Source organism: Coffea arabica, chromosome 3c (assembly GCF_036785885.1).
Source record: "Coffea arabica cultivar ET-39 chromosome 3c, Coffea Arabica ET-39 HiFi, whole genome shotgun sequence".
NCBI classification, from domain to species: Eukaryota; Viridiplantae; Streptophyta; class Magnoliopsida; order Gentianales; family Rubiaceae; genus Coffea; species Coffea arabica.
This window is the reverse complement of record NC_092314.1, coordinates 10,906,247-10,977,589: the sequence shown is the minus strand read 5'-3', so window position 1 is coordinate 10,977,589 and position 71,343 is coordinate 10,906,247. Positions and strand designations below refer to the sequence as shown.

Genomic DNA, 71,343 nt, shown 5'->3' with positions numbered 1-71,343 from the left:
ATCAAACTCTTGCAGATGCTTATACGGCTCTTCACCTGGTAAACCATGAAAAGAGGCTAAAAGGTGAATTAGACCTGATTTCAATTCAAATGAAGTGTTTTCACTCAAACTTGGGAAAGTAATGCATAAAGGCTGCTGATTTAAATCAGGAGTAGCCAACTCCCTTAATGTTCGTGCATTAGTCATGGGGATTTCTTCTTGCTCCGAGTCACTCGAAGTGTCACCAAATGAATCTGTTGGTTCAGCTTCTGACTCAGGTCTCCGAGATGTAGCACAGGAGTGCTCCTCTCTGAGCTGTCTGGTCTCTTTTCTTATTCTACGCGCAGTCTTCTCTACCTCAGGGTCAAAAACCAAATCACCTGTACGAGAAGACCAAGGCATGCACTAGAAAAATACCAGAAAATTAGAGCAAAAGGAAAAAAAAAGAATGAATTTAAAAAGGAACAAATAATAACGCCAGTCCCCGGCAACGGCGCCAAAAATTGACAGGGTGTCGAAGCCTGCACAATAATAAAATTAAACCTAATTGCCAGTTAAAATGACCAAGACCCAATTCCAAGTACTGGAGCAGGGACTCTAGGTGTGCAATGGGTTACTTGATTCACCTTGTTCCCGAAGAGTTTGCTTAATCCGATATACCCGAATGGGATGGTTATTTCTTTCACAAATAATTATGAATTTGTAGACAGGGCAAGTAGGGTCGTATCCTCAGGGACTGGATATATTTGTTTCTTAAGAAATTCAAAATAACACAGGGGGTGATTTTGTAGGAACGACAGCAATCAAATAAATTCAAATAAGAAAATAAAAATAAATAACTAACTAGAAATTAAACCACAATTCACTGAATTTAGAATAACAATAATTAAAGGCCTAAATCAATTAAAACAAGGAAACAATTAAAAATAAAATAAAGTAGGCAACTAAAAGTCAAATGGCACTTCACTAAAATCAAGGTAATATTAACTAAAGATCTAGCAAAAAAGTAACTTCAGCAATGGTTCACCTAATTGATCATTGAAATAAAGGCAATTCCGATTATTTATCAATAAATAGGTTATAACTGCCAACCAGGGGATGACAGTCAACTCCTCCTTACTGTGTCGGTGATTAAGGTACGCCCGTTAATCACTGCTCTAATTAGGAAATAATCCTAGGTACGCCCGTAAGATTTAATTCCCCAATTGCCTTACGTATTAGAGGAACCCTATTCTAACCAAATAACGCACTACCAGAGTTATTTCAGATTAGCCTGCGTATCCCCCTGACACGAATCTAATCGTGCCAGTTATCACTATTTCAGGACAATTAAACAATTACGGATTTAATGCCCTAATTGACGATAGGTTACCAAATCAATTAGTTATCCGGATCCAAAACAATCAATTAATTAAATAACCATGAGCATAGAAATCAAGAAATATGCGGATACCAATAAATAAAATGAAAAGATTGAATTAAATCTATCTCATAATTTTTAAGCGAACCAAAGCCTTCGTTGCTCCTTGACTAGTAGGAAGGAAATTAGTTCATATTTGATGAACTAAGTCCACGGGAAATTGAAGATAAATCTGCGGCCATTGTCATTGATTTTTTAGAACTCAATCCGCTCCAACCAGGAGGAGATAGCAAAGTTACACGAAATGATCCTTTGCCTCACTACGGACGGCATACCAGGAAAGATAGAAAAACTCTAAGCATTTAACATGAAGAAAAGTCAAAAGCTACCAATTTCTAATGCCTGCCATGCGTATGACAAGCAAAAAACATTTTTAGGGAAAAGTCAACAATCTCAAGCTAAGCTACAGACGGAAAACTAAAACTAAGCTCGCCTCCATCTGATCCTGTTTTTCCTCCTTTATTGCGGCGGCTCACCAGGAGTAGAGATGGCAATGGGGGCGGGTGCCCGCGGGGGGCTCACGGGGCGGGGGGTGGGGCGGGGGCGGGGGGAAATTTTTCCCCCCGCTTAGAAACGGGGCGGGAGGCGGGGGTATACTCCCCCGCCCCATCCCCCACCCCGCCACCCGCAAAAAAAAAAATATATATATATATATATATATATGACTATATATTATATGTAAGTTAATTAGTTATAAACTTATGATAATTATATTATTAGTTAGATGTATTATATAATGTATATTAATTTATGTAATATAATTGATATTATCAATTATATGAATAATTATACATGTCTACTAATAGAATTTATTAATTAGTTATACTAAATTTACTAATACATTTATACTAAATTTCTAATTACACTTTATAGAATAACACTTTTTTCTCAAAAAAAAGCACAAACACAATAATGAATTAGTGATTGCATTTGTACTAAAAGTGAAAATTTGACTATTTTAGTTATATTTATTTCATCATATTGGATTGTATTCAAATAACTTCTGTTTGATTGTTTTTATGAGTTTCAATTGTAAAATTACAATGAATAATAATTTGGTGATGTGTTGATATTTTAGTACTTGATTATTTATTAAAATTTAATTATAATAAAATTATATAATAAAATTTTATTAACGCGGGTGCCCCCGCGGGGGAAGCGGGGCAAGGCGGGGCGGGGGCGGGGCGGGGCAGGGGGAGTGGGAGGCGGGGGACGGGGGGAACTAATAGGTCTCTCGTCCCCCGCCCCAACCCCGCCCCGTTGCCATCCCTAACCAGGAGGAAGAAGCCCTTCATCCGTCATTTCTTTGCGGAAATTATCAAAGTGGGCGTGACATCTTCTTTTCCAAAAATGCCCCTGGGACAAGCTCTATCATCTGGATTTCTTTTCTGTCAAATTGGCACCCGTTGTTATATTTTCGTTCTACTCCCTGAAATAAATGCAAATTACGAAAAATGAGTAGAATCTAATAATTAATCCACATCGGGTCAGGTAACAGAGGAAATTAATAATAAAATAAATAGATAAATTGCAACCTATCACTTGTCAAAAACTCCAAAAGAAATACTAAATACTTGCTTGCTCTGCAGTCGGTGAGATCTGTTTCTATAAAAGGTGAGATTCCTGTAAACTTTTAAATTGTACATTTCTAAATACCCTACTACTTAACAACAACCAATTAACAGGTCAAATTCCAGCAGAAATAGGCCTGTTGGATCAGTTGAAGACTTCTGATGCTGCCAACATCCTTCTATCTGGCCCTTTAGTAGATCGACTTTTGATTAAATTCATGTGACATAAAGTTAGTCAAGGAAATTAATATTAGAATTGATGGAGATCTAACGCAGAGGATGGTAAAGTGGCCTGATGGTTATGAATAACTTTTCAAGGTACAAAAGTGTAATTTATCTTATATATATATATATATATATTAACATTTTTTTAACAAGGAAGAAATAGGATTTCTTTTTCAAAAGCGGAGAGGAGGAAGGAGAATTAGATTCCAAGACTTCTAAATCTTAGAGTTTCAACGTTAGTTAATAAAATCATTTTAGGGTTTTAATATAAATAATTTTGACATTTTAACTAATTCCAACGCAGAGGACGATATCCGTCATTTTGACAATGTGCTTCAAATCGTGGAGTCATATACATTTTACCACACTATGATTATACGAAAATGCACTAAATTGTATGGGGTTACACTATAATTTATTCGTTTGTTTGCTGATGAATATAATAGGAAGGAGGCTGATCAGTCCAGACCATTCTTGGTGGGTGCTAATTCCAGATCATTAAACTGTCTCAAATCCTAAAGTCATCAAACTTCTTGCAAGTGAAAGTGCTCTAACACGCATATGTATTCACTCTTTTATTAATTTTTTTTTTTGAGGGACATTCTGATGAACCAATCCCACTTTTACAGTTAAGAAGCCAGTGTATAGGTGCATATTGCTCCTACAATGACATTAATATTGTGTGAAACCACAGTAATTTTGGATGGATTATTAACTTTAGGTGCAAAATATCCAAAATAAATTTTAAGGTGCAATTTCATGGTAATTAGTAATTTTAAAGTGCAAACTATCCAGAAATAAAAATTTGAGATGCAAAGTGGAAATCATTCAAAAGGGTGTAAAGTGAAATTGATTGCTTGTCAAGCAATCTTAACAAGGGGGGAGGGTGAAAAAATGGAGTTTACTAAGGATTTTTGCGGTTAATTGACTTGTATTTTATAGTTTTGCTTGTTCATATATCAAGGTTTGCGGACTTTGTTAAGATGTAATTATTTTCATTCAACTTAGAGAATCCATTGAGCCGATAAAATTATCTAATAAAGTCATTTTACAATTTTCTTAGCAATTACAGATAAAAAAAAATTGTTATTTTGTAAAATTATGTTGTTTGCAATCATAGGATGTAAAACTTATTAAGCAACACTACTTGAATTTTGAAAGAAACTATCAATTGAAAGTTAAAGTTCCTTTTTCCTTTTTGGCCCCTTTCTTTTCTTTTTCTCTCTTGGACTATGGTAACCAGGCCAACATGTAAGAAAGTCTTACCTAATGAAAGGCACAAATCTTGGTTAAATTTATTTAGCTTCAGCACTTTTCATGTAAATCTTCTATAATTTTAAATATTATAAATAAGTTTTTCCATATTTTGGACTGAAATATCAAAATAACAAAAACAGCCCACGACAATGAAGCCAAACGAAATGTCAAGAATACCTTAATGTCCAGATAAAATATTTAGTAACCACAAAGATTAGCTAATTCCACCACGGAGGACAATGTGTGTCATTTTGACACTACCTATGTACATACATACATATATATATATATATGTGTGTGTGTGTGTGTGTATTGGGGTGTGATGGAAGGGATGAGCAACTAGTGTGGGTTTAGTTAGCAAAAATGCTTCTTAAACAGTCTAAGGATTAGCCGTCATAATTGACGGCATAAATAGTCTAAATGTGGGGTGCAATGCCACATTAATAGTCCAAAAACCAATAAAAAAAAAATTTCTTTCAGAACGAAAAGCCAGTGTGGGGTGCAATGCCAGACCGGTCCTTCTCAACAACGAAACGGGTATTAAAAAAAAAAAACTCCAAAAAATTATGCAGTAGTAGTCAATAAAATTTCTTAACTTTATTCAGACCAAGATCATTTCCAGATTATTTGACCGCTCTCTCGTTAACTTTGATTCATCTGTTCTTTCCTGATCTTGCTCCGTTTGTCTGTTGAATAATTTATTATCTCATTTCTCTTCTTCACCTTCCCACGGGAAAAAAGAAATTTCAGGAAAGAAATACTTGCTTGCTCTGCAGTCGGCGAGATCTGTTTCTCCCTTAAAATTTGAGAGTGAAACTGAGGAAAAATCCATGCTCCGTTTCGGGTACAATGCGTTTGAAGAATGCAATTTTGGAGCTGCGTTCCTGGATATAAGATTTCACAAAACATTTGTTATGTGTGCAAGAAAGTGGAGCCACAGCAATGATTTGTACTTGGAATCTGAGAATGTTGTGAAGAAGGTGAGTCTTCCATCTTTCTTATCTTGCATTGAAGATAACGTTCACAAATATGAGGAGGACTTTCAGTACTCGTTTTGCCATGATATATCAGCATTTGATGGCAGTGGCCTAGGTCGTGTTCCCTATGAAGTGTTTTCTGAGTTTTTGAAACAGATCAAATCATTTAAGCAAGAAATCATCCAAGTTTACTTTACTTTGCCAAGCAGCAGATCATTGGAATCAAATTCTTGCATGCCAGTTGATGAACTAATCGAATTTATAGACCTCATTCTAGAAAATCTAGCGGATTTAACAACTGTCTATTTGGGTATTATTGATGATATGGATCCCCAAGTTAGTGCTCAATTCCAAGCCCTTGAAGCAAAGCTAACATTCTTGAAAAACTTCATTCCCTTTGCCAAATTGCGAGGAACTGCAGATATTCCTGCCTTGCTATTGGCTCACTTTGAAGTGGTGACTTTGAACGCAGCACACCTCTTTTACATGTGCTCTGTTTGGGATGGTAAGGAGCGGCACAATCCTGAGTTCTGCTCCATGATATATGAGCAACAACAGAAAATCACACCTATTGATTTTCAAGTCTATGAGATTTATATGGAAGTTCTTAGAGCTACAAGATCCTCAAAATCATTGCATAATAGAATGATGGATAAGCAGATATTGAAAAACTTCAATGATTCTCTCATAAGTTGTCTCTGGCAGCTGTTATGCTGCAGCTCTAGCTTTATGGATTCTTTGAAAGATGAAATGCGAATACTCTATGCAGGACTGAGGTTCTTGAGAAGCATTTTAAGGGAGCAGCAGGAGAAGATGGATGAACAAAACGAAAAAATTGGTGCTCTTCTTTGTGAGGCAGGCATTATAATTTGCTTGCCTTCTCTAAACAGAGTGAAGGAAGGAGAAGTTAGCTTCTCAGAAAGAACAGAGGCCCTTGACTGTTATGATATGCTGGCTAATACCAACATCCATATCAAGCATTTTAAGGATCAGATCAGTGGCTCAAGCATTATTGAAAGTCTTCCTTCCTTTCACAGCTTAAGAGCACCAGAAGTTAGCAAGACTTCCAGCCACATTCTATCAAAAGGTAAAATGCCAATAGCCCACGAAGTCATGGTTGGTCTCGATGACGAGGCAGCAAAAGTAATTGAACGACTTATATGGGGACCAGAACAGGTGGAAATTGTTCCTATTGTGGGAATGGCTGGGCTTGGTAAGACAACTTTAGCCAAAAAAGTTTACAATGACAGTTCAGTAATCTGTAACTTCCACATTCGTCTTTGGTGCACTGTTTCTCAAGAATTTAACATGAAAAGCTTGTTAATACAAATTTTGTGTTCTGATGGAAAACGGTCAAGGATGGACAAAGAGCTTAAAAACTTGAATGAACATGAATTGCTTCACAAGCTCTATCAAAGGCTGAAGACGAAGAGGTATCTTGTTGTTTTTGATGATGTCTGGGACATTAAGGTATGGAATGAGCTGAGAATTTCATTCCCCGATGAAAAGAAAGGAAGTAGAATCATCTTCACGAGTCGATCTTCTTATGTGGCTTCACAGGTTGAATATGGCGGGAAACCTCACAATCTTCGTCCACTCAGTGAGAAAGAAAGTTTTGAATTACTGCTGAAGAAGGTATTTAGAAAAGAAGATTGTCCTCAAGCATTGTGTGGAATTGCTACGAAGATTGCCAAGAAGTGCAGGGGATTGCCACTAGTAGTTGTTGTTGTTGCTGGAGTTCTGGCAACTATAGGGCATGATAGTTTGGTTTGGGAAGAATTTGCTGAAAGTTTAACTTCAACCATGGTGTCTGGTACAGACCAGTGCAAGAAGTCATTGGAGCTCAGTTATGAGCATTTACCGTATCACTTGAAGGCATGCTTGCTGTATTTTGCTGCATTTCGAGAAGATGAAAAAATTGGTGCCAAGAATTTGATGCGTCTATGGATTGCAGAAGGGTTTGTGGAAAAAATTGAAGGAAAAAGATCGGAGGTCATTGCAGAAGAATATCTGATGGACCTAATTGGTCGAAACTTAGTTATGGTAAGTAAAAGCAGATCCATTGGTGGAGTCAAAACTTGTTACATTCACGATTTGATTTTTGAGTTCTGTAAGGGCGAGGCTAAAGAAAAGAAATTTCTTCAGGTCCTGCGAGGATATGATGAGCTCTCTACCTTTAATGAGCCTCCCAACCTACCTCGGTTGTCCATTTGCTCCAGTGGAGAAGATTTTATAAGGTCAAAGCTATTTTGTCCATATTTAGGTACTCTGCTATTCTTTGATGCTACTCCAGGAGATAAGTTTGAGTTGCGTAACATCTCCTTCCTTTTTTGCATCTACAAACAACTTAAAGTTTTGAATTTAGAGGGCATTATGCTAAGGCTGAAGGAGCTTCCAGCTGAAGTTGAATCACTTCTTTGTTTGAGGTACTTAGCCCTTAGAGCTTGGAAAATGGAATTCATTCCACCATCTATAGCCAAGCTCTCACATTTGGAAACCTTTCGTCTATATTCTCACCAGATGGTTTCATTGCCAGATAGCATCTGGAACATGAAGAAGTTGAGGCATGTACATGTAAGGCATGGCGTCGTTATTCCTTTCTCTTCCAATGACAATGTTGTTGAAAACCTCTCTACTTTACCTAATTTAGACACACTCTCTACTCTGCGTCTTTATCTTGATAAAGAAGGAGAGAAACTGTTGAGAAGGATTCCCAACATTCGCCGACTTAAAATTTTCCATTTGGGGGATCAAAACAGAGTATGCTGCAACATGAGTCGACTAGAATGCCTAGAGTCAGTCACCTTAGGGGGCTTCTGCCTCTTAGGCTCAGTGGAACATGTTGAGCTTTCTTTTCCCATGAATTTGAAAGAGTTGAGTCTTGAAGCTCTGGGTCTTCCCTGTAGAGAAATGTCATTGATTGAACAACTACCCAATCTTGAAGTCCTCAAATTAAGAGTCCAGTCAATGGAGGGCCGAAAATGGGAGCTGATGGAAGGAGGATTACCTAAACTCAGGGTCTTGACTTTGAAATGTGTAGCGATTGTTGAGTGGATAGAGACAGACCCTGACAGTGATGATTACTTCCCTTGCCTTCAGCAATTAGAACTCGACGGAATTTCTTATTTGGAAATGATGCCTGCTTGTTTAGGGCGTATATCAACTCTTGAAACAATTAATGTGAGTTTTTGCGGAGATGGCGTCAAATCTTTAGTACGGGAAATTGAAGAAGCACAGAAATATAATGGAAATGAGAATCTGAAGATCATTTATAGAAAATATTGAAGGGCCTCAGCTGGTGCAAATATCAGGTAATTTTTTTTGTTGTTACCATTAATTGGCTTGTAGAAATAATCATGCTTTTTTCATTTAAAGGAGTTTATTTATATTTACATTGAAATTGATGAACAAACCACTAATTAAATGCTCTTTTTTTTTTTTCCTTTTGCTAATGAAATTGATGAACAAACAACTAATTACTGCTCTATTTCTTCTTGATGATATATCATCAGGGAGTGCTACGGTACGTAGCAGTTTTTCTTCGAGATTGTAATTGGTCATCTGTATGATCTGGCTTTTTCTGGTGCTTTTGTGGAAGATTGAGGTAAAAATCGAAAGGATCGATGGCCTCGATAGAACTCCTGCGTTTTGTGCGGGCAAGGAATCTAAACACATAATTAGGAGCGTCCTGAAGCCCCATGTCTTTGGATGGCTACATCTTTTCCTATCAATTCCCCTTCTTTGGGTGGCTCAATTAGATTTCATTAGTTGGCTAAATTTTGGTTGTAAAAAATTCTCAACTGTTAACCGCTTTAATGTTCTTCGGTTTCCTCATTTTCCCGTTGTCGGTTGGGTTCTATGGTACGATAGGAATAAATTTTTGTTTGATTGTAAGTATTAAAGATTTGCAAGTTTATGTAACACAGGCTGTTTATTTTGATGAGAGAAACCCAAAAAATCGTAAATATTGATTTCTGAACCGCAATTTGGGATACTCGAATCGGTTTTAATATGTGTAGTTCGGGTAGCAGGATTAACAAGGGAGTATGTCTTGTCGCAATTCAAATCGCAGATACCTGACCCAATTCATATGTAAGGATATACTTATAATTTTGTCCATTAAAACTAAAATTAATAGAGGAATATATTAATAGAGGAATATATAATCATCTTTAATCAAATATTTATATTTGAGATGATATACTTGACTATCTCAACAATATAAAAGTCTTAACTTGCTAATTATATAATATATTTAGCTTTTGTTGCTGAGAATAAGTGATATTTACAAACATGTTTTTACTATGAATATGCAAGTATTGATCTTTCTTAACAAATAATGAATTATATTTAAATAAAGTCTTTTAGGTGTTTACTTATTTTCTAATTCTCAATTATGAAAATGTGATTTCTTTTTTAACTTTGGTACTGAGTCTTAGTACCTCCGGGTCCGTGAACCGCTTTGCCAAATCATTCGAGTACTTTATGACCATGAACACAGTTATGATTTAATTTTTTGTCGAACCAATAGAACCGATTCGGGTTACAAATCTATTAGGACCCGTGAAACGTAAATCACGGACCGATGCTGACTCCTCTGTACTCTTTGTTCATGGCTTAAGGCCCTTGTTAGTAATTATATAAACTCAAGTCAAAGATTCCATCAAACTAAAATCTCTATTGAAGTCATTTTACTATTTTCTTTTGAAAATAAAAACTAGCTATTGATTTTTGGATTATAAGATTAATTTTTGGAGCGTGCATATTGAACAGCAATGCTTGAATTTTCAACAAAAAGAAAAAAAAAAAAGACAAAATAAAGGTAACATAGATGACTAATTATAAATTATAAAAAGACAAAATTCTTTGCTTTTCCAAACCGAGATGCAACTTTCACGTAATTCCTACACTACTGTCACCACTACGTTGTTATTTGTTAATCTTTTCTTTCTTGCTCCGTTTGTTTGTTGAATAATTGAATATTCTTGTCAGATGTGGAGAAGGCGAGATTTGTTAATATTTCTCTTTATGCGACACTAAAATTTGAGAGTGAAATTGAGGAAGTTCCTTGCATTATAAGAGACGGAGACGGAGATGACCTCCGCTTGCATTGATCGGATCTGATGGAGCTCATATGTAAGTAGATATTAATTATAATATTTTTCTTGAAGGAATTGAAAATAGACGATCAGTACTAATGTTAAAATGTACCCCATCTCTCTGGCTTTCCAAATGGACCACTAGTGAGAAGACTTCAATTAATTTCCAATGGCCCAAGAAACACTGAAACAGGCGTATAATTGTGTTTGAATATGAGATTATTTGGAATAATTTTTTTAAAAAAATATTTTATTATTTTTTTGATGTGATATATATATATAATAAAAAAAATAATTAAAAAATGTGTTTATGAAATAAGTAGATAATTTTGTACAAATAATTAGCATGCATTTAAGTCCGAACTCTTGAAAAGAAGTACTACTACAAATTAGTAGCAATTTTCACTTCTTTAATCCGATCATTTTCTTTGGCCGTTGTATATTGGTAACATTAATTTTGCAAGTTATCATTTTACTGTTTATATTTATTATCTTAGAGTTTACATTTATTATTGTAATGCATCTATTTTATGATATAATTGACACTAATAATTGCAGAAATCTCAAATTCTCTGCTTCCACAATATCAAGGGTTGAAGAAGCCCTCAATTTTTTTTTCATATACTTTTTACTTTGTTGGTCATGATTATTGATACGAGAGAATTAGAAGAGAAAGTGATCAAATTTAGTGATTTGCTCAAGAAAGAAAACAATTGAAGAAAATTAGAGAGCTAGCTTGAAGGTTCATTATATTTTGATCATTTATATTTTGATGTCTCTTGGATCATTTATTTTGATGTTTCTTTGTTTTCTGTTGTACCACTGAGCCCACCACTTGAATGTACCACTTGAATGTGTCTGCAAGTGGTTTTTTCTTTTTTGCTTTATTGAGGCAATATAAATGCATAATAGAGGGGGCTGATGCGTGGCTAATTACTTAAAATATTGTCAAAAAAAAAATTCAGACACTCACGGCCTTGACACAATTTTTTTTTTTTTAAAAGGCCAGTCAAAAGTTTTTCTTTGACTGGCTGCGTTGACAGCTGCAAAAAGTTAAAGAAAAAAAAAAATTCATTGAATGAATAAAGGACATTCTCAAAGTTTGTGAATGAATAAAGTTTTCTCTTCGTTATAACCAAGCTGTGGTACAGGATGGTTTTTTTTCTTTCTTTCTTTCATTTTTTTAAAAGTCGGCCATACCTTTCACAAAGCCATGTAAAATTATACCAATTATTTTCGAATATTTATTTTGAAATTTTCTGAACTAATAAAAGAAGTTTGTTGACAAATCTTCTTCCGTCCCATTTTGATAGTTTTAATTTTTTTTCGCAGCTATGTAAAGTTATACCAATTATTTTTGAATATTTATTTTGAATTTCTTGAACTAATATAAGAAGTTTGCTGAGTAATACTCCATCTGTCCTACTTTGATAGTCTTGGTTTTTTTCTAGACTAATTTTAAAAAATTAGTTAATTTTGATGAAAAAGTAAATATAGTCTAATGTTTTTCTAAAATACCCTTACATTAATATTTGAAGTGTCACTAATCACTATACCTTTACATTACTTATAATACCATTCAAGACATATATCAAAACAATTGTTGGTGGAAAAGTTGACTGTATTAAATAAAGTAGGTTATATTTACTACTTTAATTGTAAGAGAATATTGTATTAAATAAGGGAATATTGTAAATATAACCTACTGTAAGGGAATATTTACTAAATTGTAAGGGAATATTGTATCAAAACAATTATTTTCAGAGCACCTTTGATCTTTTTTAGGTAAGATTCTGAGACCATCCCCTTTCTTTTCCTATGTTACAGAATGAGTCAATTAGTCTATTGACTCCCTTACTAAGCTTCAAGTAAAGTAAAGACTTTTCTCATTTGAAATATAACTAGTAAAGGAACCGGTAGGATTCTATTCTTACTTCCTTCCTGAGAAGGATTTGCTGTTTCCTCCTTTACCATTTCTGCTTGATTAGAAACCTGCTTCCCCCCTTCACACCCGAAATAGAGGATTACCCTCTCCCTCCTCGTTTCAAGCTGCCAACTATAGATTCCTATCATTTTTCTACTTTGTCTTGAGTAGTAATTTACTGGCTGCCAGACTGGCAGAAAAGAAAAACTTTTGACTGGCCGTCGGGCTGACACTGATCTTTTTAAAAAAAATAAATAAATTGTGTCAGCAGTCCGGCACCAATAATTTGATATCAGGCTCCTATCAGCTCCGATTTTTTTTTTTTTTTTACAATATTCTAAGTAATTAGCCCTCCGGCCAGACCGCTCTTGCTTTGGACAATAGAATCATCAAAGTGTCTTAAATCCCCCTAATCACTACCGTTATTGTGAATCAACGCGACTAAAACATAGGCTTTTATGAATGTTGATGACAGAGTCAACTAATTTTATCAATTTTCATTTGTAATTAGTTCAAGATAAATTTGGATTTTGGGTGAAGCCAATTTAACCCAATACGTGCCTAGCTCCAATTCCACCTAGTTGAATAATTGATTATCATAGTTGGGGTCCACGTTGCTGCCAATTCCACCTAGTTGAATGGTTGATTATCTTTTTGACCAAAAAAAAAAAAAAAAGAATGGTTGATTATCTCAATACTCTTCTTCACCTTCTCAGCAGAAACAAATAAGTAATTTTCAGGAAAGAAATACTTTGCTAGCTCTGCACTTAGTGAGATTTGTTTCTCTCTTAGAATTCGAGAGTGAAATTGACGAAAATCCCTGCATAAGAGATGGAGATGGCCTCCACTTGCAGCAGCGATCGTGTCTTCCTTGATCTAGAGTTGCTTCTAAACAGATTCCGAGACAGGTATGTTCCTTACGATGTTCGTGGTTCAATCAAACACATGAAATTTCTCAAAACATTTCTTATGTGTGCTAGAAAGTGGAGCCAAAGCAATGATTTGTACTTGAAATCTGAAAATATTGTGAAGAAGGTGAGTATTCCATCTTTCTTATCTTGCATCGAAGATACCTTTCACGAATATGAGGAGGATATTCACTCTCCTTCCCTTAGATCAGAAACGGACAAATATGGAGTGTTCCTCGAAATTGAGAAACAGATCAAATTACTTAAGCAAGAGATCATCCAAATTTACTTTGCTTTGGCAAGCAGCAGGTCATTGCAATCAAATTCTTGTATGACAGGTGATGAACTGTTGGAATTCATAGACCTCATCCTCCAAAATCTAGCAGATTTGACGAATGGCTATATGGATCGGAACATTAGTGAATCGTCTATTTCTGCTGCTTTGAGTGCTCAAGTCCAAGCCCTTGAAGCAAAGCTGACATTCTTGAAAAGCTTCATTCCCTTTGCCAAAATGCGAGGAACTGCAGATATTCCTGCCTCGCTATTGGCGCACTTTGAAGTGGTGGCTTTGAACGCAGCACGCCTCTCTTACATGTGCTCTTATTGGGATGATGCTGAGGAAATGCACAATCCTCAGTTCTACTCCATGATATATGATCAACAACAGAAGATCAGAGCTGTTGATTTTCATGTCTATGAGACTTATATGGAAGTGCTTAGAGCTTCATACTGCTCAGCATCATTACATACACCAATGGTGCATGATAAGCAGATATTGAACAACTTCAATGATTCTCTTATAAGTTGTCTCTGGGAGCTGTTATGCTACAGTTTAAGTTTTATGGATTCTATGAAAGATGAAATGCACATGCTCTATGCTGGACTGAGATTCTTGAGAAGCATTTTAAGGGAGCATCAGGAGAAAATGGATGAACAAAATGAAAAAATTGGAGCTTTCCTTAGTGAGGCAGGGATTATAATACTCTCGCCCACTCTGAACAGAGTGATAGAAGGAGAAGTTAGCTTCTTAGAATCCACCGTGGTTCTTGATTTTTGTGATATGCTGGCCAATACCAACATCAATCTTAAGCATTTTAAGGATCAGATCAGTGGCTCAAGCACTATAGAGAGTCTTCCTAATTCCTCTCATAGCTTAAGTGTACAACATGTTTGCAAGCCTTCCAGGCACATGCCATCGAAAGGAAAAATGCCAATAGCCCATGAAGTCATGGTTGGTCTTGATGATGAGGCAGAAAAAGTAATTGAACGACTTGTAAGCGGAACAGAACAGGTGGAAATTGTTCCCATTGTGGGAATGGCTGGGCTTGGTAAAACAACTTTAGCCAAAAAGGTTTACAATGATAATTCAATTATCTATAACTTCCACATTCGCCTTTGGTGTACTGTTTCTCAAGAATATAACAAGAAAAGCTTGTTAACACAAATTTTGTGCTCTGATGGAAAACACTCTAGGATGGATGACTTGAATGAAGATGACTTGCTTCAAAAGCTCTATCAAAAGCTGAAGAGGAATAGGTATCTTGTTGTTCTTGATGATATCTGGGACTTTAGGGCATGGAATGAGTTGAGATATTCATTCCCAGATGAAATGAATAGAAGTAGAATCATCTTCACGAGTCGATCTTCTAATGTGGCTTCACAGGTTGAATATGGGGGGAAACCTCACTATCTTCGCCCGCTCAGTGAGAAAGAAAGTTTTGAATTACTGCAGAAGAAGGTATTTGGAAAAGAAGATTGTCCTCAAGCATTGCATGGGTTGGGAATGGAGATAGCCGAAAAGTGCAGGGGATTGCCACTTGCACTTGTTGTTGTAGCTGGAGTCCTAGCAACTATAGAGCATGATATTTGGGTTTGGGAAGAATTTGCTAAAAGTTTAACTTTAACCATGGTGTCTGGTACAGACCAGTGCAAGAAGTCGTTGGAGCTCAGTTATGAGCATTTACCATATCACTTGAAGGCATGCTTCTTGTATTTTGCTGCATTTCGAGAAGATGAAAAAATTGGTGCCAAGAATTTGATGCGTCTCTGGATTGCAGAAGGGTTTGTGAAAAAAATTGAAGGAAAGAGATCAGAGGTCATTGCAGAAGAATATCTGATGGATCTTATTGGTCGAAACTTAGTTATGGTAAGTGAAAGCAAATCCATTGGTGGAGTCAAAACTTGTTACATTCACGATCTGATACTTGAGTTCTGTAAGACAGAGGCAAAGGCAAAGAATTTTCTTCAGGTTCTGCGAGGATATGATGAGCTTTCGACATTTAATGAGCATCCCAACCCACCTCGGTTGTCCATTTGCTCCAGTCGAGAAGATTTTATAAAGTCAAGGCTATTTTGTCCACATTTAGTTAGTCTTCAGCTATTCCATGATGAGACTTCAGCACATCCTCATTGGCTTAATATCTGCTTCCTTTTCTGCATCTACAAACATCTGAAGGTTTTGAAGTTAGAAGGCATTTACCTAAAAATAAAGGAGCTTCCCACTGAAATCGAATCACTTCTTTGTTTGACGTACTTAGCCTTTAAAGCTCTGCAGATGAAATTCATTCCACCGTCTATAGCCAAGCTCTCAAATTTGGAAACCTTTTGTCTAAGATCTACTGAGACGGTTTCATTGCCAGATAGCATCTGGAACATGAAGAAGTTGAGGCATGTACATGTATGGGATGGCTGCTTTGTTTTTCCTCTTTCTTCCAATGACAACGGTCTTGAAAACGTCTCCACTTTACCCAATTTAGACACACTCTGCGATCTGTATCTTTCTTTTGATCAAGCAGAGAACTTATTGAGAAGGATTCCCAACATTCGCCGCCTTGCAATTTCCGATGGTCAGACTGGAAATGGAGTGTTGAACATGAGTCGACTAGAATGTCTAGAATCACTCACCTTAGAGTTAGATGTATGCTGCTGCTCTGGTCCTCAGGGTCATATTGAGCTTTCTTTTCCCATGAATTTGAAAAAGTTGTCTCTTTTCGGTTTGGGTCTTCCCTGTAGTGAAATGTCATTGATTGAACAACTACCCAATCTTGAGGTCCTCAAAATAGGATGCTATACATTGGACGGCGAAAGATGGGAGCTGATGGAAGGAGGTTTTCCTAAACTCAGGGTCTTGACTTTGTCCGAATTAGACATTGTGGAGTGGACAGAGACAGACCCTGACAGTGATGATTACTTCCCGTGCCTTCAGCAATTAAAACTCGACCAAATTAGACATTTGGAAATGGTGCCTGCTTGTTTAGGGCGTATATCAACTCTTGAAACAATTAAGATGGAGAGATGCAGGAATGATGTCAAATCTTTGGTAATGGAAATTGAAGAAGCACAGAAAAGTTATGGAAATGAGAATCTGAAGATCATTTATGAAACATATTGAAGGGCATCAGCTGGTGCAGTATCAGGTACTCCCTCCGTCCCACTTTGTTAGTCTTGTTTTCCTTTTTCGTCTGTCCCAAATTGTAGTCCACTTTCCCATTAAGAAATGTAGCAATCTTTCAAATTGTCTAAAATACCCTTATTCAATATCTTGTTATTAATACATTGTTATTAAATACTAACCCACTACATTGAATACATTGAGCTTTTCCAATACATTGACTACATTGATTAGCATAAGGGTATTTTAGGAAATTATTAATCTAAATTTATGTTTCCAACCAAATTAATTACACTTTCTTAATCTGTGTGAAAAAAAAACCAAGACTAACAAAACGGGACGGAGGGAGTAATTTTTTTCATTATCAATAATTAGCTTGCAGAAACTATTATGCATTTTTGTAATAAATGAATTTGATAGATTTCCTCTTATTTCTCTATTTATGTATTTATATTTTGGTGGCTTTGTACTTTTTTACTCTCAGTTGCCTGTAAGGACATTGAAATTGATGAACAAACAACTAATGATTGCTTTTTTTTTTCCTTTTTTTTTTAATGATATTGATTGAACAAACAACTAATTATTGCTCTTCTTTTTCTTTTTTCTTAATTGATATCGGCAGGGATTTACATAACTTTTCCTCTTGAGATTATAATTGCTTATCCGTGTGGCCTGGTTTTCTTTGGCGTTTTTGTGGGAAGATATGGCTCTTTTCTTTTCAAGATATGGTGGAAAGAATCAATGTATTTGCACACCGTGCACCATTTTATCAGTCTGGGCAGCATAAAGGTTAATCAAATATTTTGCTGTTGGTATGGAAGAAGAAAACAGTGGAAGAAAAATATATGTGTACGTATTTTGTGTAATTTTTGAGTTGCTGAATTTATTGATTTGTCGCGTGCGATAGCTTTTCATGCATGTGTGAATTTGCTGAATTGGGACTGGGAAAATAGGGACAACTGCGAGGTATTACAGCAAAATGTTTGGTTAATTGCAGTCAAGAAACTCTGTTAACTTTTTTCATTTTTTTTTAAAAATTTTTGAGTTTGAAAGTCCATCATTTTGACACAATTCTTTAACTACTTATGTTTGAGCTCATGATTCTTGAAAGAATGAGACCCCGCACAATTTGGAAATTCATGTCAAAAGGAAACCTCTATGATCTTCTCTTTTCTGCTCAAAACAGACAGGTTTAAGTCAAGAACATAGCATGGTCTTTAAAGGTGGAAATTGGAATTGGGATCTCGAAAGGCGTTGCATGGCTTCATCAGGATAGAGTAGTACTCCATCGTAGCATTGGTTGAAGATGTGTACTGCTCATTCATGGTTTTGAACCCGGGATTTTTAACTAATGTGTGTCTCAAAAACCTGTCTTTTTCTGATGATTTCAACAGTGCCACAAAAACCTGTCTTTTTTTTCAAAAAGTTCTTTCTTTTGTCCCTTCTGTTCTTTTTCTCTCTTTAACTAAGGTAACTAGGCCAACATGCAGAAGAGTCTTACCTAGTGAAAAGGAATAAATTTTTTCTTGATGGACGATACCGAACTCGAACTGGCACTTCTCAACTACAAAGGGAGGATGAAACAGTGAAAAAATAATCAAAGTAATCAATAAGAAATTTCTTTGCTTTTTCTAAACCGACATGAATTTCTGATGATTACAACGTCTCAACTACTTTGTTGATCTTTTCTTTCTCGCTAAATTTGCTGAATGGTTGAATTCTTGAACATCACATTTTTCTTCTTCACGATCCCAGCCAGAAAAAAAAAAAGAGTAAATTTCAGGAAAGTACTTTTTTTTTCGAAATGATAAGTTGTATTGCTTATGCCAAAAGTATGTACAATCTAAGTAAAAACTCAAGGACACTTTACAATTTGTGCATCTTAGCACTGTGGAACTGGATAAGTCCATTCCACATCTTGATTTCTGCTCAGAGCTTGAGCACTAATTATGTAGCTAAGATTCGTATTTTCTATTCCTACCAAACAAAAGGAGCACATTTGAAACAAAATACTCAGCACTTGTATGTCTTCCAGCAATTGTTCTTATTCGCATTCCCTTGCAGTTGATTTAGCAGCTCTTTACTGGTTGTTTCAAATGTAATTGCAGTCCATCCCTGTTCCAAGGCTTTGATTAATGCATAACGTATAGCTTCAGCTTCCTGTTGGATGTTGCATCCTGTCATCTTTTCTTTTAGTCCCCAACTTGCTGTGTAGCATCATCCTCCGTCCTTGGCGGCTATACCATAGCCAACAGTACATGTCTCTTTTTTTGCCTTGAAACTGCAACTCTTAGTACTCTGCTCCGGATTTGTTGCTGTGGTATTTCTGTTTCTGATGTGCTTCTGATACTGAAACTCTAGCCATTCATTACTGGCCTTAGTAATGATTCTCACAGGTTCCTTTACTTTGGCCTCAAACATTCTCTCGTTCCTTGCTTTCCAAATGTGTAGTTACTATGAGTGCAATGTGGTCCATCCCCTGCAGTCTGTGTCTTGCTTCAATAACTAATGACCACCATTTTTTGAAGTTGCCAGATGATTCCTTGATTCCATCCCATTGAATGGGAGCTAGTTTCCAAATCTTTTTAGCTCTGACACATTCAAATACTATGTGTTCCACTGTTTCCATCCTTTCCCCTCAACCTTTATAGTAGGGTCCCCTTGAGCGTTCTCCTCCATATGAGTTCATTTACAAGTAGTCCATCACTTAAGCACTTCCACATAAACACTTTCATTTGTGCTTGACAGGCACTTTCCACAACACTTTCCATACAGGAGACTTGGGATTAGTATAGCTTGTGCTATCTTCTTGCTGTTCTACTTCTGTTTTGTTCTGCTTTTTACTCCATATTCTTCTATAACCTGACTGCACAGTATATTCGCCATTCTTGTTATCTTGCCAGAAAGTTCTGTCCTCTTTGTCAACCACACTAATTGGAATACTTAATATCTTCTGCTTCTTTCTCCTTAAAAAGCCTGTATATCAGAGGCCTATTCCACCTATGCCCAGTTATCAAGTCAGCCACCTTCTGCAGAGTGTAGCCTGGTGGTTTCTTGGTTACTGATTGGCCTTGATTGCAGCCAGAAAGTTTCTTGGTTACTTCTTTCTCCTTCAGGAAAGAAGTACTTGCTAGCTTTGGAGGTGAGATTTGTTTCTCCTTTAGCTGCACTAAAATTTGAGAGGGAAATTAAGGAAGATCCCTGCATCATAAGAGATGGAGATGGCCTCAACTTGCATAGATCGTGTCTTATTTGGTCTGAAGTTGCTCCTGAACAACTTTCGAAAAACGCCCTGGATATTATTGCTAGTATATGAATGCACCTACATATGTTGAACTTTTACAAATTAGCAAGGATAAGTATAAACATTTTTCGAAATTCAGCACCTAAAAAAAGAAAAACATTTTTTGGCCAGTTGGGGCACAGAGAGGTGATTAATGTAATTTTTTTTTTTTTTGAGCCAAGCAAGGAACGGGCCGCTCCTGGCACAATTTCAAAAGTCAGTAGACATCCTTCTTCAAGGAACCTGACTTCCATACTTGAATTTTTAGCACAACTATTCAGCATGATGAAGTAAAATTCGATTTTAAAACTTCTGGACTCCCAATGCAGCGTATCTCGGATTAAAATTCGTGATCCAGCGTATGCCTCCAACCAACCCTTATAATCAATGTTTTAAAAATCAGACCAGATCGGCCGGTTCAATTGATCAGACCGTGAATCGATCGTATCTCTGGTCCGATTCATGCTTTGGATTGATTATACTTAAAAACAGAATTGAACCATGCGAATCGGATTGAACCATTGAACCGACGGTTTTTTTGTTTTTGTCTATTAAATTGAAATTTTTTAAAAAAAGAATAGTTTTCCTTAACCCTAAAGACTAATTATTAAATGTCACATTCACTCACTTTCTTCTCATTTTTTGCCTCTTATCAAGTTTGTATTTCTGGTCAGACCGTGAATCGATCGTATCTCTGGTCCGATTCATGCTTTGGATTGATTATACTTAAAAACAGAATTGAACCATGCGAATCAGATTGAACCATTGAACCGACGGTTTTTTTGTTTTTGTCTATTAAATTGAAATTTTTTAAAAAAAGAATAGGTTTTCCTTAACCCTAAAGACTAATTATTAAATGCCACATTCACTCACTTTCTTCTCATTTTTTGCCTCTTATCAAGTTTGTATTTCTATTTTCTATTTTCTTGACTTCCTCCAAACTCTAAGCTTCTTTTTTTTTTTTAAGGTTGCAATATCTAAATATCAAAAACTTAAATTAAAATTTAAACTCACAATGTCTAATTCTCATAGACGTGAATTTTGTATAATTTCAGAATATTGTGGTATTTTTGGATTGGATTTAAGATTATTATTTTTGGTAAATTCAATTAAGATTGAGATTAAATTTATTTGTTTCAACTTATAATTTAAAAAATTTATTTGTGAAAATCTAAGTTCTTTGAAAATATTAAAATTTTCATCATATAAAATCTTAAATTAGTCCAATGCATGCCTTATTTTGTGCATATATATATATATATAAATTATTTTTTAAAAAGTTCATTGAACCAGGATTGAACCAATTCAACTAGTTGAAGTTTAACCCGAACACCTCATCGGTTCAATTAACGGTCCAAGTTTCAAAACATTGCTTATAATATAATGGGTTAAAAACCAAAAAACAAAAAGCCCCATGTGGTATACCTAATACACAGAAAAGCCCACGTAATTTCAAAACATACAAAACGACACCTTATGTTTTAAACTAAATTGTAAAACATCAATAACCTTTGATTAAATTATGTTTCCTCGACCCTAATACAGTTAGTGATGTTTTCCATGTTGGAATTTAATCAAAGGTCCTGTTTGATAACTCAATTCAGTATTTAAAATTAATAAGTTCATATCTTAATATATTCAGATGTGTTTGATAACAAACAGTTGAACATCTAAATTAATTAATTAGCACTTAATTTTCTAGATAAAATTTGGTCCAAAAAATAAGTGATAAGCTATTCACTTATCATTTAATGTGATATACACTCAAATGTATTAAATTGATATTTAACAATTTAATAACTTAATAGATTCAGACTTCAAATTTTCAGATTATAAATAAAAGGTGTAGACATCATTTGCTCACTTTTTAACTTTTTCTTTCATTTTTCTTTTTTCTTCTACTAATCAACTTGGAAAATTCTCTAAACATTCTTGGGAGAATTTTTTTATATTACTATAAGGAAATTCTAGATTTTGGCTTTGTAATTCCTAGAAGAAATTGCCACAATGGGAGCAAATTTTCTTGAGGAAAGTGAATCTATTCGTGTCAAAGCCATATTCTATATTCCATAGTTGTAGTTATTTTTCTAACATTTTAACTTGAAGAGTTGTCAATTGTGATGCTTCGAAGTTTTTCGATTATTGTCTAAGTTGAAACTTGAGTGGTATTTATGGTAATACTTGGGGCACAAGGCTCGGCTGTGGATAGAATTTTTGTTTAATGAACTTTTTTAAAAAAGCATCTGTAAGTTTAATATAATGCTACTATATTAAATAGATTTGGGTTATTTTGATAGTAAAGTTGTTTAGGGAAATTAGTCGAATTCCCAAGTTTGAGTTTCATATTTCAAAGTCGTAGTTGAAACAAACTGAAATTACATCATTTATCATACCAGATATCTATTTTTTATAGGCACATATTTATCCAATTTGTAGAGTATCAAATAAAAAAAAAGCCCATTCAAGATCCCCTCTCCACCCAAGTTGTCCTTGCAAAACTCAATAAAAAAAAAAAAAAAGAAGCAATATTAAAGATATTCAATTGAAAATCTCTATATGTACTTCCGTACCAGGTGGCATAAAAAAAAACCAATGATGTGGATATATCTTATGAGACATGAAATGAACAAATACTCTATTAGTTTTTAAAGATGAACACCTGAAATTGGAATCACAACGCAAGCCATGACTTTCACCATAAGCCCTACCACAACCACAGCTAACATTAGCAATCTATATGTGATTTCTGACTTCAATAATTTTACTGCATCTAATGTTCCTTAATAAATCTATACCCAACAAGACCAGTTCAATGACAGAAATAACTGCTGTTTCAGTAAAAACCAAACCATTTAATATGGTGAGGAATATGGTGAGGGTGTGCACAGGGAGTTGGGTCACCATCCCACGTCAGAAAATCGTGGGGTTTTTATCCTGGGTTTAAGGTCCATGGGGTGTCCGTCCTGTCACCAATTGGCTGGATCGGATTACTCTGTGGGTCCTCCTTAGATTGCTTGTTTATCGGGCCGATTTATCCATTAACTCTCGTGCTTGTTCTAATTGTATGAGTGTGTGTGTTTCTTACTATTTCAGTAAACAAAAAGAAGACAGAAATAACTGTTAGATCACTAACTCGATATTCCATTAAAATTCTTTTTTGTTCCATTTATGACACGCCTGTTGTTTATGAAGAAGAATGCTTGTCTGATATGCCACCTCACATGCACTTGAATATTTTATTGCCTTCTTGTTCTCCACTTGATCCTATTATTGAACCATACGGGCCAAGAAATGTCAATGCTTCATTAGGAGGAGAGAATGCAGGTACAAAAGGAGCAAATTCTTAAATTGTTATGAAAAATAAAAGTTGTTCTACAAGGGGGTTAATTTTTGAAGCTAGTTCTAGGAGTATGATCTTCGCATTTGTGAAATGCGAGTTCGAAGACTTCGCATTTCACAAATGCGAGGTCAGTGTTTTATCAAAAAAGAGAGAAGTTTTTAAAAAAAGTAAAAAAAAAGCAACGAAACTCGCATTTGGCAAATGCGAACTTACCAAGCTCGCATTCGCAAGATGCAAGCTCAGGTACCTCACATTTCTGAAATGTCCCCAAAAGCGGTGATTCAATTTAACCTCGGCTTGAACCACTTGCTCTGTCAGAACATCCGCTGATGAATCCTTCTCTTCTCAACTTTTCTTCTTTGGCCTTTCTACAAAAATGACCCAAGAATTCACTTCCAACGCTATACAAACACCAATCAACGTAGAGAGACCTAAACAATAGGCATTCAAATCTGTTTCCTAACCGACAGAAATTGGAGCTCACTCTCTCCATTCAGCTCACTCTCTCTTCTCTTTTGCTGAGCTAGACAATAGAATTGCAGCTTCTAGGATCGGCAGATGGAATCCCTCACATCTTTCTCGTCGGAAGCTCTCCGCCATTGTAGAGCTTCAACCCCTGTTTGTAACCCGTTTCTGCCAAGCTGCGCCTCTCTCCCCCCCCCTCCCAATTTGCCACTTTTACTACCTCAACAGGACTCCTCAACCAGTTTTTTGTCCCATTTGCACTGCACATTTTCTTTTCACTTGGCAAATGGCTTTCAAATACGTGGCTATGCTCTATTGCTCAGAAACAGCAAAAAGATATGGCTATGCTCTGTTTCTTTTCACTGACCTTGCATCTCAGTGACCTCGCATTTAAGAGATGCGAGGTAACTGACCTCGCATTTCATAAATGCGAGGTCTGGTTTTCTTTTTGTTTTTTTTTTAATTTTTTTTTTTTGGATTTCGTTGGTCGAAAATTTAAGGAGACTTCGCTCGCATTTGCTGAATGCGAAGACCCTTTGGATAGAATCTCATACTCAAAATGCCCCATTTGTAGAATTTTTTTTAAATTCATCATAATTTTAGAAATTTCTCGGTACAAAAGCATAATTTATCCTATATTTATATATATCTTTTTTAATTTTTTTAATAGGAAAGGGATGGGATTTAAGAAGTGAAGAGGAGAAAGGAGGATTAGAATTCAAAATCTCCAAATCCTAGTCATTGAAGTCATTTTAGGTTTTTAATAGAATAATTTTAACGTTTTAGCTAATTGATTCCATCGCCGAGGACGATGTCCATCAGTTTGATGCTGTACTTCAAAGCATTGGAATTATGTACATTTGACAGTATAATGATTATACGAAGAGGCACTAAATTATACGGGGTTAAAGTATAATTTATCCAAAAATCTTTTAAAACGAAAGGCAAGTCTACGTTCACAACTACTAAATGAATATAAAAACTCCAATCTCTTTACTTTAATGAAAGTGAATTAGCATGCAGAATCAATCATGCATTTTTCTTTCAAACGAAATTGATTGATTTCCTCTTATTTCTCTATTTCTCTATTTATTTTTGGTGGCTTTGTACTTTTTTCAACTTTCAATTGCCTGTAATATCTTATGATATATTATTCTTTAGATACTAAAAATTTTTATGAAATTTTGATCATCGACATCATAATATAATATTTTTATGTTATTTATTTTTTAAGCTAGTTACTTTTAAAAATTTTATTAAATGAAAAGAGAGAAAACATTCCAATGTAGTTGACTCCCTTAGGATTGAATTTGAAATCATGAACCAAACATTTATTGATAATTTGGAATCATGAACCAAACATTTTTTGATTTATAGTTTGAACTCTAACATATCAAATATTGATAATATATCATGTTTTACCAAAATTATTGTATATTCATGATTTTATTGCATATAAACCACAATCGTTACAATTTTTATAAACAAGAATATACTTAAGTTAGAAAAATAAACATACATGTAATTTGAATTTTTTGTATTATGCTAATTCTATTTTTGTCAATAATGGAGTATAAATAATCCACCGCGTAAAGTTTTTTTTAACTTATACATTCTGACAATTAAAATTTTATAAATAGAGATAGTTGGAGTTTTTCTATTTTCCTTTTCTTTTATTCATATTTTTAGCACAATCCAATGCAAAGCAAAACCAACAAGTCTACTTTTTTCATATGAGAACAATATTTTTGGTTTTAGTATTAGTTTTTCTGGTGATCATGCAATTGGAATGAGAATTGTGGCTAATTAACAATTTTAATGTTAATTTTTTGTATATTGCAATGTTTTTATTTTTTAAGTGCCAACTATTAATCCATAACTGCTATCATTATTATCAATTATTGGAATGCACTAAATCTATCTAATTACAATTGTCACCATAAATGAAATTTACTTAATTTTAAAGCTTTTCATTTCATAACTGCTTCCATTATTCACTAATATTGCAATACACTAAATATATGTAATCATTAGAAAAATAAGGGTATTTTGAGCATCACCAATAACAAATCGGATATCATTTTCATTTTATGATTCTTCATTTTAAGTTTACTCTTATTATAATTCTTATTTGATCATTGGAGATGGTTTCTAGCTTGATGGATGGACTTGGTTTGATCAAACCAATACAAATGAAGCATTACTATATTATTGTCAATATCAATGTTTGTCTTCCCCTGGATATTAGTGATTTGGATGTTGTCTTTGGTATTATTTGAATTGTATTTTAGCTTTTTAATTCCTTTGCTATTTACTTTAGGGTTAATTACATTTACCTCCCCGGAGGTTTGACCAAATAACGAATCGATCCCTGAGATTTGACCAAATAACAAAAAGGTCCCTCAACCGTTAGTCTTTGCCGTTGACTGTTAGGGTTAATTACATTTACCCCCTGAGATTTGATCAAATAATGAATCGATCCCTAAAATTGGACCAAATAACAGATTCCTCCCCCACACTAACTTCTATCACTTATATGTAACGGAAATAGCCAAAAGTCTGAATAAACCTTATTGATTTCCATCAAATTTTTGACCTATCGATTTTTGTGTTTTCAGAAAAAAATTTTGGTTAACAGATAAAATTTTGAATCCAACAAATTATTAATTTATTTAACAGATAAAATCAGAGTAAATTTTGATAGACCTTGTAATGCAAAATTTGCCATACACGTATTTTGTAATTTGGTGAAATAGTGTGACAAATTTTGGATTACATGGGGTAATACCCATTATCCCATAAAATACCAGTGCTTTATGACTTTTCCCAATTATATGAACAAAGTACCTATTTTTTCAAAAAATAATTTATTTAAAAGATAAAGTAAAATTAAATTTCTAGCGAATAAGAGGGTTGAAAATGTAGTACGCATTTTTTCTTTCCATAATGTACCAGCTCCTTATACTTTTCCTATATTATATAAATGAAGTACCAGATTTCTATTGACATTTTACTCTATTTATTAGTAACCCATTGTAAAACCAAACTAGCAGAAGGCTTTTCTACACAAAACACTTTGTCATGGCTGATTAAGTAGTCAAAGGATATTTGAGAATCTGGTAATGGTCTCATTTTTGAAAATCATGTCCGTCTCATTTTTGTGGTGGATTGAGAGAACCTTTACATTGCTTCTATGAATTTTCTTTCATCGCTCAATTGTCGGTTTCCTTTTTTCACTCTACTTTTTTTTTTCCATTCCTTTCTTTGCTTTTCACATTTTAATTTCTTTTTTGTTTTCTAAGCTTTTCTTCTTTCTTCATTTTCTTTCTTTTGTTCCTTTATGCGCATATTTTATCAAGTTTGATTATTACATGCTTGGTTTTTTTCTTTTATACTGGTTAAAAACTGTTTTATTTAAGTAATAAACTCTTAGTTTAATTCGTTATTATTGAAACCACCTTCGATTTTTTAACGGTAAGTTTTCTCTAACTACAAGTTTTACAAAGAGGGTAAATATGATATTTTATTACTTCTATTTAAGTGTCTTTGACGAGATTATTTAAAAAGGAGGTACATGTAATATTACCACACCACAGGGATTTAAAAGTAGTTTGGTCAAACCACAAGGGAGATAGATGTAATTAATCCTTAAAAATTTGATGGAAATCAATAAGGGTTATTTAGATTTTTGGCTATTTCCGTTACATATAAGTGACAGAAGTTAGTGTGGGGGAGGAATCTGTTATTTGGTCAAATTTTAGGGATCGATTCGTTATTTGGTCAAATATCAAGGGGGTAAATGTAATTAACCCTAACAGTCAACGGCAAAGACTAACGGTTGATGGACCTTTTTGTTATTTGGTCAAATCTCAGGGATTGATTCGTTATTTGGTCAAACCTCAGGGGAGGTAAATGTAATTAACCCTTTACTTTATGTCATTTTATAAATAGTTTTCAATTTTTTTCAGTTCTTCTTGTTTTGATCGTTTGCAATTATTGATAATAGTGGTTTGTATGGTGCTATTTCATATTTCTTTTTTTTCCAGTTTAATACTATTATTTCAAGCATAAAGGTGTCATATTTTTTGGGTGCAATATGAAAAATTCTTCATCATTACTATATCAAAAGTATGAATCTTTGTAAAAAGTACATAATTGTAAAAGTTGCTTGTGATGTTTGTATGAAGATATAAGATGAATAAGAGTTCTCTTCTCCATTATGTTTCTTCATTTTTTAAAGAATATCTATTTTTTGGCATTGATTTTTTTTTTTTACAATCTCAACTAATGGCCAATGAGAAATTTTCATATTTCAATTAATAAATGTTGATGCATATAATAATTGGAGATGGGGTCTAAGGTAGGTAAACAATTTTTAATGAGCAATTTTTAATTATAATTACCAATACTAATAAGATGTAATCAATTGGAGTGCTTTATTTCTTTTAATTATTGCCACATTAAAATGCGATAATTCTAATTAAAAGACATGAGGGTAATTTAGTGATAACAAAAACTAAGATAAAAAAGTGCTTACACTTACACTCCCTAATACCAAGATTCATACTTTTTATATAGTAATGATAATGATAGTGATAATGATGGTTTTCATTGGATTAATGATTATTCTACAAATATGGTTTTCAATTTATAGACTGTAAGCCAAACGATAACAAATAGCAAAATTTTGAAAAGATTAGGTAGTATTCAGCTTGTTATAAGTCAAAAAGTATTTTTTTTAAATTTTTTATAGTTTATATAAATTATTGGAAGGATAGTATTAATATTTTTTAAAAAAAGTCAAATTGGTCAAATATTAAAAACTGAACCAAAACTATTAAAAAGGGGTAACATGCCTTATGCATAGATTTAGAGGAGAAAATTGAACATTAAATCAAACTTCAAGGGGTAAAGTAAAATTATTATAATTTGATTTGACTTTTTTTAATTAAAAAATCATGATTTCATTTTATGAGATTTGTATTAATGGTAGAAACTACATTATCACAAATGTAACAACAAATTTGAAGGATCTTCATATATATTAGATATGAGGAAATAACAAATACTTTATTGTGAAGCTCTAATCTATTCCAAATGCGATAAATATCTTTGACCCAACGAATATCTATGCATGTCTTGTCTTGCAAATCTACTATTTGATTGCTTCTTAGAAATTTCAAATTTGATAAACATGAAAAAGTTGAGATTTGAGAAAGGTAAACGTAAACTTAAAAACAAAACTCTCATGAGAAAGTCCAGTAGAAAAGAAACTCTCCAAGAAAAATTTAGAAGAAGAGAAATCTGCCATTAGAAAATTCTAAGAAAGAACAATACTCTCATTAAAAATTTTAAGAAAGATTTTATTACCTATGAGCACAGACTAGAAATCATTAGGGTCAGAGAGAGAAGGAGACCAAATGACCTCCCCTTCTCATGGAGAAAGGTGTTGTTTTGTTTTAGATGACTAGAGGAAATAGAAATCATTAGGGTGTTGTTTTGGATATCAATCTATTTTGTTAATATCTGATTTTCAATTTAAATTGAATCCACTGATTTTTTTTTTTTCAATTTTAATACTCCTGGCGTTTATTAAGTTGTGAATATAATATTTGTGCATGAAAATGAGTAGGAAAAAAGTTGCCAATTGACAAGGATTAATTCGGCCTTTTGTGTCACGGAAACCAATGCCTGTGAATCAGCTGATTCTTTTTTAACATTGTCCCATCTCTCTCTTGTCATCTTGTTGCTGGAAAACAACAATGCAATTATCATCACCTTATCACTTTCAACACCCTTTTATACTCCCCTTGGAAGAAAACAAGTAGGGAAAAAAAAAAAAAAAAGAAGTTGGTGGATTTCCAAATTGGACCAATTCATCATGTTTGAATTCATTCATTTGACATTTTTATTACCTAAAATCAAATCAAACAGAACTTCACAACTTATAGATTTCCAATACATCAAAACTATGGATTTGGATTTCCTAATGACTCAACTTTCCCCAACCGTGTAAGTAAAACCCATTCGGTTTAAGCAAAACAAATAATGGTTAGGTAGGCTACATGATCACATTGCTTCTAAGTACCAACTTGTATGTTGCTGTATATTTATTCAGTTATCCTATTTCATTATTGATGATTTTTTTTTTTTTGTGGAAAGATTCATTATTGATGATTAATTATTATATTTCTCGCATTTGCATTCAAATGCGGAAAAAGAAGTCAAGATAGATCTCAAAAAGGTTAGCAGCCCGAGTTGAAATACTAACCTAAGGATTAGGGCCTGAAGAAAGTTTTTAGTTTTACACGATTACCTCCACAAAAAATCTCATGGATAACTTAGGCCCTATTTGTTAACCTAATTTAATATTTAAATTTAATAGGTTTAAATCTTAATATATTCAGACGCATTTAATAACAAAAAATAAAATATTTAAATTAATTAAGTTAAGTGTCATTGAATTTTTTGGGCAAAACTTGTTTCAAAAAATAATTAATAAACTATGCACTTATTAGTTAATGTGATGTACATTCATAGGTATCAAATTTAGTACTTACAAATTCAATAATTTAATAGATTTAAATTTTAGAGTTCAATTTTATCAAATGCAATCCTTAGTATATTATATTTGTACACTATTCTTTTTTTTTTTACACTATTCTAATGTCAAACATTTAAAATTTCTGTTAATTGTAACAAGAGAGAAAGAACCTAAAATTCTAGGAGTACCTAAAATTGCCTCGAGCATTCTAGCATTAAGGCCCTTTATTGTGAAAAGTTGAGAGGCAGTTTCCTAAGTATTTAAATGGTTTTAAAAAAAAAGTAGTTAAATGGTAGCAGTGATAGTTTAATATTTACAATATCTTTTAGAATAATTATTGTAACACTTTTTTATGATATGATATATGTGAAGTGTAAAGGTAATTAAAAATATTTAAAAATTATTGAAATACGTGTTTATAATACAAGTAAAATAATATTTAAAAAACTATTTGTATCCAAACATACCCATTAATTAGTTTGATTACTGAGGAATATGGGAGTGACATTAACAATCAATTTCTAATTCAATTTAGTTTGAAATCCACAACCAATTGCACCATGCATTTCCCTTTATTTCCCTAAATTTTTCCTTAGGGTGCGTTTGGTTCCCATACCAGATGAGAGGAGATTAGTTATGCTCGGATTATTCATCTTGGATTGATTCATCCTCAAATGAATAATCTTGTTATCCAGTGTTTTGTTGGTTTTATGTTAGATAAGATGTTTTAGAAAATAATCTCAACATACTTTTGGTTAGAAATAGGATGAGGTGGGATTACTTATTTATAGACCATAATACCCTCTTTGATAGAACTACAATTAGGAGTGTTAAGTTTTTAGTAAGCCCAAACTCGGCCTATATAAAGTTGAACATGAGCCCAATGTTAGTAAACAACACACATGTATGAGCTTTAAATGGTCCGAACCTGAACCAACATATAAGTTTTTTTTTTTTTTTTTGTTTTGGGCCAAGTTTGAGCTTATAAATGGGTTCATAAGTTTTAATTAACATGTCTAACCTTTATAAATTAAAATTGACCAAAAGAAAATATAGTTATATATTTAACTAGTAGGGTCAAATTAATGTAAAATTTACTTTTGCTTTCAGTAGGGGCAAATTAGTTTAAAATTTTAGCAGGGGCCAATTTTTCAAAAATTAATTCTATTAATAATAGTGGTAATGAGTTCAAAATTTAGTTATTTCATTAAAATGGCAATTTTGTTAATAATAAGGGGAAAATTCCATCAAAATTTTAGTTATTTCATTAATATGGAGAAATGAGCAAAACATTTAGTTTCTTGATAGTATAGGTAATCAGTCCACTCCTATGATATATCATTAATATAGGCAAATTAGTCCAAAATTTAAATTTTTTATTAGGAGGGGCATATTCATCCAAAATTTTGTTATGTTATTAAAAGGAGCAAAAAATGTCCAAAATTTAGATAATATTAGAGCGAGAGTGTAAGTGCACATAGTTGTTTGAATAAAGCATTATTCTAATAGTAAGGGTAAATAAGTCTAAATTGTCATCATCCTGCCTTTTACTCATCCCAAGATGCTCATACCGTCTCCTTCTATAAGATTACTTTATCCCCTATATGGGAGATTAATTCAGTTGTGGGATGTATCAGTCCATATATAAAATGCAAATAAACACGGGATGATATAGAATTAAAAATCCAATCCTGTATTATTGCATGAACCAAACAAATCCTTTGAGTATATGAAAACTAGAATTTTTTAATTTTAGATAACAAGAATTTTTTTTGTTTTATTTTATCATCTAAATTTCTTTTATTTATATCTATATCTATACTATATATAAAGCGAGAGGAAAGGATTGGTGTAAATTTTTTGTGTCATTTTGATAATTCCTAATTTACCCTCCAAATAAAGGGTAAAATGGTACCATCATTTCCTTAAAATCAACTCACGCAAACACATAAACACACCCCTATTTTTCTAACTCAACGTAACTTTCAATAAAGCAATAGCTGCCAACACTCCCTATTCAAAAAGAAAAAAAAGAGAGACAAAAACACAATTTTCTATACATATTTCTAAAAGAAAAACCTCCAACAACTACTAAAAAATTTAATAATTTGTCTTTAAAAAAAAAATTTCTAAATCTGTGCACACATAGAGTGTGCCATTTCCACCGGTCCACATCATGATTGTTCTTTTGGATACCGATAGAAATGAACTGGATGTTTCATTTCCAATAATGAAATGTGTAAAAACCATTCCAAATTATGTACAAAGCCTAATAATAAAATGATCAATCAACAAGAAAACTTGCAAAACAATTTGATTTAACGTTAAAACTTTTGGTGTCAATATAATAAAAGCATGAATTGAAGAACAAAAGTTCAGAGGTAAAAACCGGTTTGTACCATCACGAAACTAACAGATAAGGTCCAAGTTTGTGATGAATTTAAAAATCCAGATAAAGCATGCATAAAATTTAAAAAAATGTTGAAAAACCATGAAATCCTGAAATTCTTTTGTCTGATAGCACTGGTGTTTCAGAAAAACGCGGCACCCGGTAGACGTTGCCACCGCCCCCATACTTCATTTACGTGTCCAAAAACCCCATTCCCACAAACCAACTCCCCATTCATCACTCAACTCTTCTCTATAAATCTTTTTGGCTCCCCCAGCCCATACTTTGCGCAACAAACATTGAAAGAAAATCAAGAACCCAAAAATAACCCCACAAGAAAAAAAGAAAAAGAAAAGCCAATGGCAAAACCATCATCATCTCTACTCACACTTCCTTCCTTTCTTCTGATCTTTTTCATTCTTGCACTATTTTCCACCACCCTCCAAGTTAATGCCTTGGGAAGGAAAGTGGGAGCAAGGGAGAAGATTGAGGATGTGAAGAGCAACAAAGAAGTTCAAGAACTTGGAGAATATTGTGTTTCTGAGTACAACAAGAGTTTGAGGAAGAAGAACAATGAAAGTGGTGCTCCTATAATCTTCACATCTGTGGTGGAGGCTGAGAAGCAGGTGGTTGCTGGGATCAAATATTATCTCAAGATTAAGGCCACCACTTCTTCTGGGGTTCCCAAGGTTTACGATGCCATTGTGGTGGTTCAGCCTTGGGTTCATACTAAGCCAAGGCAGTTGCTCAACTTCTCCCCCTCCCCTGCCACTAAATGAAGAAGAAAATGTTGAAAAAGTTGGAACTGTTTGGGAGATCTAATCTGATGATTATCAGTACCTTTCAGTCCAAATTCTCTTTGCTGTTAAGTGTTCGGTTTTTTTTTTCTTTCCTGTGTCTATTTATGACCGTGGTCATGATGATATGGTATATGATCCAGTAATAATTAAAATCTGTTGCATAAGTTATAAATTACTGAGTTTTTTTTAATCTTTTTCCTGCTGCTACTTTTATGTTGTTAATTTCATAGACTTTTTGATATACCTGCTGAATTTCAAAATATAAACTGAATGGATGCCCACAATATTGCTTAATTATTTGAGCTCCTGGAGTTTGGAGATGATTTCACAATCTCGCATGAACAATCAAACACAGGGTGAATGGTATAATTTCGGATAGATTATTATCCTCCTATATTATATTATGATTATTGTTTTGGAGGGAACTTATCTCTATACTGTTCTGTATTCTTGTTTTCTTTTAAGTATAATTTAAGCATAGCAAGCTCCGTTCACTTCCCAGTAATGGTTTGTTTTCACTTCCCAGTGGCATGCGTGACAGCATTATGCCACCCTCAAACAATGGGCGAACGCCCATAAAATGGTTCACTTTTTTTTTTTTTTTTTTATAACCTATTCTATCCTATTCTAAGAGGAGGAGAAACTTAGCCGCCGGAAAACATCATCGGAATTCATTTCATCATAACATAATAGTTTAATAATCTATTCTATCCGATTCTAGAAGGGGAGGAAACTTAACAGCCAAAAAACACCATCGAAGGAATTCATACTTTTTTTTTTGTTACAATAATAACATTTCTATAACCTATTATATCTTCTAACTGCTAGGAAACACTATCGGAGAAAACCATTAAAAGTGGCATGCCACAGATAACGGCTGATGGGAGATAATATTTGACCTTCCACCCACAACTAAGACTTGAAAGTCTTGGTGATTGACTAGAAAGTTCATACTCAAAATTTTTTTCTTACACTCCCTCCTAAACCATCCCAAGTTCCCAACCCATCCCTCCCTCAATCCATGTTAGCAAAAGTGGAAACTAGAAGAACATACCCGAGCTCCAGAGGGGACTCTATTTGATTATCTATCAAGAAAACAAAAAAGAAAATTGCCCTTATGTCACTTTCAATCTATTGCTGAATCCAGAACACTCCCTTTGCTATCCTTCTAGACAACATGACAGGACCAAAAGAGCAGGTTATGCTCAAGTCCATCTCTCCACTTAGATTTCTCGTGTCTATAGCAATGAGTGCCCAAGGAACAAGACAAAAGATGTACGTCCCAGGAAAATAACAAAACGTCATCCGCCGTGTCTAGTCTATCGAGGATGGTCTGAAAGATTGCCGAAGTGGTAGACCCCCGTTCCTATCAACCATTCATTTCGGTTACGCACAAGTTTTTCGCCTCGTACCAAACCGCTTTAGATAAAAGTATTACGTATCCGTCTGGATGTGCATGTTTTCAATGGCACACGGTTTTGTTTTCTCCACCAAAGCAACGATTCAATACTTTTCAATGCCCCATAGTTCTGAAAAGCAAAATCCAATGAACAATGCTTATCCAGTTGTATATTTGGTGTCCAATCCACCGCCCGAACTCTGAAGCTTCTTGGCCCTTCAAATTCCTGTGGCAGCTTCAAGAACCACTAAGGAAAATGTAGCAAACATTGGGCAAGGAATCTGTATAATATTATTGACCTCCTTGTCAGAACGGCTTTAGTCCAATCGTAGTTTGATCGCCTCAAACTACTAGAATAACTAGCCCAACCAACCAGCCTACTAACATTACCAGCCCAAATCATATTCTAAGCTTCAAAACAATAATTTTTTAGATTCTCGTTGCCTTATCTACAATCCTGTTTCTCTCTCCTATATCAACTCTTTCTATCGATCATACGGGAATTCTAAATCATTCTCAGCCACTTTGAAGTGCTGAGGATGCTGGCCAGAGCAGTAGATATTCCACATCTTAAAGTAAGCACGGTCCAAATTTTGCACCTGAAAAAATTGCCAATATGTAATCAGAACGCTCTTTATGCTTATCAAATAACACAGTAGAATGTAATCACACAGTAACTATCAATGGAGCAGAGAAAACACGTCTACATGTCTATCAGAGGACCGCCTGAATCACATGGAGCAGCAGAAAGGAAGAACAGAATTGCTTACCCAGCGTGCTGTATCAAATAGAGGGCATGTCATACGAGCAGCTTTCAGTCTCTCTGTAAGATCCTGGAGCTTTGGACGATCAAGTGCCAGAGATACGGCCCTTTCCTCGTACTCTTTCATGCTTCAAGTTGCAAGAAAGAAAAAATCAGCAACCAAGAACAGTGTGTGGAACAAGTACCATCGATAGTAATAATAATTAGACAAGTAAAAAGCAGCAAGAGAGAACCTAAGGCACCCCCACCAAGAAGAGAAAAAGGTGTGAGAAGCAAGTTGGTTAACAAGTCGAAAGATTCTAAGAAGATATGTTACAATTCCATTTTTAATTAAACAAGCTAAATGCAGAAGCCATCAGAAATATGGGTTAATAACTTACCGTGTCTTTCTATAAAACTTTTAAGCTGCAATATTGGATTCATAACCCATACTGTGTCTGTCTATAAAATTTCTAAAGAATAACCCAAGTGGTAAAGCGCCACATAAATGTCACATAGAAATTTACACATCTGATCTAACGCCTACATCAAATATCTTGTATACACAGTATCCCTGCATTTTAATCTAATGTTTTATAGGAAATCTACAGCACGCAAACATGCAAGTCATCACAGGAACCTCCCATTCTAGACTTTTCAGTTGATGTCGAAGTTCCGTGTAAAGTCAAACATACAATCCACATGCTCTTATGTTAGTGATCTGAATTTAAGTAGATGTAATTCAGATTCAACAATTATAAACAAGTGACACAAGGATAATGTGTCAAATATCCAACAAAAAGGAAATTAAAATGAATATAGCAACAGACGTTTCTGCCTTAAAATTCACCAGAAAAATAGAGAAAACAAGTTCAAAAACATTTTACCTGCTGACTATCATCTCCTCGCCAAATCCTGTGGCCAAAGCCAATGATCCAGCAACTCTAGTTGCCATTTTCTCAAGTGGAAGGGTCACCATAGGCAAACCAGCCCAGAGAATATCAGTTCCAGTTGTGTGTGCATTGCACAAAGGCCTAAACAGAATAACAAGAAACAAAAATGTAACTTGAGAGTAGAACTTAACTAAGAAACGGCATAAAAACTTTGTTTTCACAGCTGATGGTGAGCATACGTGTCAAGGAAAAGGTCTGCTAAGGCACTTCGCCTAATATGTTCCTGTTTCATAGCAACGTCTGTAAAAATAATTTGGTCTGGTTGCACACCCTGTGCAGCAGCATCTACAAAATTCCACAAATGAGCCAATTAGAAGATTCTTAATTTCTTATCAGTAACTCCAGCCACTACTAAGTAATACTTAATAACAAAAGGATAGAGGTCTCCACTCCATTCTAAGTAAAATACATACATGCACGAAGTCTCATTTCGCCTGCAGCTGGGAATCTCAGAAGCCAGAGAGCACTATTTGGCACACGTTTTAGAATATTGCACCTGTACAATTCCAAAGTCATAAGCACTATGTTTCAATCCAAATCAAATTGCTGAAAGTACTATTCTATAAGTTACCAGGTGGTAAAAATTTCTGGATCCATCTTGTAAAGCTGGTTAAAGCAAGCAAATATAAATTTATCCTCTGGAAGCCCATAATCTGATCTCTTATGCTGGAAATTTGGATCTAGAACATCCAGATTCTTCTGAAGAGACACAGACTCATCAAAATATTAGGGGAAAAAACTCCAGCAACGTCATTAGAAGTTAACACACACCCCAATCAGCCCCAATAGATAAAATGAAATATAGAAGGCTAGCTTAACGTTTAAAACAGGTACCATAGTTGACGACAGCAGTTTACCTGCTTATAATCATTTACAAAATAGCAGTGGGGCAGATGGACAATCTTCTCGGAGTATATATGCGAGTAACACATAGGTGAAACAAACTACAAAAAGAACAAGAAAAACAGCATTCAAAACGGAATTCAGATGCATGAAGTCACAATAGAAGAAAATGAAACAGTACCTCATCCGTGACCAGATAATCTATATAGTTTGCTCCAGTTGTCCCAGGAAATCCCATGTATGAAACCTGGATGGGAGCTGGTTGCATGGCAAAAATTTCATTCCTAGCCCCCTATTTATATGATTAAGAAATCCAGAAAAATTCATTAAGTCAAAAGCAAAAAAGTGGTTCGACGACACAAAGAAAAGGGTAGCACAAATGGCACGCATAAACAGTGTCAAGTCCTCTTAAAGCGCACCAAAGAATAATTTTACCACTTTGGAATGAAAATCAGGAGGAATAAGAATTACTGGTTAATGATGACTCATAAGCATCACGGGGAACAAAAAATGTAAATCATATTGAATTTGATAAGTTCTTGAGGATTAAGAATTACCTTAGTATATCCATTGAGATTAATAAGTATTTGAATTTGATCATCATTGATCATCCTGGCAATCACATCAGACGACATGGAAGACACGTCCTTAAAATTTTCAACTTCTGACTGGATCCGCAACCTCCATTCAGTGCCGTCATTAGGACTCAAAGCATAGCAGAAAACCTGAAAAAAGATATCTTAGTTCCCTTGCTTAAAGACAAAAAATGAGGAAAAAAAATCCAATCACAGCTAAATCATAGAGAACCACAATTTCACCTCAACATTATTTCTATTGTGCATGCCAAATACCGAACCCATAAGGTGTGACAGTGGGTGATTACCAAAATCACTGCTCACATACCTGCCAAACAAAGGAAATCACATTCTTGTTACCCAGAGAGAGAGAGAGAGAGAGAGAGAGGTTAGAGAACTCATTGATTTCAAGAAGTTTTTCCATCAAAAATACATACCCAACCCTTAGTCGGCCAACCCTACCCCCGCCCTTTATGGGTAATGGAGCAGGATGCTTGAAAGGAGGAAGTGAATATCGGGCAGCAACCACAGAACAATGGGCAGCATATTTTCGACTGCAAAATGATCAAATTAGTTCATGATCAAATTAGTTCAAGATCCAAAGATCTAGTATTGTGCATGTAAATATGACTTAGTAGATCCTCACCTGATCTCCAGAGCAAGCATAGGATCAAGGGGATAAGCTATTGCATGGAACGGCTGCACGCTTGGAATGACTGACATCTAAAAACAACATTCATAAAATTAGAGTTCATAAAATTAGAGACATGGCACTGACAGAAATAAACTAGTCTATACACTCAACAGCTATGCTTAGAGAAGGAAAACAAGTAGCTTTTATGAAAACCTTTATCTGTCTTCTGAGTATGCCTTCGACTTCATTAAACATCCCATCACGGTCATCCCAGTCACAAACACACTGTAAAGGCAACATGAACATCAACTATCATCTGGACTGATGCAACACAACATACGCCTATACGTTTCCGTTGACAACAACTAGACATCGAAAGCATCTCAAACAAAATTAATGAGAGTTTCCTGAAGGGTCCTAATGTAGATATGCAAACATACCTGCAATGTGTGAAGAAGATTACAGGTAGCTTCTGGAAAATCTGGACGTAGCATCAACGCTTGCCTGTAACTCTTAATGGCTGCCTCCACATGACCACTACAACAATTGACATCAAAAAAGTATCACAGTTGAACAAGGTGTATTGAGTCTTGGGATGAAATTAATCAACAGACAGAAACAACTATTCTCTCTCCTCAGAACTGTGGAATATACCTGTCCTTGTAAGCTGAGGCTAAATTTGCATGAGCTTCAGCCATTGAAGGCCGGATAGTTATAGCTCGTAAATAGTCCTGAATTGCTTCAGTAACTCTTCCAATCTCCTTGAAAGTATTACCGCGATTGACAAGCCCATCAGCAGCCATAGGATCAATTCTAAGAACTTCATTGTAGCAAGTTATTGCATCCACATAATTACCCTGTAATTGGACAGAACCGACTCATTTCCCATATGAAAGTAGACTCAGGGTCAAATATGGTAGAGAAATAGGATAAGTTTGAAAGGGAAAGAAAGTATAAAATCAACTTTCATTTCTTGACAATAAAACAATTGATAAGCTTGTGCAACAAAGAGACAATCCTCCTTTCTTCCACTTAAAAAAAGTTACACTGCAATCCTACTTTCTTTCACTTAAAAGCTTTAACTGAATGAATGCAATCATTCAGTAACTCCAAATTTACCTGCTGTTTGTGTATTATTGCTAAATTATTGTAAGGAGCAGAAAGCCCTGTTGTCACAGAAATAGTTGCCTTGTAACATTGGGCAGCAACATTCATCATGTTCCTACAGGCGACAGAAACAAATTTTGGAACCACTTTATAAGAACATACAAAAGATAACCAATAGAAGTACTCGCAACTGCAAAGTCGATAGAAAAGGATGATACCAATTAACTTACCACTCCATGTAAATATTCCCAAGATTGGTTAGTGCCTGGGGATGACTAGGTTGGAGAGAGAGGCATTGCTTCACAGACAAGAAGAAAAATAATCAAATAAATGTCCAAGAGAAACAGCATAACAAATGTTCAAAAATGGAAATGGACCTACTCGATAACAATGAATTGCTTCTTCTACTCTTCCAGCATCTTTTAGAGCATTTCCCTAAAAGTAAATGACACAAGCAGTGTAATATTTATCAGATAAATTCCTTTCAAAAAAAGCTTTAGAAATTATAAATTGACTAAATGTACCAAAGAAAGGAAAAGGAAAATAAGAATGGGAAAAAAAAAAGAAGAAGAAACCAACCAAGTTATTATATGCCTCCAAGAACCCCGTGTCAGATGAAATCGCTCTGTTATAGTGGAGTATTGCCATGTCCAGGTTGCCTTGCTCATAGTATACGCTAGCCATGTTGCCTGCAGAATTTGAATAGCTTAGATGTGTTCAGACAGTTAAAAAGTGAAAATCATGACACTGCCAAGCAGTGCAGTTTTACTCAAGAGTCGCAATGGTATCTCATAAAGCCAGAGATAGCACCCAACCTCGGTGAAAAATAACAAGACTTGAGCAGAGCAATTGTAAGTCTAGAATTGTAAATCTAGAGCTGTAATAGCGTGAAATTGCAATAAAAGATTGCAAGACTACAGAACTGAATCACCAGCAAAAGGCTATCAGAATTAGGATCCAAAAAGAAAACTCACCAAAAGCCATTGAATAATCTGGTCGCGCTTGAAGGGCACGTTGATAACACATAATTGCATCCTGAGGCATTCCCAAAGCCTGGAAAATGCAAAGAAGATCTCGTATTTCTCCAGATTCTGGCCGTGGCATTTGCAGCTACCCGACCTTACTAGCACAATGCATAAAGGCTTACCTTGTAAACATTCCCCAGGTTCAAATAGGCATCTGCAAAATTTGGCTTCAACCTAACTGCTTCCTGAGTTCAAATATGACAAAACAGCTTATATACTCAACAAGAGGACACCAAAAAGTACACACACTCAATTGTTCAAAAGATTAATCAACAGCTAGGTCAAAACAACCAAAATAAACCATGGAGCACTACCAATTCAATATACCTTATAATACTGCATTGCCCTATTAAGATCGCCAGCCTCCATGAAAAGACCAGCTAGATTGGACCATGCAATAGCAAATGATGGTTGTATACGAAGAGCCTCAACATAGCACTTGTACGCCTAGTCAATAGCAGACACTCAAACTCAGTAAACAATAAGGCAGCTGAATAAGATTTTAGAATAAACTGTAAAAAGGTGCAGGACCATGATGCTAATGTTTTGACAAATTGCAAGCTTTTTACAGGAAATTTTCCTTAACCACAAAATTATCACTTAAAAACCACAAAGAAATAAGAAACTCCCTCATGGCAGCCATTACCACCAAGTGCCCTCCTTCAGGTGATAAGGGGGTTACACAACAAGGCCAGCAAGGACAAGAAGAATCAAAATGGTGAAAAGGGAAAAGGAGAGGACAGGAGCTTTCGCTGGGAGGAGAGATTCAAGAGCCACAACAGTAGGAAAAGACATCACGAGAGAGATGAGACACAGGAGAGGAGAATGATGGGGCTGCTGGGTCTCATGTTTCTTTTATCATTTTCATGTTTTTTCTTTCATGCTTTTAAGATCCCAGGATGGCGTGAAAGTGCCCAATTTATACAGTAATGACCATTGGTGATTCTTGGGTCTTCCAAAGTGATAGCTTCATACCTATATGTACCAACCAAACAGGTATGTGTTTTGAGACCTTGAAAACCCATAGAAGAGAGGGGATTCCCCCATACCAAACGGGTGGTTAAAGACATAATGCTAAAAGAGACCGCAAAGGGTCATGAAATAATTCTAGAACAAGAAGCACAAATCCAATAACCAGTTCAATTGCTAATATATTGTAAACACTCCACAATCGAAGAGCTGTTGGACATTGAACCACATGAAAGCTGCAGCGGCATGGAAGATTTCAATAGTTTACACTAGAAAAAAAAGAAGGCAGGCACTATATTCAGTTTTCAAACATCTCCATTAAACATGACTGACCATGATTTCCAGTCTTAGATCTCAACCACTTGAACTGTAGGGCAACAAAACAATAACATAAAGAGAAATTGAAAATCAACTGAGATCCTCTACTACCTCTTGCACTAAACCTTGAGCTTTCATCAAATTCCCAAGGTTACTATGAGCATCAACCTGCAAAATATGCCAGTGTCAAATGAAAAGCAATGCAAACAGCCCAGCAATTCTACATGATTCAATAACATAGCTTTAGCAAGTAATTTACCAGACGATGATTCAAAGCAAGAGCTTGACGGCAACATTGTGTTGCCTCATTAAGCCTTCCCTTCCTCATATATGCACTAGCTAGGTTTGACCATGCATCAGCAAAATTGGGGCGAAGCTGCAAAATAATTCAAATCAATGTCATTTACTCCCTCAACCATGTACAAAAACCATACAGACTGCTGCCTGTCTTTTCAAGTTAACAGTTCTCTTACCACAAAGATGTGTGTAATCAAATCATTCATTTTTAATTAAGTAATTACGATGTTATTAATTGAGATAATAGCACAGTTCATTCTTTGATACATATATTTTCCCTAATATACACAGACATTTAAAAAGCGAATCAAATGTTCATGGTAGTTTTTAGTGGCCATTTGATTGATATGCGAGTCAAAAGGTGGAAGAGAGAACAGAACACAGGGTGCTGCTCCTTACTTTTATCCTATATTAGTAAAGCACAAGGGAAATTTTGGTGCAATGTCATATTTAATGACTTTTCCAAAACCTTAACACAACAAAATATTTACATTCAAGAACGGAAATAACCAACTACCCATTCCCTATGTTTTAACAAACTTTTCAGTGATCCCAATTAATTTAGAAAATGCATCAGAATGTGTATATGATGACGAGAATTCATGTTTCACATTTACGAAAAGAATCAAAAGTTGGAAACCATGCTTAACTCGAAATAAAAAGCATCCTTTTATCACACTAAGCATGCCTAACTGATATAGATAAGTAAGAGAGAGGAAAATGGGGTACAACATTAAGTCCCAATTAGTATGTCACACAAAAAGATTCCAGGGTTTATTCCTTCAAGTTTTGATGGCAAGATTCAATCAAATCCAACCTTTCTAATGGTGAACGTGAAATCTTCACAAATTTCAAGCCCTCAGTAAAAACATCAAGTACCATGAAGGTTATACTCAATGAATTTCATTATGTCAAAAATCGGTTTGTTTTGAATTTCATTAGCGTCTTCAACCAAATTCAACCCTAAGAAATTAAGATGCTTTTTCCCCCTCTCAGTCACCTAATAAACATATTCAGGCTGTGTATTTTCTATTTCCTGCATTGCATGACCAAAGTATAAATAAAGAACACAACTAATATTCCCAATTTTCAATCAATGTATTAAAAAAAAGGCACAATAAGATCTCTGAAGCATACAGACCTCAATCGCCACCAAATAATACTGGATTGCAAGATCAATATTGCCTTTCTCCTGCTCAATTATACCCAAAAAAATAAAATAGTATTAAACATCCTTGAAAGAAAAAAATGTTACAATCAACAAGCAATATTAAAAGTTTACCTTTAAAGCATTTGCCATGTTTCCATAGCACTCAGCAAAGTGAGGCTCCAATGCAATAGCTTCTTGGTTCTTTTTAATGCATTCTTCAAAATCATGCAACTGAAGCAAATGATACAAGCTTTGCCTCAGATGTCGGCATTCATCTCATCCAAAAAATAAACTGAACAGTACGAGAATAAACTACATAAATTAGTGGTGACATTTACCTGATAATAAACTGCACCCAAAAGAAGAAGATTATCAGTCCGACGAGGGTTTCTATCATACACAGCCTTGCTATGCTCTAAAGCCAGCTTATAGTTCCCCGCTTTGTAATTCTGATGAGCAATTGTCAAGAGCATATCTTCATCAACTGCAACACAAGGAAGTCAAAGTCCAAATATTAAGCCATGTTGAGGATGATAAAGCAAATAGCAGGATGCTGCCACCATTATTTGCTCTGAATAATAGCGTACAGATCTATTAAGGACAACTTCTAGAAGTCCAGAAATTTGCTTGATATTAACCATTCTGAAACCTTAAAAAACCATACGATGCTAGCTTACAATTATACATTTGACACCTAACTCCAAGAGGCGGGAATTCTGTTTTATTAATCCCATGTTCAAGAGCAAAGAGTTCAACCAACTAGCATTGAGCCAGAAACTCTTTGTATCTTCACAGTAGACCTTAAAATGCATCCCGATGTGCAAATTTTTAATTTTTCCCCCTGTTGTCGCTCAAACCCACGCTGCCGCCCCCCCCCCCCCCCCCCCCCCAACAAAAAAAAAGGAAGAAAATCCTAGGATATTTATGGCATCACGATTTCCCAAAAAAAAAAAAAAAACAGCTTCTACTCAACCCAAAAAGGAAAAAGGACTATAATCAAGAGGGTATGATATTGACTTTTCTCTGCATAGAAGTTTAATTAAATTCATCTGAAATCATCCAAAACACCTCAAAAAATTTTACTCCCGTCAAATATCTAAAACTCCCAAATAAATAATAAATCTTCAAATGGACAATCAGTATGCTCAATCAGATCCATAAGCCAAAAATTACTAATTTGTTCTTTTAACTTAAGAAAGAACATAAAAAACCACCAAATTAACCAACAAAACCAGAAAACCATCCATCCCAAAATATAATCAACTGAACGCCATCCCTACAATTCCCAAGCCCTGAAATTTTTTTTAAACAAAATAACAATTGCAAACCATTAGCCACCCAAAAATTAACCATAATTTGAATCGCTTCGAAACCCTAAATTTCCAAGCCCCGTCCCCCAAATTAGACCACAAACTGATCAAAGCCCCCCAGAAAATCCAAATTCACAAAAATCAAAAATACCTTCACGGGACAAAAGCTCCTGCTTAATATTCGCAGACTGCGGCAAAGCACCGGAGTCGTTATGCAACGAGAACACCAGATCACTCCGCCGATCAACACCGCCTCCAACATTATTACTGTTACTACTATTATTCCCTATACTATTGCTATAATTCACAACACCAACAACCTGCTGCAACAATTGCTGGTGCTGCTGGTGCACCTGCTGCTGGTGGTTCTGCACCTGCTGCTGCTGGTGCTGCCGCGGATCACTCTGCAGCGACAGCATCGTGGACGATGATGATGCAGAAAATTCTGCTACTTGTATATTTAGTTATTTATTCGTTTATTAATACAAAAAAAAAGGGAAAAGCAGCGGAAAAATCGATCATCAGAAGAAGAAAAAAAATGGAGGAGAAAAGGAAAGAACAGGAGAGAGATATTGGGGACGAAGGAATGATATTCTCTTCAGAAACTCATCGAATTTGAGGAAGAAAGGTTCCAGCCAAAAAGGAAAGAAATAAAAGTGGTCGAAAGAGTTTAAATCTCAATTAGAATAAATAAACGGAACCCCTCCCCCTTTTTCTTCCTCGCGTTTGGGTGTACAACAGCGACTTCTCGATCTTGCTATTTCCACTCACCATACATAGGTGAAATTACTGTTGTGGCCTCACCTGAGGGGTTCTGTTGTGGGATTTGTTGAGGACATTTGTGAAACTTAATGTGGCGGAACAAGAGAATTTGGGAGTGGCAATTGCGTGAAATCAGGCTTCGACTGCGCTTTCTCCACGCTAGGATTGTGCATTTGTACTACATGACAAAAAATGGCAGAGTACACTGGAATGCCTTTATTACCCTTTAGTTTGAGTTCATTATTACGAGAATAGTTCGACCTTGTTCTCAAGTGGATTTGGTAGGGTACTTTTTAAAATTTCATATAAAATTGTAACTTCAATTTCTTTCTGAATTATTTCCAAAATAAAAACTTGTTTTTGTATTATGATTTCAAATTTTTTTACCTAATTGATTTTTATTTGTATAAGTTCATGTTTTATTGCAATTGCTACTACTTTTTATTATAATTTTAGATTTTTTTAATCAAGAAAAATTATCAACTGATCGGATACTATTTTTAAACTATAACTGTGGACTATCTTTTTGTACAAATAGAAGCATGCTCACAATTTCCTTTGCAGATAAATACTAAAGCACATTAAGTTTGTTGACAAAATATATAAACCGGCAATTTAGTTATTAATTACTCCATCTTTTGCAACTTTTTTATTTTTATGTAGAACAATTGTGCATTGACTTAGACCTTGTTTGAAATTTCAAGGATTTATAAAAAAAACAATTCTGACACAAGTGCTTTAAATAAAATGATTTTTTAATTACCAAAAACTACGGGGCAAACGATGAGTACTGGGCTAAAATTCTCATGACGGTCATCTGAGGCACCCTTTCAGGTGTCTTTGTTGATGCAATAATCCAATTTTTTGATGTAAAAAAAAATTGATTCCTTAAATTATGAAAAATTAGCTAAAAAATTCTCTAAAAGTAATTTTAATATTTAAAAAATATTTTTTTTTGTAAATGCATCAAAATCTCAAATGGGGCTGTAAACAACTTTTATTAACACCAATTTAGAAATGTGTAACTTGTTATAAAAACTTTAGAGTGTGCTTGAATAGAGTGTGTTATTGGAGATATTTTTGAAATGATTATTGTAATATTTTTTGTAATGTGACATATTTAAGAAAAAAAAGATTGTTAAAAATATTTAAAAAAAACTTTGAAAATAGTATTTATGATGTAATCAAATAATTTTTGCAAATAATCTCTCATTCAAAAAATTTAAGAATTAATTCTAATAAAAATCACCTTCTACAAGATTAGAGACACTTAAACAAAAAAAAAAATTAGAAACAGCTTAAATTTCGTTCTTTTGGAAGGTTAAAATTGTAAAGAGAACTGGAATGGTAGAAACATCGGTCACTTTCTTCTCGATACGAAGAACAGGGAGGGAATAATCAAACGCCCTCACTAGCGTTTGAATCCACTACAGAAGACAAATAAGAAACCGACGCGTGTAGAAGCCGAAGTTTCCTACAACACCACGGGAGGGTGAATTGGTAATTACGAGCTAGGAACCAGGTACCAAACTCTTGATAAAACACGTAGACATGATACGTTTTTTAAGATCGCGAGTTCTGGAGGACGGGACACGAGTTTGAGGAGAGTGCGTGGGAAAGTGGGTTGGATTGGATTATGGGGGAAGAAGGTGGTGGTTGGTGATTGGTGGAAGGTGGTTTAAGTTGATGGGGACAATTGGGCTTTTTTCCTTCATGGCTTAGCTAAGGTTCAAAGCACCTAGCCAGATAAAACCTTAAAAAGTACTCCTATATAATTTAAATTCTAATTTGATGTTATCAAATGTTTTCTAACGCCGACTTCAACTTTTGATTCCAAAAAAAAAAACTCCTCTTTTTGATTTACTTTGAATCTCTACTTTTTAACCTTTTGGAGGCGAAAAAATTGAAAAAGAAATAGTAATATCTAAAACAGTATTTTCAAATTCTGAGTGTGCGTTGGAGAATCAGAGAGACAGAATCGATTGAAACAAAAGACGTAATCTCAATAATACTTATTTTTAGACCGTCAACGTCAGTAATTGGTTTGTATGGGAATTAAATCTTATAATTTGTTTTTCTTTTATTTTGGTCATAATTTAAGTGGTTAAAACTAATGAGTGATGTTGCTGTTAACCATAAGCTCGTGGTAATGCAAAAATTTTTGAAAATCTTTCACTTTTATGAATCCAATTAGTAATTTTATGATGGGTTGAAATTTTCTTACGGAGTATAAGAAGAAATTGTAAACCTTGTCAACTTTCAATGGCCCAAACTCATGTGAATAAATGGGCTGAACTCGGCCCATATACACTATATGGTCCCTCACAATATCTCTCTTGAACTCCTTCCATGGGAGACAAATAAAAAAGTTCCTTCTCTCACGATTAGTCTATGTGGATTTTGTTTTAACCCGTTATTAATTAAAGCTAATTTAGTGAGAATTAAAGCAATGCGTCTTGTCCTCCCCACTGCTTAAAGCTAATTTAAGGGACGGTTTAAGCCTTTACCGGTTGTTAAATTAGTGCATCTTGTCTTCCCCAATGGTTAAAGCTCTAATTAAATGATGGTTAAAAGTTAAAATTGTGCGAGCCTGTAGCTAATTTCGTGATAAAAGTTATTTCAGTGATTATTAAAAAGCTAGTTCGATCTTGGTACTCAGCATATACGAGTCTCTAAAGCACCAAAAAGTAACTTTTTTTTTTATTTTTATTTTTGGCCTTCGATCCCATCTTTCCCCCTATCCTCCGGTATTAGGTCTAAAATTCGAATATTGAACCTGAAAACAAAGAGATATCTAAAAATACTTCAAATCATTTGTTTCGAATTTTATTTTTTTGTCTTTTTCTCGTCTATCCCCGTCTTTGTTTAACTGCCAACTTGTATTGTACTCTTGGATTTATTCTTTAATAGAATTTTAAGAATTATTGATCATTAGATTTATCCACAACAAAATTCTAAGTGTTATTAATTAATACACATGATAGTTAAACAAAGATGAGACAGACGAAACGGAGACAAAATCCGTGACACACGATTTGAAGTGACTCTAAAAGCCCTCCCTTTGTCATTGGGCCAACCAAAAAGTAACTTGATTTATTAACCAAGTAATTACTAGTTCCCCTAGTATAATAAATTAAAAGTAATATTAACTCTTATAATAGGGAAGGGCAATGATATTTGGAAGCCTTTGACAAAGGTGGTGTAAGCGCATCTTCAAGCAGAAATGAGAATCGCTTTTGGCACAAAATTTGGAACCTGGACATTCCTCCTTTTTTTTTTTGGCACGATAAACCTACACTTACTCTATATTAAGGAAAGGGGATACGAAGATATTCAAGAAAAATCCTAAGGGACTGAACTGGACATTCCTCCGAAGGTTAAAATGTTAAGGCCTTGTTTGGATTGCAGTTTTTTGTTGGAAAATTACGTTATTTTTCGTGATCATATTTTTCTATTATCTTTTTTCCTCACATATGTTAAATCGCTACCGTAATTTTTCCATGAAAAATCATGGAAAATGCAATTCAAACACAAATATGGAGGTGGGCTTGCTCTGGCATTTTGCCAACTGGACAGAACCTAGCAGCCACAGACTAAAGGGATAGGTGAAAGGATGCAAGTGGTGTGGCTGTGAAATGGAAACTGACGGGGCACATATTCTTCGAATGTTCTTTTGCTCAGGAAGTATGGCTTGGGCTGGGAATTCTCAAATCAACATGTAAGCCTTGGGCCACAAATTTTAAGGATTGGTTTGACTGTCTTTCGCATTCAGAAGGAAAACAATCAGCAGAGCTTGTAGCTGTAACTATGTGGATAATATGGAAAAGCCGAAACCAGAAGATTTTTGAAGGAAAATGATGAGGACACAGACCAAATTGGTGAGCATGCAAGGGCCTTCCTACAGGAATATTGGAATTTGCACATCAAAGGATGGAACTTGTAAATCAGCAAAAGCTTACACGGGTACCAGGAACATAGCAAGTGGTCATCACCGGATGAAAATCTGCTTAAAACAAATGTTGATGGAGCCTTCTCTGAGGAGGGAGCAGGAATGGGTCTAGTGGTGAGAAATCACCAAGGCCAAGTGGAGGCAGCAATCGCTGAAAGGATTACTGAAGCTTTAAGCGCAGACCATATGGAGTGCCTACCTTTTCTCAAAGCTTTACAGTTCGCAAGGGATTTTGGTATTGCGCACTTTATAATGGAAGATGATGCTCTTAGCATTGCTCAGAAGATTAATAGCAATGCGCCTGACTTATCTTTGTTAGGTAACTTGATTCATGGCATGAGATCTATGTTAAATGATTTTGATTTTTATCAGAGTGGTTCATGTAAAGAGGGCAAACAATGTTCCGGCCTACATCTTGTCTAAGTTGTCATTATCTCTTGAGGGAAGAAGAGTCTGGCTTGTAAACTTTCCCAAGAGTGTCATTGATGCTGCTGCTGCAAATTTGTTGTGAATGAAATCTCTTTTGAGTTAAAAAAAAAAATCACTTTAACTCCTTAAACCGTAGCATTATTATCAAATTTATTTCCTAATGTGATTTTTTAATTACTTTACCACCGCCGTTAAGATAACTTTGTATGTTAAAAAGTTGTGGATAAAAATAAACTTCTCTCTTCCACCACGACTATAGTGTTGCTATCACTTTAACCTCTTAAATTATAACATTACTATCGGTTTACCTTTAATATTATTTTGTAGGTATTTATTTTATTCCATCGTTAACTCAATTCAGTGTGTAGAAAATTTGTGAATGGAATTACCCTTCTCTTATACATAATTTAATAAATAAAAGAGTTGGAACGATCATTCACCTTTTTGTTTTCACATTAAGAGTACCAAAAAAATAAAAGTAAAAGGATTTTTCTTGACTTTTATTGATACCAAAAAAAAAAAAAACAGATAGAAGAGAGAAAGATTGAAAACTCAATTTTGAATTTAAAAAACAAAAGAAAATAAGAAGAATCCAGAATTATCATTACTTTAAGATCATTACGATTGGAGTTGGGTGGGAAGTGAAAAGGTAAGGAGTGATTTTAAAATAATGAGAATATTGAATTCTTTTTCATTTGTCTTTTTATTTTTTAACAAATTTGAGTTCTCTCTCACTAAAAAGTAATCTAAATTTTTTTAATGTTTAAAAAATATCCCAAAATATATTTTAAAAACTTTACTACTCTTAAATATTTCAAAATATTTTCTAAAAATATCCCAAAATATACTCTAAAAATTCTGCTACAGTAAAATTTTTCAAAAATACCCCCAAAAACAGCTAATCCAAAACTAATTTTCGAAAAATTGAAGGATCAAAACAGAGTGCAAAAAGTTTGACTTTTTTTCTTGGTATTGGTGAGAAAAAGGAGAATAAATATTCCGAATTTTTTACTTTTTAGGTATACAAGAGAGGAAAATTACTTTCGCCTATAATCTTTCAACATGCTAAGTTAGTTTACTAGTAGGGTAAAGCGTATAAAAATTAACTTGAATGGGTAAATTGATAATAATGCTATAATTTACAGGATAAAATGATAATACTCATAAGGGTTAAACATGTTATTTTACTTGAATTAACAAACTTCATTAGTCATTACATATAACCTTTAGACTTTAGTCCTCGGAGTAAAATAATTAAAACATGATGTTAAAGGAAAAATTGACAATAACACTAATGTTGAAAGGTCTTCTCCACCCGTACCATTTAGTGCTTGTGCACATTTTTTTGTTTCACTTGACCACGAATTATTACGCCAGTATTATGAGAGTATATAATTGGGTAAATAACATTTTATCCCCTTATAATTTAATATTTTTTACATAACTTTTCTATGATTTCAAAAGTTATATATAATCTTCTCATGATTTACATTAAAATATCAGAAAAATAATGATTGATAATGGAATCATCTAGAACGTCAAAAACTCATTTATGGAAATGATCACTTTTCAAAATCAAAGTTTGTGTGGTCCCGCAAACGAGAGCAAAGCCTAAATCCATTATTGGTCCGGACTACTTGAGTCCATAGTGATCACTATTGTTGGTCAACGATGGTATATTATATTTTTGCTCAGCAATGATTAACTCCATGAGTTGCCACCGACCCGGAAATCCTTATTAGTTGACATGATTTCCAGCTCTAGTTCTTGCCATCTTGTTTTTATAATGTAGTTGCTTTCAAGGAGAAGGGACTTCACCACCAGACAATACAAGATACAAGAAAACAGAGGAAACAGAGGATATTGAAGAAGAAAGAAAGAAAGAAAGTGGAAGATGAGGCTGTTTGAGAGGAAAGGGCCATCCGGTTTTACATCCTCTTCCACTGCTGATGAAGTCACACTTGGGATTGACGGCTCTGGTTTCACGGCCATTGTCACAGGTGAAAGGCCAACTTTACACCCTTGATGTTTGGTGTATCTTGCACTTTCCAATGTTTGACTTTTAGATTAGACGCTATGCATTTGAATTTTCATTCAGGCACTCCGAGGCTTCTAATGTTAATGAAATGACATGAATGATAAAACGTGTGCTTTTACTTATTAGTTTTTGAGATTCTTGAAGATTAATGCCCTTCTTCTAGCATTGCATAGGCAAAATGTTTTAGTGTTAAAAAATGGAAAGTTCGACAAAATTGAAAATTTTTTTTTTTGGAAATTGGATGCAGTTACAAATTCATGATATACTAGGTAGGCCCGTATTGTTGCTATACTTTGATTGTGTGAGATTGTGGTTGATTTAGCTTGTGAACTTTAGAGTTTGATGGTAACAAAAATAGCTGTGATTAATAACTTCAGGGTGCAATATGTCCAATGCAAAGTTTTGACTGTCTGAATAAAATCTTAGGCGCGCAAGGTGCAATTAGTCCTTGCTTTTATACCTCTCACTACAGTTAGCTAATTTAGCATCGTCTATATTTCATTTTGAATTAATAAGCTGCATACTCTATATCTTGCATGTGATGATGCTTCCCTGAAACAATCATCTATTTACTTTTTTTTTAAAAAAAATTTAGTTATGAGATGGTTGTGAATTTTTCCTTTTTTCTCTTGTGAAAACTAAAAAGAGTGAAGTGTTATTGGCTAATTTAATTTACAAAAGGTTAAGGGTTTCACTGCACCCCAAACGACATGTAACTAAAGTACAAATTTTGAAATTATAGGAGGGTTATATAACAAAACGCTAAGCCATAGGAGGCTATACTGTAATTTGCCCATTATTGATTGGTCAATGCTGGTGACAAACAAATAATTGCAGGGGGATCAAGTGGCATTGGTGCTGAAACAGTCCGTGTTCTTGCTCTACGTGGTGTCAGTGTTGTAATGGCGGTCAGAAATATGACTGCTGGCCAAGAGGTTAAAGATGCAATCGTTAAGGAAATCCCTGCAGCCAAAGTTGATGTCATGGAGTTAGACCTTAGTTCACTTGCATCTGTAAGAAAATTTGCAGCAGGGTTTACTTCTTCTGGTCGTCCATTGAACATTTTAATGTAAGGAAATAGTTGAACCACCGGCAACCCTCTTTAGATTACTCAAATACCATATGTGTTGTGGAATCAATGTTGTTTGTTTTATAACATGTTTTGCTTTCTCCCATGTCAGCTTCCCTTGTTGGTATATGTTTGTATTATTTTGCATGGTTTTGCACTTTCTGGGTGCTTGCTTCTGGTTGTTTGATCCTTTTGGATTGTTTTCTGTTGTTTGTCTTCTGCATTTCAAGTAATAATGCAGGAGTCATGGGAACTCCATTTACGCTATCCAAGGACAACATAGAATTACATTTTGCCACAAACCACTTAGGTAACTCCTTTTCTCAATTCTTTACACAAAATATTGCGAAACAAGCTTGGAATGACTCCATTCCTAAATTATTTTTAAGTGAATTGGCAAGCACTAATTAGATTTAGTTTTTTTTTTGTATTTTTTTTTAATGTTTTGGTTATATGCAATGATGATGGACTACTTCATACCCTGATATTCCTTCTCCTCCGCCATACTCCTGTCCTCCACATTATTGCCATTGTTTTGGTAATTGATTTTTGTTTCCTATGTGTAATTCAGGTCATTTTCTTCTGACTAATCTGTTATTGGACGCTATGAAGAAAACATATCACGAAACTCAGAGAGAGGGAAGGATTGTAATTGTATCATCCGATGGCCACCGGCATACATATCGTGAAGGTGTTCGTTTTGATAGGATCAATGATCGAGAAGGGTGCGTATCTATTTTTTTTTTTCTTTGATTTTGAAATTTATCAGACTCTTCATGATACCTTTTTCCAGATTGCTGTTATTTGCTTGCCTAATCTTAGTATATTTACATTATGAAATTTGTGAGGCTCAACAAATAAATTGTTGTATGTTGGTTATTATCTGATTTACCTCTCCATTTTTTTGGCACATTCTGCAGGTACAACGGTTTTTTTGCATACTTTCAATCAAAGGTTGCCAACGTACTACATGCTAATGAGCTTGCAAGACGCTTAAAGGTGATAAGTTCTGATTACTAATCTGAAGAGGCTGAAAAGCCTTTATCACTGATGCTTGAACTTTAATTGAAACTTCTTGCATTGCTTTGAAACTCTTCCCAACGCCAGTAAGTTTATCATCCAGCTCAAAGTTGCTACGTTAAAGATCTCATGTTAGTCTTCTAAACAAACAAATATGTCTGTTCTAAATTGATTAGTGTTTGGCGTTGATGTTAAAGATTCTTGCATAAACTTCTGTACTTAGCCATCCAATGCTGCTATGAGATTATTTGGCAATTTGATTGTTAAACAGGAGGATGGGGTAGGGATAACAGCGAACTCGGTTCATCCCGGAGTAGTTGCAACCAGTATCTTCCGTCAACTCGGCTTTTTTGAAGGTATTCCCAAGTTACTTGGGCTGAATGTCTTTCAATTCGAATCAAAATCTCTCTGTGGACACTGCCACTTTTTTTTACTCTCGAGTCCTCAGATCTGTTTTGACAGTTTAACAGTCATCATCTTGGTGCTATTCTAGTGCGTCTTTTTTGTACTTCTCCATTTAGTTCAATTCGTATAGTATTACATTCTACTTTGCGAGAATAGTTTCGAGTTGATGAATTTTCATGTGCCTCTGCTACTTTTACATACTTCCTTACCAGATTAAGCTAACCTTGTTTGAGGGGCATCTGGCTTGTTAAAGCCTGAGAAGGGCCTGATTTTCGTCCAATTTTTGGTTAATAAGAAGCCCTTCTCAGTTCTAAAATTTCAGTAAGTTCAACACATTTTGTGGTCATCATCTAGCTGGTGGGTAGTGGCAGTGGGTTAGAACCATATAACACCTTAACATGTTGCTTGAGATTGGTGGTATTTCATTTCTTCATCTTCCGTTTAGCCTTGTTTGGATTTCATTTTTCTGAATTTTTCATAGAAAAATTACTGTAGCGATTTGATATATTTGAGGTAAAAAGGTGATTGAAAAATGTGTTCACGAAAAACGTGACAATTTTGCTTTAGAAAATTGCAATCCAAAGACACCGAAATACGATTTTGTCGACTGTCTCATGCATCTTACTTTCTGATGCAGGTTTACTCAACTATGTGGGCAAATATATTATGAAGAATGTTCAACAAGTAAGTTATATCAAGCCTTTTATGTGTGTCATTTTGAAATGTTTGCTTCACTTAGCATATTATTTGGATGCAATTCTACTCCAATCTTTTGGGAAGAAACAGAATTCTTGGACCATTCTTTTTCAGCAGGATGCCTAGGTTAGTTGGCAATACTTCTTGTGAAGGAATCTTAACTTGTTTCAGAGGACTAAAATACATCTTGTCTAGTGATCTCTTTTTAAGGAAACATATTCATTTTGCCACTTTAAGAACAATTTAATGAAGGATCTATAACAAGAAATGTCTAACTCCATCATTGTCTTTTGTTTTCTTCTGCTTTCCTTGCCCCCCTGATTTGTCTAGGGTGCTTCAACAACTTGCTATGTAGCATTGCATCCGCAAGTGAAGGGTATAAGTGGTGAATATTTTGAGGACAATAACCTATCAAAAGCAAGTTCCAAGGCCATGGAAGTGGATTTAGCAAGGAGACTCTGGGATTTTAGCATGAATTTAGTGAGGGAAACTGTATATGATGGTCTATAATCTGGCAGGGAAATAGAAGCAGTGCACTCAAAGTTTCATTTATATATTTATATGTAACATTTTTTTTTCTCGATGACTGACTTTACGAAATAATTCCCTGGTGTTTGTGAATTTCCAATTCATGAGTTTTGAGCATCAATTTTCTACTACAAATTTTGTAAATTCTAAGGCAAACTGCACTCATGATCACCAAATTTTTCAAAAGGGAAAATTGTTCAAAACATGCCTCACGTTTGGTTAAATAAATTTTTTCGTCCTTTACTTTTAAAATATTAATTTTAAGTCTCTTACAAATTCAACTTAACAAAATTTGATTCCAACTCAAGTTTCTTACCACTTTTTAGCCTAAAATCACCACGTGTCCCATATACTGTCATTTTTTATGTATAAATCAGGAATCAAGAAAATTTCAAAAATACCAGAGATTCTGGTTTATTCATTTTCTTTTTTTCTTTTTTCTTTTTTAGATATTTCCCCGTCTTACCTCCCACTTTTCCGCTGCTTGGAATACGTTTGGCTTGATGAATTTTCAAGTGCCTCTGCTACATTTACAAACTCCTTTACCATATTAAGCTAACCTTGTCTGGAAGGAGCTAACCTTGTCTGGAAGGCATCTGGCTTGGTAATGTCAGAGAAAGGGTCAGATTTTCGTCCAATATCTGGTTAATAGAGAATCCCTTTGTGGGTTCTAAAATTTTACCGAGTTCAAACATTTAGTGATCATCATCATCTGGCTGGTGGATGGAGTCAGTGGCTTAGAAGTTAGAACCGTATAACATCTTAACATGTTTCTTGAGTGTGGTACTAATTCAATTCTGCAACTTCCGTTGGGCATTTAGTCTTGATTTTTACTTCAAGAAGCCTAACTCTTCAAATATGATTTGTCCATTGTCTCATGCATCTCTCTTTTTGATGCAGGTGTTTTCAAGTATAAGCGGTAAACCAATTCATTTAACTAAATTTACTCGTACCCGTTCATAAATAGGTGAGTATGGGTACCTTAAATTTTTGCATATGAGTATTATTAGGTAACCCATCAAACCTAATTAACCCATTTAGAATGATCTTCTCCCAAGTTTACTCTCTTCCCCATCCATTTTTTTTTTTCAGATTTTTCATTTTGTCATGATATTAACTACTTTTGTTTCATCATTATTATTATTATTATTTGTTGGTTTTATCTTATCATTTTATTTTCTCTTAGTTTGTTAACTTGCTCATTTTTCAGCATTATCAATTTATGATAAATTTTAACCTCTTTTCTTATCTTTTCAAAATGAAAATTGAAATTTATACATGAAAAAAATGTTAGGGGTTCAAAATTTTTGGATTAAATTTTTATGTTAACTTTTATAATACTTAGTTCAAATTTTTATGTTCGTATTATTCAATTATTAAATAGTATGTAATTTTGCGAAATAAAGTGCGGATGGAAAAAAATTGATAATTAGGCTTATTAAGCATTATAAGCAAATATTTAAAACTAATGATGGATACAAAGGGCGGTATAAATTGATAACTTAGTTTGCAAAAATGAATTTAAATGAGTTTACAAAAAGTTAAAATAAATCTGTTATAAATGGGTAATTGGGTTACCCAATTCATTTTTTGATTTACCCATTTATATCCATTTAATTAAATGAGTATAAATGGGTTGACTCACTTATAGCCATTATCCATTTTACCCAACCCAAACCCGTCCAAATCATCCATTTTGACACTTCTATTTTCAAGTATCTGGCTAAATATGTTGTGAAAAAATGTTCAACAAGTAAGTTATTGCCAAGCTTTCTGCGTCTGTCATTCTGAATGCTTGCTTCACATAGCATATTTAGCCAGATGAAATTCTACTCCAGTCTTTTGGGAATGGAAAGAAATTCTTCCTGTATTCTTTTTCAAGAGTATAAATAGGTTAGGTTAGTTGACAATAGTTCTTGTGAAGGAACCCCCACTTGTTTCAGAGACCTATATTATAACTTGTCTAGTGATCTCTTTTTAGGGAATCAAATCCCTTTTGTCACACCAACAACAGTCCAATGAAGAATATTGATTTCCATCCAACTAGATTCAATGACAAGAAATGTCTAACTCTATTATTGCCTTTTGTTTTCTTCTGCTTTCCTTCCTCCCTACTTTAGGGTGCTTCAACAAGTTGCTATGTAGCATTGCATCCACAAGTCCGGGGTATAAGTGGTGAATATTTCAAGGACAACAGCCTATCAAAACCAAGTTCAAAGGCCATGGACGTGGATCTAGCAAGGAGGCTTTGGGATTTTAGCATGGATTTAGTGAAGGAAAATGTAGATGATGGTTCTTGATCTGGTAGGCTAAACAGAAGCAGAGGATTTATCAAGTTCATAAAGTAAATTTTGATTTGGAAACTTTTGCACTTTCAAAGTTGGATTTCTTTGGTTCAAAACTACGGTTGAGCAGTATTGCATATTGAGCAACTGCTGCAATGGACTAAAAACAACCTGTTGAAGTCCTGCTCTTGATCTTATATGCTGGCAAATCCCAACTGCTATTTTGACCCTTATAGGCCATTTTATGCCATTGATCTTAGCATTTATGGCCAGAAAGGAGGAGATTATGGAGGGTTCTGTTGAGATGTACTTGTAGACTAAAATTCTGCTAAGTATTAATTTCATGGCGGAAGCCTAATATAGTACCAAATTGCTATATCTCATTCTTCCAATAGTCATGATCTCAAACACAAGTTGTTAGTTCAAATTGTGTGAGTTATGGAGTTTCTGCCAAAAAAAAAAAAAAAAAAAGTAGCAGAGTTTCCTGAAGACAGAAAAGCCGAACCATTTTGCAGTAGTGACAGGCACATTGTCCTATTTTCCTTGTCCAAATTCAGCAAATTGACATAAGTTTGAAAAGAAATAGTAAATTAATCAACACAAAATACACAGAAAAAAAAATACAAGCACGGATTTGGCTTCTTCAGCTGTCTTCTTCTTCCACACTAACAGCAAAATATTTGTCTTGTCAGGCACAGCTGATAAACCATTGTTCTGCTGTGTGACCCGGAGACTTGATAGCATGGTGCAAGGCATTAAGATCTGATTGATTGTTCCCCCCATCTTGAAAAGAAACGAGTCACATCTTACCCCCTTCATCCACACAAGCAACAAAGAAAACCAAACCACATCTTCCACACAAAATTAACAATGGAACACCATTCACCATCTACTCATTAATGGTGAAAGCCACACCATAGAATGACAGCTACACAGCTGAGCAATTATAATCTCAAGCTACCAAGAACCATGGCACTCCCTGCTGATATCAACAAAAAAAAAAAAGGTTAGAGCAATAATAAGGCGTTTATCCCTAAATTTCAACGTACTCATGTATGCACTACTGCAACTCAAAGTTGAAAAAAGTATGAAGCAACCAAAAGAAGAAGAAGAGGAGGAGGAGGAAGACGAAGAAGAAGAAACCTCAGAATTTACCGGCTGATGCCCTTCAACATCCTGCCTAGTAGATCCTCTGGGTGATGATCTTCAGATTCTCATTTCCATAGTTCCTCTGCGACTCTTCAATTCCACGTACTAAACATAAAACTCTGTCGTGGTCATTGCTTTTCCAATGCTTCATCTTAATCTTTTCAAGAGTTGATATACGCTCTAAACAAGAAGGGAACTTTTCCAGCTTCCAACTGAATTCCAGGTTTAACTGCTGAAGGCATGGGAAATAATCATCACTATCAGGGTCTGACTCTGTCCACTCAACAATGTCCAGTTGGGAGAAAGTCAAAACCCGAAGTTTAGTGAATCCTCCTTTAGTCAGTTCCCAACTTCCTCCATACAATGAATCATGGTGTAGCTTGAGGACCTCAAGATTGGGGAGTTGTTCAATCAACTGCATTTTACTACAGGGGAGAAACAATCCGGCAAGGAGCAACTTTTTTAAGCTCATAGGTAAAGAAAGCTCAATGTTCCGACTACGGAGGGAGTCAAGCAAGGAGCCTTTACGGAGGGGGTCTATCAACAGTAAGGTGAGTGATTCCAAACTTTCTAATCGACTCATGTTGCAGCATACATTTCTTCCTGCCATTGTGCTGGAAATTCTCAATTTGCGGATGTTTTGAATCTTCCTCATTATGTTTTCTCCTTCTTGATTAAAAGGAAGATCCAGATTGGAAAGTGTGTCTAAGTTGAGCAAAGTGGAGGAGTTTTCAACCGCGTTGTCTTTGGGCAAACGACCAATAACCGCGGGGCCTGGCCTTACATGTAGGTGCCTCAACTTTTTCATGCTCCAGATTGTACCTGGAAGTGTGACTTCCCTACAATGTTTCAAGCTAAAAGTTTCCAAATTTGAGATCTTTGCTATTGATGGTGGAATATTCTTAGCTCTAATAGCTAGATACCTCAAATTAAGAAGTGATTCAACTTCTTCTGGAAGCTCCTCTTGCATCAGGTGAATGTGGTCTAACTTCAAAACATTAAGACGTTTGTAGATGCTGAAAGGAAAGGAGGTATCAGCCAATTGAAAGTATCTTGCTGCGGTCTGATCGAAGAATAGCAGAGTCCGTAAATGTGGACAAAACAGTTTCGACTTTATGAAATCTTCTCCACTGGAAAAAATGGACAATAGAGGTAGGTTGGGAGGCTCATTGAAAGTAGAAAGCTCATCAAATCCCCGTAGCACTTGAAGGAAATTCTTTTCTTTGGCTTGGATCTTACAAAACTCAAATAACAAATCGTGAATGCAACAAGATTTGACTCCACCACTGGATCTACGTTCACTTATCATAACTAAGTTTCGACCAATTAAATCCATCATATATTCTTCGGCAATGTCTTCTAATCTCTTTCCTTCAACGTTTTCCACAAACCCTTCTGCAATCCACAGACGCATCAAGTTCTTCGTACCAATTATTTCATCTTCTTGAAATGCAGCAAAATAAAGCAGGCACACCTTCAAACGATATGGCAAATATTCATAACTGAGCTCTAATGATTTCTTGCACAATTCTGTGCTAGACACCATGGTCAAAGTCAACCTTTCAGAAAATTCTTCCCAAGCCCATACCTCATGCTCTATAGTTGCTAGGATTCCAGCTACAACAACAACAGTAAGGGGAAGTCCCTTGCATTTTTGGGCAATTTCCATCCCAAACCCACATAGTGGTTGAGGACAATCTTCCTCTCCAAATACTTTCCTCTGCAGTAATTCGCAACTCTCTTTTTCAGTGAGCGGGCGAAGATTGTGAGGTTGGCCACCATATTCAACCTGTGAAGCCACATTAGAGAATCGGCTAGTGAAGAGGATTCTATTTCTCTTGTTGTTATCTGGAAAAGAGTACCTCAATTCATTCCATGCTCTGATGTCCCAGATATCATAAAAAACAACGAGATACCTATTTCCTTTCAGCTTTTGATAGAGCTTTTGAAGCAATTCATCTTCATCCAGAAATTCGAGCTTTTCATTCTCTCCATCAGAGTGCAAAATTTGAAGTAGCAACTTTTTCACGTTAAATTCTTGAGAAACAGTGCACCAAAAACGAATGTGGAAGTTATAGATAATTGAATTGTCATTGTAAACTTTTTTGGCTAAAGTTGTCTTACCAAGCCCTGCCATTCCCACAATGGGAACAATTTCCAGATGTTCTTGTCCGCTTATAAGTCGATCAATTACTTTTTCTGCCTCGTCATCAAGACCAACCATGACTTCATGGGTTATTGGTTTCTTACCTTCTGATGGCATATGGCTGGAAGGCTTGCAACCTCCTTGTTCTTGGAAGCTATGATTGGAAGGAGGACTCCCTATAATGCTTGAGCCACTGATCTGATCCTTAACATGCTTGATATGAATATTGGTATTAACCAACATATCATAAAAATCAAGGGCCTTTGTGGACTCTAAGGAGTCAGGCTCTCCTTCTTTCGTTCTGTTGAGCAAAAGTAGGCATATTATGATCCCTGCCTCAGTGAGGAGAGCTCCAATTTTTTCATTCAGCTCATCCATGTGCTCCTTTGGCTCCTTTAATATGCTTCTGAAGAATCTCAATCCAGCATCGAGTATTTGCATTTCATCTTTTACTGAACCCATAAAGCTAGAACTGCAGCATAATAGGTCCCAGAGACAACTTATCAGAGAATCATTGAAGTTGTTCAATATCTGTTGATCCATCATCGTAGTATGTAAAGATGCTGAGGTGCTTGAGGCTCTACGAACTTGCATATAAATCTCATAGACGTGAATATCAACTGGTTTGATCATCTCCAGTTGTTCACATATGATAGAGCAGTGCTCAGGATTGTACATTGCCTCAGCATCGTCCCAGAGGGAACACATGTAAGAGAGGCATGCTGCGATCAACACCACGACTTCAATGTGAGTAAATAGCAAGGAAGGAATATCTACCGTTCCTCGCAATTTGGCAAAGAGAATGAAACTTTTCAAGAATGTTAGCTTTTTTTCAAGGGCGCGAAGTTGAGCAAGCAAAGCCCCATAACCAGATGACATAACAGTTAGCAGATCCACCAAATTTTGTAGAATGAAGTCTATAAATTCCACAAGTTCATCATCTCTCATGCAAGAATTCAAATGCAATGAGCCGCAGCTTATCACAGTAATGTACACTTGGATGCCAAAAATTGACAGGTGCCGAACCTGTGCAATAATAAATACCTGCTCAAATAAAATACAAATTCTGTATGTAGCGGTAAGCAGGGTCGAATCCACAAGGACTGGGGATAATTTAATTTCTTCTCAAGTTCCAGATATGGGGGGTTTTTGAAAATGAGAGTAACTAAATTACTTGGAATGAATTAAAATAAAATAAAATAACTACAACTCAAATAACTAATTATCACAATAAAAGTAATAATGGACGAACTCTAGCCAAGAGACAACTTCAGAGATGGTTCACTTAATTCGATCACAGATGCAAGGATTATTCCAATTACTATCTGATAAATTAGTTATAGTTGTCATACACGCGATAAACAACCAACTCTTCCTCAATTTGTCGATAGCCAAGGTACGACCGTTGACTATTTCTCTAATCAGGAAATAACCCTAGGTACGACCATAGAAGTTCAATTCCCTAATTGCATGAATAATTAGAAGAGCCTAATTCTAACCAATCAACACGCTACGAGGGTCTCTTTAAGTTAGCCTGTCTATCCCCCTGACACGAACCCAATCATGCCAGTTGCCACCAGTTTAGAATAATTAAACAATTACGGATTTAACTATCCTAATTGGCTTCAGGTTATTGAATTAATCTAGAATCCGGGCCCTGGATAATCGAATAATAAAACAACCATATGAACATAAAACAGAAGATAGACAAATACCAGTGAATAATGGAAATAAATAAAAACTAATTCAATCTCACAAATTTAGTAGAACCAAATCCTCCGTTGTTCTTGACTAGACAAACTTAGCCACACCTCATGAGAAAATCTTCAAGTCATTCCAATGAGGTCCAGGCCATCAAAAGAGCCAAGCAAGAAACAAAACTAAAACTATCCTAAAAAAAACTCTCAATTCCCCAAAGATAAAGCCGCGGCCAAAGGAAAAGAATTGTCTCCTAATCTAAAACAAATTGCTTCACTTCTCTCCGTGGTCCCCACAAATAAGGAACAAAAACAACTCTCAAAGCTTCCTACGTTTCTTTCCTTCCAAAGTCCAATGACTAATGCCTTTCTTTTTCCTGTGGTCCCCACCGAATAAATTGGAAGTCCAAGTACAAGAGGAAAGCTCCTGCCAATTCCACTCTTCTTGTTTCCTTTTGGTAGGAGGACTCCTACACGTACAAGCCAACTACCGATAATGAGAGCTCTCCATCAGCAACCGAAAATGGAGTTTTTGGTAGCACCATATGGGCCCGACTTGTATATCTGCTGGAGGCTCTAAGGTGTGGAGGATTTTCCTCAATAAAATTCCCTTTTTAGCATTTTTCAGTTCTACTTCCTGTAGATAGGTCCAAATACAAAAAATGAGTATATATCAACAATTAAAACAATATTTGGCAAGGACAAAGGGGGAAATTAACAATAAAATTACTAACAATTAACACCCTATCAATTCCCCCCACACCTGAATCATGATTGCCCTCAAGCATGGAAAAAGTACACAGACACCGAAATTTAATAATGGTTATTGCTCCAACTACCGTATTGCCAAGGTACCCAGTAAAACATATATCAAGCATCATAGTTAAGATCCAAGAAAGACCACTCCGGTTAGCTTTCCAACCACCAACTTCTCCAATTTAAAGCAAACTAATCTAAGAAAAAGGAATGGTTGCTCACATTTATCAGTAAATGGTCCAGCTATTAACCAAAATCTCAACATTAAACCCATAATTCGGCAAGCTGACTTTTATTACACACTAACACAACCTTCACTTTTTTTTTCACTTTTTTTTTCTACTTTTCTCTCTCTTCTTTTTTTTGATTATTTTTTTCTTCAATAGTAACAAAAGACTTAGTCGCTAGCCATTTGAGCCTTTTGACGCGAACTCCAACATTGGCCAGATGAAGGAGCCCGGTTACTCAGCTTCCATCGCCACGTGACCACGTACTCATAGCAATTACTACTTTTTGACGCGAGAATCAACACTTTTAGGTGAAAATCCCCGGTTACTCAGTAGTAAAGACTAGCGGAGTACAGTCAACTCTTATTCACAGCTAATAACACAAAAACTCTTATTCACAGCTAGCCTCATTTTCAAACATGGAGAACTAAAATTAATAACTGGACCAATTCACATGAAAAATGCCAACAATCATTCCCTATGCCTAGAAAAGTTAACCAAAAATTGGAAAAGTTAAGCAATTATTGATATTCACCAAAGAGAAATCCCTGAACTCAACCACATTAACTTAATATCTTTTTATTAATAAACTTGGCAATAGCAGAATTAGAAACAACAATCCAACATCAAACTTGGTATTCAAATAAGAACTGACCACTAGAAAGAAAAAGAAAAGAAAATAAATGAAAGATAGGCAAAAACTAAAGGACAAGCCCCTAGAAACTACAAACAAAAAAAAAAATACTAGCATCCCAACTGATCTCCCCCCCACACCTAAATGACACATTGCCCTCAATGTGATAAACTAATAGCAAAAGGAAGGAGAAGGGCAACGGTACTTCCCTGAAGTTGTCAGAACAAGGGTGGGTCGGGCGGAGTGCTGCCGAATTCTGCACCATGTTATGCAAGTCGACGTCACTGTGGGTCATTCGAGTCTCTAGTCGCTCAACTTGCATTCGGAGTTGGACCCAGTCGTTAACCCCTGAGTGGTCCCCTGCCTAGCCAAATGCAATAACAATGCATCCCAAAATCGCAACAAGTGCTCCAATGAATTTAGCAATTGAAATGAAAAGGACAAAATACTCCCACACAAGGCGAATAGAGGCAACCTACTTCAATAAGCAACGGAAATGGCACAGGAGCCATCCAATGCACCAATTAAATGCAATAAACCCCAACCAAAGGCAGCTCAATAGACTCCAGGCAAAAAGTACCAAATGATACTCAATTGACACTAAAAACGATCCCAACAAAGCAACAAGATTGAAGGATACTCAGTCACAGATGCTCAATCATATCGAAATAAGAAATTGTAAACAAATTAGCATAACCAGTACCACTGGTGTATACACAGGAAAGGAGGGAACCACATAGCCAACCCAATTAATACAATACACGACTGAGGCACCCCAAAGGCTAGAAAAGTACCCTAACAACATAGCAAATTGAATGAATATGCACTGGGTCTCCAATTCAGTCAAAATAAGATCAAGGGGCACGATACAGAAACTAACAAAGCAGAAGTCAAGTGATACCAGTAGGGACCCCAACAGAGCAATGAATTCAACCAATTGGAGCAAGTGAAACTCAACAAATGTCACCAAGTGGACATTCAAGTACCCACTTCAAGATACCAAGCCTTAAGAATTTTAAGAATCCCAGCAAACAAGCAATTCCAGCAACTACCGATTAGAATTCGAGAAAATTTAAGAATTGTAAGGAACACCGCAACCAGTACCACTGGTGCACAGACAGGAAAGAATTAAATTCAACGGCAGCAACTCAACCATAAGAACTGAAACTGCAAAATAAGCAAATATCTTCAAATATAAGCCACAACGATAGGCAAAAGATCTCAACCAGTACCACTGGTGAGTCGCAGGGAATAAGTAATCAAAAGGCCAACAATTCAATAAATAACAGAAGACACCCCCACAGATAGCAATTAAACCCAATTTTGTCCAAAATTGACCCTAGAAAATGCCCAAATTATCACCTTCTTTTATCAATCAAGAAATCCAACCACAAATTTCAGAGAGTGAAACTAATTGGGACAGAATTCACAATACCTCCACCTGTCTAAATAGGACAGGTGGTGACAGCCGCACGACAGAAAAGCTCGCGGGTGGGGTTGTCGCGCCTGGTGGTGCGCGAGGGGGGCTCCTGGCCGCGAGGTGAGGCTGAGCTGGAGCGGGGGGGGCGCGGCGGAGGCTGAGTCCACGGCGGGAGAAAAGAAGGGCGGAGCGCCTTGGGTGAGCTGGTGGTGGCGTAAGCCCAGGGGTAGCAGCGCCGTGGGGAGCTGGCGGAGAGGCGTGGACAGGCGGCGTGGGCTGGGGTCGCGCGCGCGAGGTGGAGCTCCTTGGTGGTGGATCGTGAGGGAGAGTGAGGGAGATAGCGAGGAGAAGCGATGGCGCGGCGCGGGCTGGACGAGCGCTGCTGCGCGTGGATGGCCATCAGTAGGGGAGCGGCGGCGGTCGCGGCGGCTCCTGGGCGAGAGCTCGCGACGATGAACGAGGGAGGCGCGCGGCTGCTTGGTGGGAAGAGAGAGGCGCGGCGAGTTGGAGGGCTAGCCGAGCGATGGTCGCGCGGGGCGAGGCTGGTGGCGGCTGATTGATGTGGTAGTGGAGCTGGATGGTATGGGTGAAAGGGCGGCGGCCGGAAGAAGAAATAGAAGAAAACGGAAGCAGGGCAGCGAGGAAGAAAGAAAGAAAGAAAGAAAGAAAGAAAGAAGAAGAAAGAAAGAAAAAAGAAGAAAAGAAAAGAGAGAAAAGAAAGAAAAAAAAATAGTTTTTGGGAATTTTTTTTTTTTTTTTTTTTAGTCAAGGACCCTCTGGCTAAGGCATGGGCACGCCTAACTGCCCTTAGACTTTTTTGACCATCCGTCGAAAATTCTCGATCCGTTAGCGTGACCACCTAGCGTGGGCACGTCTAACTGCCATAGAGTCCGCAGAACCTGAACGAAAATTTTCTCCGTCAGGCGTGACCATCTGGCGTGGGCACGTCTAACTCCTATGGAGTTCGCAGAACCTGAGCGAAAATTTCTTTTCCTCAGGCGTGACCGCCTGGCGTGGGCACGTCTAACTGCTATTTCCCTGCCACCAAACATCAAACCATTAATTAACACTAACACTTAACTAAAACTTCAAAAATGCATGAAAACTAAAACAAATAGTCTTGGGTTGCCTCCCAAATAGCGCCTTTCTTTAATGTCTTTGGCTAGACATTTTCATGTGTATTCATGGAGGATAAAATCTTGTGGCTCGTTTCAGTGCTTCATCTTCTATGTAATCCTGATAGCCCTCGTAACTGGAGTAATTCTTGGGCACACGAGCTACAGGCTTCCATGGACTAGTAAATGGCACTAAACAAACAAATGATGGTCTTAAACCTTCACTCACTCCTCCATCAAGAGCACTTATTGGTTCGAGATATTTTGCCATCATGACTCTCAATTTATTCTTGGTATGAAATTCAAAATCGTCTGGTATAATAAAATCAATCTCACTAACAGGAATTAAAGAATAAGAGTCAGGAAAATATTGATCAAGGAATGGAGGAGATGTCACCGCATTTGGAGATTGTTCACTGGATTCATTCACTTGAACCATTTGATGTTGGGGTCTCAATTTTTGCTCTTCAACTTTCTTTTCAACTGCATCTTTAGATTCTTCTTCTTGAGATTCTTGCAGTACCATGTCATTTGTCAGAATAACTGCACTCTCATCTTCCTCATGGTCGATAATAGTCGGTGAGGGCAATTCTTCATAAACTGGAGAAATCAATCTGCTCGTTTTAAATGCCCGTTCACGCCTTGCTTCTTCCATCCCTTTATTCATCCTTTGTGTCTCCTGTTGAAGTTGGTGTACCCCCTGTTGAATTTGATATATGTTAGTAGCTATTAATTCAACCATTTCTTCAAGAGACATACCTGACATGGATGACTGTTCTTGAGACTCATACTGCTGAAAACTCATTGGCTGCTGAAAATTCATTGGCCCTGTTGTATAATCATAACTGGAGTTATCCCACCATCCTTGATCATACCCGTTTGGATTAGAGTTATACCACGTTTGAGACCAGGGTGAAAAATCTCCATAATTATTGAGTGGGACACTCAGATTATCTTGATATTCGGGGCACATACCAGTTGAATGATCCCTGGCATAACAAATTTTACAGGTTGCAGCAGCCATTCGTTTTCTAATAGAGTTTACGGCCTCTGCATGTGCGAACTTAGCAAAAAAACTAGTCTCATCGCCTTCCTCGGAAACAAAATCCATTATATCACCAAAATACGGAGTGTTAGAGGCCATAAACTATATATAAAAAAAAAATAAGAGAGAAAATAAATAAAAAAAAATAAAATAAAATAAAAACAAGGTGAACTCAAAAAGAAACAAATTAATCTGACACCAGTCCCCGGCAACGGCGCCAAAAATTGACAGGTGCCGAACCTGTGCAATAATAAATACCTGCTCAAATAAAATACAAATTCTGTATGTAGCGGTAAGTAGGGTCGAATCCACAAGAATTGGGGATAATTTAATTTCTTCTCAAGTACCAGATATGGGGGGTTTTTGAAAATGAGAGTAACTAAATTACTTGGAATGAATTAAAATAAAATAAAATAACTACAACTCAAATAACTAATTATCACAATAAAAGTAATAATGGACGAACTCTAGCCAAGAGACAACTTCAGAGATGGTTCACTTAATTCGATCACAGATGCAAGGATTATTCCAATTACTATCTGATAAATTAGTTATAGTTGTCATACACGCGATAAACAACCAACTCTTCCTCAATTTGTCGATAGCCAAGGTACGACCGTTGACTATTTCTCTAATCAGGAAATAACCCTAGGTACGACCATAGAAGTTCAATTCCCTAATTGCATGAATAATTAGAAGAGTCTAATTCTAACCAATCAATACGCTACGAGGGTCTCTTTAAGTTAGCCTGTCTATCCCCCTGACACGAACCCAATCATGCCAGTTGCCACCAGTTTAGAATAATTAAACAATTACGGATTTAACTATCCTAATTGGCTTCAGGTTATTGAATTAATCTAGAATCCGGGCCCTGGATAATCGAATAATAAAACAACCATATGAACATAAAGCAGAAGATAGACAAATACCAGTGAATAATGGAAATAAATAAAAACTAATTCAATCTCACAAATTTAGTAGAACCAAATCCTCCGTTGTTCTTGACTAGACAAACTTAGCCACACCTCATGAGAAAATCTTCAAGTCATTCCAATGAGGTCCAGGCCATCAAAAGAGCCAAGCAAGAAACAAAACTAAAACTATCCTAAAAAAACTCTCAATTCCCCAAAGATAAAGCCGCGGCCAAAGGAAAAGAATTGTCTCCTAATCTAAAACAAATTGCTTCACTTCTCTCCGTGGTCCCCACAAATAAGGAACAAAAACAACTCTCAAAGCTTCCTACGTTTCTTTCCTTCCAAAGTCCAATGACTAATGCCTTTCTTTTTCCTGTGATCCCCGCCGAATAAATTGGAAGTCCAAGTACAAGAGGAAAGCTCCTGCCAATTCCACTCTTCTTGTTTCCTTTTGGTAGGAGGACTCCTACACGTACAAGCCAACTACCGATAATGAGAGCTCTCCATCAGCAACCGAAAATGGAGTTTTTGGTAGCACCATATGGGCCCGACTTGTATATCTGCTGGAGGCTCTAAGGTGTGGAGGATTTTCCTCAATAAAATTCCCTTTTTAGCATTTTTCAGTTCTACTTCCTGTAGATAGGTCCAAATACAAAAAATGAGTATATATCAACAATTAAAACAATATTTGGCAAGGACAAAGGGGGAAATTAACAATAAAATTACTAACAATTAACACCCTATCAATTTCTTGCTTGAATGATTTGATCTGTTTCAAAAATTCGGGGATCACTTCATGGCAAACAATAAAAGTGACTGCTGCATCAGTTTCTGATCTACTGGAAAGATAGTCAATCTCCTCCTCATATTTGTTAAACTCCTCATATTTGTTAACGACATCTTCAATGTAAGATATGCAAGAATGAAGACTCACCTTCTTGCTGGGGCTCGATTCTGTTGCACCAAGAACTGTGTTGTTTATATCAGATAAGAAGAAAGGAAGACTCGCCTTCTTAGCGTCATTATAAGATTCGAAGTACAAATCATTGCTGCTGCTCCACTTTCTTGCACAGATAAGAAATAATTTGAGCAATTTAATGTCTTTAATCGCTTCCACAAGGTGGGAAGGTACAAACTGATAGTGCCTTTGGTGGTTGTCCAGGAGCAACTGGAGATCAAGTAAGACCCGTGATAGGTCATAATTTGTTGTTAAATTTATAATTATTCTCCCCCTGATTTTAGCCAAATATTATTTTAATCGTCGGATTCTACTTATATTTGGTATTTTGTGCTTATTTCAGGAGAAAGAATGAAAAGTGCTTAAAATCAAATTTCAGAGAACTTCTTGATGAGTAGGTGTGCCCACGCCTAACTCCAGCCTTCTTGGCCGGACTTTCGGGATTATGTGCACGTGGAAAGCTTCCTAGAATGAGTGGAATAGCTGACTTTAAATCAGGAAATCACAAGACTCGTGGGCCGCAGAGGTGTAGAGGATAAAAACTCTAATCCTACAAAACGTCAAGGACTTGAAAGCTTACTTTTCTTTTCAGCGGCCAATAGGAACAAAGCCAGAATCACGTATGAATTAGACTAGCTGGAGTTTCCTTTTTCTAGGGGTCAGACGTCTTCTTTTAGGAGGACAATTCCTATCTTTTTATTCGGACGGCTGAGCCGACTTTATTTTTCCTTCCTTGGCCGATTTGGCCAGGGAGAATTTTGTAAGCTTCAGATTGGTTTTTTGCATGGTTGTTCTCCATTAATGGAGAACTAACCTCCTACTGCTAGTCAAGGGGACAACTGGAGATTTGGTTCAACAATTTCTGTGAGATCTAATTTATTTTAATTGCTTCCTCCATTTATTGGTATTCATATGTTTCCTGCTTTTAACTGTTATAGCTCTTGTGTATGATTGATTAGTGCGCAATAATTAATTATTCATATAGGCTATTTTGCTAAATAGAGGTAATTGAATCCGTAATTGTTCGTTATCTCTATCTTAGTAGCGACTGGCGTAATTGGGTTTATGTCAGGGGAGCATACGATCTAACTTAAACAAACCCTCGTAGCGTGTTTGTTAGTTAGGATTGGGTCTTTCTAATTATTAATGCAATCTAGAAATTAAATCCTACGGTCGTACCTAGGATTGTTTTTGGGTTAGAGAAATA

The 71,343-nt window shown here is 35.6% G+C and overlaps 6 protein-coding genes and 1 non-coding gene across 10 annotated transcripts; 5 read left to right on the top strand and 2 right to left on the bottom strand.

Annotated features, from left to right (window-relative positions):
• Window positions 1-4,944: 4,944 nt before the first annotated feature.
• Window positions 4,945-9,429, top strand: LOC113734571 (putative late blight resistance protein homolog R1A-3). The gene is made up of 2 exons (XM_027261165.2): window positions 4,945-8,740; window positions 8,942-9,429. Exon 1 carries the CDS (start codon window positions 5,283-5,285, stop codon window positions 8,712-8,714), a length of 3,432 nt encoding a protein of 1,143 aa, XP_027116966.1. The 5' UTR covers window positions 4,945-5,282; the 3' UTR covers window positions 8,715-8,740; window positions 8,942-9,429.
• Window positions 9,430-12,792: 3,363 nt separating this feature from the next.
• Window positions 12,793-17,669, top strand: LOC113734569 (putative late blight resistance protein homolog R1A-3). 3 transcript variants are annotated; one of them, XM_072082222.1, is made up of 3 exons: window positions 12,793-13,360; window positions 13,433-16,776; window positions 17,374-17,669. In XM_072082222.1, the coding sequence occupies exons 1-2, from the start codon at window positions 13,284-13,286 to the stop codon at window positions 16,749-16,751; spliced, it is 3,396 nt and encodes a 1,131-aa protein (XP_071938323.1). In that variant the 5' UTR covers window positions 12,793-13,283; the 3' UTR covers window positions 16,752-16,776; window positions 17,374-17,669. The 3 variants fall into 3 exon arrangements, with proteins under 3 accessions (XP_071938323.1, XP_027116962.1, XP_071938324.1); XM_072082223.1 differs by having other exon boundaries at window positions 12,796-13,360; window positions 13,699-16,776; XM_027261161.2 differs by having other exon boundaries at window positions 12,794-16,776.
• Window positions 17,670-32,996: 15,327 nt separating this feature from the next.
• LOC113734568 (cysteine proteinase inhibitor B) lies at window positions 32,997-33,762 on the top strand. Its single transcript, XM_027261159.2, has one exon. It carries the CDS (start codon window positions 33,132-33,134, stop codon window positions 33,549-33,551), a length of 420 nt encoding a protein of 139 aa, XP_027116960.1. The 5' UTR covers window positions 32,997-33,131; the 3' UTR covers window positions 33,552-33,762.
• Window positions 33,763-35,239: 1,477 nt separating this feature from the next.
• LOC113734567 (probable UDP-N-acetylglucosamine--peptide N-acetylglucosaminyltransferase SEC) lies at window positions 35,240-45,577 on the bottom strand. The gene is made up of 28 exons (XM_027261158.2): window positions 45,046-45,577; window positions 43,923-44,068; window positions 43,717-43,815; window positions 43,576-43,626; window positions 42,397-42,513; window positions 42,249-42,305; window positions 41,178-41,297; window positions 40,973-41,035; window positions 40,800-40,878; window positions 40,405-40,514; window positions 40,207-40,260; window positions 40,056-40,123; window positions 39,838-39,940; window positions 39,373-39,575; window positions 39,159-39,255; window positions 38,932-39,003; window positions 38,731-38,807; window positions 38,522-38,638; window positions 38,328-38,412; window positions 38,067-38,234; window positions 37,691-37,801; window positions 37,524-37,610; window positions 37,238-37,365; window positions 37,080-37,162; window positions 36,846-36,951; window positions 36,601-36,747; window positions 35,742-35,862; window positions 35,240-35,570 (listed from the first exon to the last, which is right to left on the bottom strand). The coding sequence occupies exons 1-28, from the start codon at window positions 45,311-45,313 to the stop codon at window positions 35,457-35,459; spliced, it is 3,051 nt and encodes a 1,016-aa protein (XP_027116959.1). The 5' UTR covers window positions 45,314-45,577; the 3' UTR covers window positions 35,240-35,456.
• Window positions 45,578-46,433: 856 nt separating this feature from the next.
• Window positions 46,434-46,525, top strand: LOC113736116 (small nucleolar RNA Z161/Z228). The gene has a single exon (XR_003459609.1). It is a non-coding gene; the product is annotated as a small nucleolar RNA Z161/Z228 (small nucleolar RNA).
• Window positions 46,526-51,705: 5,180 nt separating this feature from the next.
• On the top strand, window positions 51,706-58,488 carry LOC113734566 (short-chain dehydrogenase TIC 32, chloroplastic). Of its 2 annotated transcripts, none has more exons than XM_027261157.2 (8): window positions 51,706-52,034; window positions 52,910-53,141; window positions 53,372-53,451; window positions 53,713-53,866; window positions 54,062-54,140; window positions 54,433-54,517; window positions 55,204-55,250; window positions 57,911-58,488. In XM_027261157.2, exons 1-8 carry the CDS (start codon window positions 51,929-51,931, stop codon window positions 58,088-58,090), a joined length of 963 nt encoding a protein of 320 aa, XP_027116958.1. In that variant the 5' UTR covers window positions 51,706-51,928; the 3' UTR covers window positions 58,091-58,488. The 2 variants fall into 2 exon arrangements, with proteins under 2 accessions (XP_027116958.1, XP_027116956.1); XM_027261155.2 differs by lacking the exon at window positions 57,911-58,488 and adding an exon at window positions 55,593-55,890 and having other exon boundaries at window positions 51,727-52,034.
• Window positions 58,489-59,255: 767 nt separating this feature from the next.
• On the bottom strand, window positions 59,256-62,318 carry LOC113735554 (putative late blight resistance protein homolog R1A-3). The gene has a single exon (XM_072082930.1). It carries the CDS (start codon window positions 62,316-62,318, stop codon window positions 59,256-59,258), a length of 3,063 nt encoding a protein of 1,020 aa, XP_071939031.1.
• Between the last annotated feature and the right edge of the window lie 9,025 nt (window positions 62,319-71,343).

Bases quoted from the DNA above. Each gene is read 5' to 3' on its own strand.
- LOC113734571 (XM_027261165.2), top strand. From the start codon at position 5,283: ATGCTCCGTTTCGGGTACAATGCGTTTGAAGAATGCAATTTTGGAGCT.
- LOC113734569 (XM_027261161.2), top strand. From the start codon at position 13,284: ATGGAGATGGCCTCCACTTGCAGCAGCGATCGTGTCTTCCTTGATCTA.
- LOC113734568 (XM_027261159.2), top strand. From the start codon at position 33,132: ATGGCAAAACCATCATCATCTCTACTCACACTTCCTTCCTTTCTTCTG.
- LOC113734567 (XM_027261158.2), bottom strand. From the start codon at position 45,313: ATGCTGTCGCTGCAGAGTGATCCGCGGCAGCACCAGCAGCAGCAGGTG. The intron at 39,941-40,055 runs GTAAGTTAATTG...TGTCGCCTGTAG, and splicing joins GGGAATATTTACATGGAGTG to GAACATGATGAATGTTGCTG. The intron at 37,163-37,237 runs GTAACTTATAGA...GGAATTGTACAG, and splicing joins CCAGAAATTTTTACCACCTG to GTGCAATATTCTAAAACGTG.
- LOC113734566 (XM_027261157.2), top strand. From the start codon at position 51,929: ATGAGGCTGTTTGAGAGGAAAGGGCCATCCGGTTTTACATCCTCTTCC. The intron at 53,452-53,712 runs GTAACTCCTTTT...TGTGTAATTCAG, and splicing joins TTTTGCCACAAACCACTTAG to GTCATTTTCTTCTGACTAAT. The intron at 55,251-57,910 runs GTAAGTTATATC...TCCCTACTTTAG, and splicing joins TTATGAAGAATGTTCAACAA to GGTGCTTCAACAAGTTGCTA.
- LOC113735554 (XM_072082930.1), bottom strand. From the start codon at position 62,318: ATGAGAGATGATGAACTTGTGGAATTTATAGACTTCATTCTACAAAAT.